General features: G+C 45.0%; 2 protein-coding genes and 1 non-coding gene across 8 annotated transcripts; 2 read left to right on the top strand and 1 right to left on the bottom strand.

Moving 5' to 3' along the window:
• Window positions 1–6,919: 6,919 nt before the first annotated feature.
• LOC118570735 lies at window positions 6,920–7,133 on the bottom strand. The gene has a single exon (XR_004943229.1). It is a non-coding gene; the product is annotated as a small nucleolar RNA U3 (small nucleolar RNA).
• Window positions 7,134–7,944: 811 nt separating this feature from the next.
• On the top strand, window positions 7,945–17,473 carry Gtf3c6 (general transcription factor IIIC subunit 6). 5 transcript variants are annotated; one of them, XM_036169251.1, is made up of 6 exons: window positions 7,946–8,101; window positions 8,428–8,508; window positions 10,542–10,605; window positions 10,698–10,742; window positions 14,968–15,081; window positions 17,142–17,473. In XM_036169251.1, the coding sequence occupies exons 1-6, from the start codon at window positions 7,976–7,978 to the stop codon at window positions 17,444–17,446; spliced, it is 735 nt and encodes a 244-aa protein (XP_036025144.1). In that variant the 5' UTR covers window positions 7,946–7,975; the 3' UTR covers window positions 17,447–17,473. The 5 variants fall into 5 exon arrangements, with proteins under 5 accessions (XP_036025149.1, XP_036025144.1, XP_036025147.1 ...); XM_036169254.1 differs by having other exon boundaries at window positions 7,946–8,098; XM_036169253.1 differs by having other exon boundaries at window positions 7,947–8,101; window positions 17,145–17,473.
• Window positions 17,474–23,823: 6,350 nt separating this feature from the next.
• Window positions 23,824–46,395, top strand: Rpf2 (ribosome production factor 2 homolog). 2 transcript variants are annotated; one of them, XM_036168526.1, is made up of 10 exons: window positions 23,824–24,232; window positions 25,948–26,080; window positions 29,088–29,125; window positions 30,589–30,628; window positions 33,380–33,461; window positions 34,513–34,589; window positions 37,919–38,018; window positions 42,567–42,669; window positions 44,905–45,049; window positions 45,996–46,395. In XM_036168526.1, exons 1-10 carry the CDS (start codon window positions 24,117–24,119, stop codon window positions 46,173–46,175), a joined length of 1,014 nt encoding a protein of 337 aa, XP_036024419.1. In that variant the 5' UTR covers window positions 23,824–24,116; the 3' UTR covers window positions 46,176–46,395. The 2 variants fall into 2 exon arrangements, with proteins under 2 accessions (XP_036024419.1, XP_036024420.1); XM_036168527.1 differs by having other exon boundaries at window positions 24,179–24,232; window positions 25,952–26,080.
• The last annotated feature ends 24,036 nt before the right edge of the window (window positions 46,396–70,431 follow it).

Below are 70,431 nucleotides of genomic sequence, written 5' to 3' on the forward strand. Positions count from 1 at the left end.
TCTGAGCAGCTATGTCTCTGACACATCTGTTCTTTAGCCTTTGACTCACCCAGGATCCGCTGGTCCTCCCCAAAGCAGCTTCCTATTCTGAGTCACCTCACACACCACTGCCAGGGTCTCCTCCACTGGCAGCCCTCATGCTTTATGACTTATTGATGACAAATAAACGTGTGGAACATTTTGTACATTTTGCTTTTATTATTTTATTTGACTTTTAAAAATATTCATTTTAGATTAATATTTATGTGTGTGTGCCTGAGTGAGTTTATGTGTACCTTGTGCGCCTGTCTCAGAGCCCAGAAGCTATGTATCATAACCACTGAACTGGAGCTTCAGGTGGCTGTGAGCCATCTGATATGAGTGGTGGGGACCTAACTAGGTACTCTTAACCGCTGAGCTCTATCTTACTTCTTTAAAAAAGTTGTGTATATATATGTGATGTGTATGGAGGGTACAAATGCCACAGCAGGTTTGTAGAGGTTGATGGGCAATCTTGTGGAGTCGTCTCTTTCCTTCCAGTTCATTCCAGCATTGATTGAACTCTGTTTGCTAGGCTTGCCTGGTAAGTGCCTTCACCTGCTGAACCACTGTTGCGGACTATCAGCTTAACTATGTAAAGATATGTTGCATTTGTTTATGCTGCATTTATTTAATTACATAAGGGTGTGTTGCTTTTGTTTATGTTGCATTTGTTTAACTATGTAAAGATGTGTTGCTGTTTCACCTTGCCTGCCTAAGGCACCTGATTGGTCTAATAAAAAGTTGAGGCTGGGCGGTGGTGGCGCACGCCTGTAATCCCAACACTCGGGAGGCAGAGCCAGGTGGTTCTCGGTGAGTTCGAGGCCAGCCTGGTCTACAGAGCAAGTTCTAGGAAAGGCACAAAGCTACACAGAGAAACCCTGTCTCAAAAAACAAAACAACAACAATAACAAAAAAGTTGAACGGTCAGCAGCTAGGCAAAGGAGGGATAGGCAGGGCTGGCAGGCAGAGAGAAAAGGGGAGCCAGCCAGGGGCCAGCCAGTCAGAGGAAGCAGGAAAGCAGGATGAACAGTACATAGAGGAGGTAAACGAGCCTCAGGGAAACAATAGAGGAATAGAAATGTGTTAATTAAATTTTAAAAAACCTAGCTAGAAACAATCCTAAGCTAAGGCTGAACATTAATTAATAATAAGTCTCCGTGTCGTGATTTGAGAGCTGGCAGTCCAAAAAAAAAAAAAAAAACAAAAAACAAAAAACCTACAAGCCATGTTACTGGCCCCTTAGTTTACTTTTTAAAATAAAGGTTTACTTTTGTTATTTTTAATTATGTGTAAGTGTGTGTGATTGCATGTAGGTATTGCATGTGAGTGCAGGTGTCTGCAGAGGCAGAGGTGTCAGCTCCCCTGGATCTGGAGTTGCTCTTAACTACAGAACCATCTCCAGTACCCTTAGTTTACTTTTGAAACAGGCTCTCACATAGCCCAGGCTGGCAGCAGACTTGTTAGGTAGCCAAAGATAACCTTGAACTTCTGTTTGCTTGCTTGCTTCTTTGAGAAAGGGTCTCACTGTGAGCTCTGGCTGGCCTGGAACTCACAGGGATCTGCCTGCCTCTGCTTCCCTAGTGCTGGCACTAAATAAAGACTTGTATCACCATGCCAGGCTGACCTTTGAATGTCTGACCCTCCTACCTCCACTTCTCCTGTACCGGGATTGCGAGGCTGTACCATCGTTCCTGGTTTTACATGGCGTTGAGGATCAACCTCTGGCTTCACGCATCCTAAGAAAGTACTCTACCAACTGAATCACATCTCCAGCCGTCCTTGGCCCAGCTCTTTTTTTGCTTTTTGTTTTGAGACAGGAGCTGGTGGGATGGCTTGCAGTGGGTCTCAGCCTTCCTACTGCTGTGACCCTTGCAGTTGTGGTGACCCCCAACCATAAAATTATTTTGTTGCTACTTCATAACTGTTGTTTTGCTGCTGTTATGAATTATAATATAAATGTCTGATATAGAGGATATCTGATATTCATCACCAAAGGAGTTGTGACCTCTAACCACTGGTTTAGAGATTTTTTTTTTTTTAAAGGTGAAAGATTTATATGATCTGAAGAGAAACCAGAGTATTGGTTTAGAGAATAAATATTGTGACACCTGATGACCTGAGGTCTATTCCTGGAATCCATGTAAAGGTAGGAGAGAAACTGTTCCACAAAGTTGTCTTCTGACATCCACATTTGAATTGTTTCAGGTGCAAAAACATGTACTACCCATGCATGTGCACATACACACTGGTAATAAATGAGATTAAAAGTTTCATACACACTGGTAATAAATGAGATTAAAAGTTTAAATACATGTAACTTTTTTATTTTGGTTTTTTGAGACAGGATTTCTCTGTGTAGTACTGGCTGTCCTGGAACTCGCTCTGTAGACCAGGCTGGCCTCAAACTCAGAAATCTGCCTGCCTCTGCCTCCTGAGTGCTGGGATTAAAGGCGTGCACTACCATCTCCCAGGCCATGTATTTGATTTTTTTTTTTTTTTTTTTTTTTTGAGCTGAGGACCGAACCCAGGGCCTTGCGCTTGCTAGGCAAGCGCTCTACCACTGAGCTAAATCCCCAACCCCATGTATTTGATTTTAAAGACAGGCTCTGGATACGTTTCTCAGTTAGGTCCTTTTGTGATCCTTCTCACTCAGCCTCCTGAGTCTGGGACTAGAGGTGTACACTACCACACCTAGCTAATAATTAGGATTTAAAATTTTCCTCATCTGCTTCCCTTTATCCAATTAGAAGCTGGGTCTCATCTCCTCTACCGCACGTCCAAGGGGCTGCTGACGTGTAGTACGCTTCGGCCGCAGATGTCGTTGCCACAGTCTACGCTTTATTTGTTCACTTGTGTAGGTTTTGGTGCTGGTGAGTAAACCAGGTCTTCACACATGCTAGGCTATATCATCCTCTGAACTATACCTCCTCATTTGATTTTTATTTTGAGACAGGGTCTAACTAAGTCACCTGGCTGACCTCGAACTTGGGATCCCCCACCCACCCACCCTTTGGTTTTTCGAGACAGGGTTTCTATGTAGCTTTGTGTCTTTCCTGGATCTCACGCTCTGTAGAACAGGCTGGCCTCGAACTCACAGAGATCCACCTGCCTCTGCCTCCTGAGTGCTGGGATTAAAGGCGTGCACCACCACAACCCGGCTTGCCCCATTCTTTGAGTACTGAAATGGCAGCCCTTCAGGCCCGTTACAAAGCATCATTTACTTTTGAAGCAATATTTCAGTATTTCTCAAACTTTCCCACAGAAGTGCCTCGAACAGCAGAGACAAATTTAAAAGGTGGGCAGGAAAATACACTTAAGGAATATAGCTCTGTGGTGGTCAGTAAAAGGTTTTCTGTTCCCACCCCCCATCCCATAATAGGTTTCTCCACCAATGCAGTAAGCCAGATCAAGCCAAACTGATAGAGTACAACAACAGGTTTATTTGAGCAAAGCATTTCCTGGGCAGGTTCTCCAGTCCCAGAGATTGAGGCTGGAGAAGCCGTGCCCCAAAATGAAAGCAGTGAGATTTCTTTTATAGGTTGCAGGCAAGGGGTGATGATGTGTTCACCACAAGCTGGGTTTGTGCCCAAGTGTGGTCAAAAGCTGAGCACTTTAGGCAGGAACTTGGGTGGCCCGCAACTTCAGGGGAGGATCTGCAGTATCCTCCAAGAATTTGGAACTAGACTTTTTGGCACCTTTCCTTTGTTCAGAGACTCTCTGAGTGCTCCAGGTTTGGAGAGAGAGACAATAATGAGGCTTTTGGGTCTGGAGACATGGCTCAGAGGTTAAGAGCACTGACTGCTCTTCCAGAGGTCCTGAGTTCAGTTCCCAGCAACCACATGGTGGCTCACAACCATCTGTAATGGGATCTGGCACCCTCCTCTGTGTACATAATAAATAAATACATCTTAAAAAAAGAATTGGGGGAGCAGGACAGTGGTGGCACACACCTGTAATACCAGCACTCGGAAGGCAGAGACAGGTGGATCTCTGTGAGTTCGAGGCCAGCCTGGTCTACAAAGTGAGTTCCAGGACAGGCTCCAAAGCTACAGAGAAACCCTGTCTCGAAAAACCAAAAAAAAAAAAGGGGCGGGGGGGGGGGGGGAGGCTTTCCTGATCATGCAGGGGCGAGCTGGAGGTTCCAACCAAATAGTCAGTTTCAATTGTTCAATTGTCAGCTTAACCTAATCAAGAATCTCCTAGATAGAGGGATTGGTTGCCCAGTGGACATGTCCATGGAGGATTGTCTTGATTATTTGATTGATGTGGGAAGACCCATCCTTGGGCAGTACCATTCAGTGCGGGCTGAACACACATGTATGCGTCCGTTCCTTATGAAGGGAGAGGCAAAAGCACCTTGGCCTGAGGACTGCCTTTTTGACTTCAGACTCCATTTTACCTGCAGGGTGAAATAAAGTTCAGGTTCCCAAGCCCTAGGGGAGCTGAGAACTTTCCAATGCTAAGCAACCTCCTCCCTCAACCATAGAAATAGCCGTTACGCACCTTTAGTTCTCTAAGACGTTATGGCTGTTCCCAGCACCAGAAATAACAAATGAATCTGATTGGTTGGACTGAAAGGCTTGCATTCTGTGTCAGTTGACAATGATGGAACACACAAGGAAAGTCCCTGATCTTTGATTCCTGATTGGTGAAAATTGTAACTGTAACTTGGCAACAAATGTTACAAGTTTCGGGCTTATAAACCCTGCTTCTGCCTGTGCTTGGGGCTGCCAGGAGAAACCAGGCTCCCGAGTCCTTGTCCTGCAGCCCTTACTGATCAGTGAGTGACCCGATTATGTGGTGATTATTAAAATCTTTGGAACCCATAAATGTTTTTTCTCCCCTTCCTCGTAGTGTACAATGGGCCTCCATCTCCTTCCTGAGTCACATGGGCCAGTTTATGAAATGCTAAAAAGCAAACTCAGGATTTTGTGCATACCAGCCACTCTACCAGAACTATCTCCCCAGCCTCTGTAAGCAGCCTGAAGTTTTTCTCTTCACATATCAGAGAATACTTATATAGCCCATTCTACATAGCCAAAGGTGACCTCCCCACTCTTCCTTAAATACGGTTTCTCTGTGTAGCCCTGGCTGTTCTGGAACCCACTCTGTAGACCAGGCTGGCCTCAAACTCATGGAGATCTGCCTGTCTATGTCTCCAAAGTGCTGGGATTAAAGGTGTGCCCCACCACCAGCTGGCTCATAGATAACCTTGAACATCTGATCCTTTTGCCTCCTCCAGAGATTATAGGCGAGTACCACCACACCCTGTTTATGTATTGCGGGGGATGAACCCAGGGCTCCCTGCATGTTATGCAAGCACTCTGCTAACTGAGCCACATCCCTTAACTGGAATCAGAGAAATTTTGACTCTGGTATCTTTAAACAGTTATGCAAAATTTATGATCTCCTCCACCTTTTTTTTTCTTCTTCTTTTCTTTTCTTTCTTTCTTTTGAACTGTATCTCACTATGCAGCCTTGGCTGGTCTGGAATTCACTATGTAAACCAGTCTGGTCTCAAATGAACAGAGATCCATCCACCTTCTCTTTTGCCCCAAATGCTGGTATTAAAGGCTGATGCCACTATACCCAGCTATTTTTATTTTAATGTGTGTTGGACTGACCTATACAGGCAAAACACCTATACACATGGAAGCAATAAAACGAAAATAAATTGAATTTACCTTCACGACTATTATTACTCTCTTGCAAGCTGGAATACTTAGCATGATCTCAGTATTTAGTTGTACCTGGCTGCTGGCAAATGGCTCTTTGCTATTGTGATCTAATGGAGTAGGATCCCAATTCAGTTACTGAGACCAGAGCATCAGTAACTGGGACCTTGGTAGAAATGTTCACTTGCTACTTGGAGAAGCCTTCCAGCTCATTGTCATGCAGCTGAAATTTGAAGATGTCTTACTTACTTAGTATTCGCCCCGCCCCGCCCCATTGGGGGTTGGACCAAGCGTTTCCCAAGGTGCCAGGCGAATGCTCTGCTACTGAGTTACATTCTCCGTCTTTTTTTTTTTTTTTTTGAGCTGAGGATCGAACCCAGGGCCTTGCATTTGCTAGGCAAGCGCTCTACCACTGAGCTAAATCCCCAACCCCAATTCCCAGTCTTGCACTCGGTTTTCTCATCTAAGTAAGGTACACGTTTAAAACAAACAAAAACGTATTGTCCCTGAATATAAAACTCTGATGTAAATGCAAAATGTTCATTTCTGAAACAAGACTTTAACCCCAAAGGTTCCTTTTACTAGAATTCTTCTATGAAGTACATTTTTCATAATAGACTTTTAAGAGCAAGAAGGAGCAGATGGTTAAACCACTTGTCGCCCCCGTGCGGCAGGTTTATTAATATCGCGCCCAATATCGTATTTAAAAATACAAAAATCTTATTCTGTATTCTTCTAATTACTTTTACCAGTTAAAATTCAGATTAACAGCCCCCCTCACAGATATTTCTCCCCAAATAACTTTAACTATGCCTTCAAAAGACCTGGTGTACTTGACACGTAACTCTTACATAGGAAAGTTTCTTTACGTTTTGTTCTTGGCCACTAAAAAAATGAATTTTCAACTCTTGAAAATAAGCAGCAGTGCTGTGCTGGCCTTGGGAGGCAGTGGCAGGCGGATCTCTGAGTCCAAGACCGGGAAACAAAACTACACATAAACACTGTCCAAAGAAAAACAAAGATATAGAAAAATAACTGTAGATGTCCCCCAAAATAGATAAAACCAGGAAACCAGAGAGGGGAGGGTGGTGGCAATTGGAAATGTAGCAATACACACATAGAAAGCACAACCTCAAAAACCAGCAGGAGCCGGTAAGTTTGGACGATACTATCATGATGAGAGAACCAGCAAGTATCTAACTTTAAACCGAGAATAAAAAGAAACCACTCAGACTGCATTCTCCCCCTCTCACTCTCCCGAGGGAGAGAAGAACGATCATCAATGGCAAGTAGCAGTTGCAAGATGCAACACTAAGTGCCGGCTTCACGCTCAGGGGAGAATGCTACGTCTCTTCCTCGTGGTTTCGGGTGCTCTACACAGTCAGAGAAACTTCTCTAGTAACAAACTATAGAAATGATCCCTGAAAGTATAGTCTTAAAGTTCCAGCTGGCGACCGCTGCCAAGTCACATCTGACAGCCCATTTTTCATTGATGGTGACATTACATTCTTCTCGCTCTCCTCTCCCTCCTCGCAGTATTCTCTCCTAAACAATAGCACACAGATGCATTTTCAAAGTGGTGTTTGTATGTTATTTTGAAACAAATCATTTTAAATATTATGAATTGTAAACTAACTCAGCTTTACGTTCTTAATTAACATATTACGGATAACAGCCAATCACATTAGTGTCGTCCGGCGCTCAAACAAAACCGCTTCCGGTCCAGTTTAAAGATAAAGGTGTGGTGTGCAGTTTGTCAGGTTGCGTTTTGTTTGAGATTGTTGTTGCTCCAATGTTCCTGCTGTCCGTGTTCCACCCTGCCTCAGTCTCCCCAGTAACATTTGGTACCATCAGAGCTGGATTTATCAAGCAGACACCTGATTCTATGTAGCCAGCCTGGCCCTGGATTTGCATTAATACTCCTACTCCAACCTCCTTTCCTGCTGGGATGACAGGTGAAGGCAGCCATTCCAATTGGCTCGAATTGGTTCTCTTGTCTTAAATGAGGCACGCAGTGTATGTGAGGTTTTGTTTCTAAGATTCAGAATTTTAGGTAGCTGAAAAGTCAGGGCTGCCTGAACTCTGTGAGCCACGTTCTCCAAAGGAGGTTAAAAAAAAAAAATCTAAAATTCCCCAAGCTGGAAAGCTCCAAGTGTGTTGTTGAGTCTTCACGTGGTTCTCCCGCGGAAGCCTGGCGTCGCCATCTTTCTTTCTGGCGAGGCGTGTGTGCGTCTTGAGCCGCAGTAGCCGGATGCGGGACGTGGCTGCCCGTAGCCAAGATGGCGGGCACGGGGGCGTGGCCAGCGATGGAGTCTCCGAGTGTGCGGGCTATGGCGGCTGCGATGGATCCCAGTTGGGAGGGCGAGGAGGAGGAGGAGGAGGAGGAAGAGGAGATAGAGGAGGTTGTAAGCGTGGGTCGAAGGCCTGCAGCGTTGGCGGTCATAGCTGTGCCAGCCCCGGGTGGGGAAGGGAGTCCGGGATGCGGACGGCGGGAGGGAGGCCGGGAGACAGCCCCTGGCTTTCAGACCCTGGGGCACGCGGAGCGGGGCAGGGCTAACCCGGCTTCTGGTCTACCCGCTCCAGAAGGACTGGAGGTGGGCTGGGCGCTTCTGCGGGTAAGCTGCGCCCACCAGAAGCCAGATCCAGTTTCCACTAAGGTGGCCCCGTTGAATCGGGATTTGGGGCATTATTTCTGGCTGTGTACCGTATTGACCTTTCTTTCTTCCACCAGGAGCAGTTTGTTCTGGTAGAATTGTCAGGAATTATTGATTCAGACTTTCTCTCCAAATGTGAAAATAAATGCAAGATTTTGGTGAGTCATAGGATTTGGGGAATGTTGTAGATTTTCTTTCTTTTGAGTTTAGAGAATGTTGTAGGTTTTCCCTCCCTTCCTTCCTTCCTTCCTCCCCCCTCCCCCTTTCTCTTTCTCCCCCTTTTTTCCCCTCCGTTTTTTGAGACAGGGTTTCTCTATGTGTAACCCAGGCTGCCCTAGAAGTTGCTTTGTAGACCAGGCTTGCCTCTAACTCAGAAATCCGCTTGCCTCCACCTCCTGAGTGCTGGGTTTAAAGGCGTGTGCTACCACCACCCAGCGTTTTTCTTAAAGTTAAAACAGTAATGGAAGTGTTACACTTGTCCACAAAGATAATTATGCTCACTCCACCTTACAAAGCTTTAAGGATCATTCCAGAAGAACAGGGTATGGGGCTGGAGAGATGGCTCAGTGGTTAAAAGCATCACCTGTTTTTCCAGAGGTCCTGAGTTCAAGTGGTGGCTCACAACCATCCATAATGAGATCTGGTGCCCTCTTCTGGCCTGCAGGCAAACACGGAGGCAGAACACTATATACATGATTAAATAAATCATCAAAAATAAAGCAAAAGAACACGGGAGTAAAGAAAATACCTGATTCATTGCCTGAATGTGTGGTTGGAGAGAAAGTAAAGAGCAAAAGATAGCGTCTTGTATGGAACTTTTGGGGCAGTTTTAGGACAAAAGCCTTATCCAGTGCTGTGCCTAAGCGGAGCCTGTCTTCTTTCTAGTAAGCCCAGACTCACTCAGCTGGTACCATAGTCCAGTACTAGCCTGGACCCAGACTCTGGTCTAAGTGTGGTCATGTGTGCAGCGTTGCCTAGCACCCACATTACCCGCTGCACTTAAGGATCTGCACATCACTACAGGCATGCCTTTGGTGTATCTCCTTTGCTCACACCTGTGCCTCACTCATCAGACTACAAGAAACAGCATCAAAGCAGGCTGTCCTGGTGTGCCCTGTGATGCCAGCACTGGAGAGCCAAAGGCATGCAGATCAGGAGATCATTGTCATCCTTAATGGCAAAGTAAATTCTAGGTCAGCTGAGCCACTGGAAGCCCTGTCTTTAAAAAACCTAAGAAGCTAGGCAGTGGTGGTACACGCCTTTAGTGCCAGCCCTAGGGAGGCAGAGGCAGGCAGATTGCTGTGAGTTCGAGGACAGCCTGGTCTACAGAGTGAGTTCCAGGACAGCCAGGACTACACAGAAAAACCCTGTCTCAAAAAACAAATAAAATAAAATAAAATAAACCTTCAAAAAAAGGGAAGAAAACCAGATTTGGCACATGCCTTAGTCTCAGCCCTTGAGAGCCAGAGGCAGGTAGACCTGTCTTAAAAAAAAAACAAAACAAAACAAAAAAAAAAAAACAAAAAACAAAAAAAAAAAAAAAAAAAACCCAAACAAACAAGAAAAAAAGAAAGAAAAATAGAAGGTGGTAATAATTGTGTGCACAATAGGTTTCATTCAGGTAATTTTATCCATGCACATAATATATTTGATCATATTTACCCTTCTCCCCTCTGCCTGCCTTTCCCCCAGTAATTCTCGACAAGGGCTGCTGTAATCGAGGATGGCCTCAGCTAAGGCTGTTCTTGAACTCATGATTCTCAACTACTTCTACCTTTGAGTGCTGGGATTACAGGTGTGTGCCACCATATCTGGCATTGCTTTTTCCTCTTCCTTTTTTTCTTTGACTTGTATTTATTTTATTTATTTTTGTGTGTGACTGTATGCATGCCATGGTATTTCTGTGGAGGTCAGAGGACAACTTGAAGGGGTCAGTTCTGTATGCGCTGTGTGGCTTCCGGGGATTGAACTCAGGCCCTCAGGTTTGACAGCAAGTGATCCTGATGGCCCTTGAGGGTCTTTTTGTGTGTGTTTGTATTTGTCGAGACAGGGCTTCTCAGTGAAACAGTCCTGGTTGTCCGGAACTCACTCTGTAGCCCAGTCTAGCCTCACAGAGCTCCGCCCGCCTCTGCCTCCCGAGTGCTGGGGCGGTGTCTAATGATGGTGTTGTATGCCCTTTAATCTGTTGTAGGGAATTGACACTGAGAGGCCCATCCTGCAAGTAGACAGCTATGTGTTTACTGGAGAATATGAAGGTAGGAGAATGCCAGACGCACAAGCTCCTTTTCAGATGGCTTTCAGAGCATCTCTGCTGTCTTTCCTAATTTGCCTTCACCTTTCCCTGCAGATACTCTTGGGACCTGTGTTATATTTGAAGAAGGTGTTGAACGTAGTAAGTCATTGCTATGCTAGAATAACTTCCTACAGATCGTTTCAAATATACTATGTGTTTTGCTTTTTGTTTTTTATTTTGTTTTATTGTTGCTTAATATCACGTCAGCTGTAGCTCAAGCTGGCTCTGAACTCAGAATCCTCATGCCTCCTTAGTGCTAGGATAATAGCCACTGTACACCGCTATGCCTAGCTTCAGATAGACAATATATAGTAAATATAGGGGCTGGAGACATGTACTGTTTTTGCAGAGGACGGGAATTCAGTTCCCATGTTGGGTGGTTCACAAGTACCTGTAACACCAGCTCTGGGGACTGGCCTTAGCACATTCCACATATAGACAGGGACACATACACAGAAAAAAATTCTTTTTTTTTTTTTTTTCCAATTTTTACTGTGAACATTTTATTTCGACAAAATTTACCAATTCTTAAATTCACAAACTTTGACTTACTTAAAAAGCAAAAGACAAACATCATATTCCAGTATTTCTTTTTTTTTAATCTGGAGCTGAGGACCGAACCCAGGGCCTTGCAAGCACTCTACCACTGAACTAAATCCCCAACCCCATATTCCAGTATTTCAGGTGTGAATAAACTGATAAACAGTAGCTGCATTTTTATATGCCATAAAGGCAAACTGACATTCATAGTTACAAGCATACCTGGAGAACACGTGAACAAACTCTATTTAAAACTACACAGTCTCTTGTTAACAGATGCCTGTGTTTAATGTATTGGCACTACTGGGAGATACAACTTCAAGATTGTCAAATTATACAAATCATTTCTTCTAGTCTTGATTTGGAAATTGAAAAGTAAGAGGAATGGAGTTAAGTAGTTTGGAATGTTACGCTTACTTACAAAGTGCATTATGACAAGGCCTGCCAGGAGTTCCCTCTTTTTTGTTTTTAAAGTTTGAATTTATTAATTTTGTGTTTGTGTGTACACACACATGTGAGTACGGGAATGCATATGCCAGGCACACATGTGGAGGTTACAGGACAACTCTCAGGAGTTAGCTTTCTCCTTCCACCGTGGGTTCTAGGGTCAAACTCAGTTCTCCGGGCTTGTAAGACAATCACTTTATCTGCCTAGCTGTCAGGCCAGCGCAGGAATGTTTAAATGTTTTTTAAAATGTCAGAGTTTTAAACCTGTAGTGTAAAAAGAAAGTTAAATGATGTATTTACTTGGTATCTAAAAATCTAGAAAATTATAGATTTAATCAATTAATTTTTTTTTAAAAATGCATTATGTGTAAAAAATATTAAAATTGAATATCTCAGGCTGGGCATACCTTAATCTAGCTCTTGAAAGGCAGAGGCTTGGGGATGTCTGTGAATTTGAGGCCAGCCTGGTTTACATAGTGGATTCAGGTCAGCCAGCATTATGGTGAGACAGACTATGTCTCAAAAAACTCATAATAAGGATAAATAATACCTCAGGCTGCTGAGATGGCCCAGTGGGTAAAGGTGCCTGCTGCCAAGCCTGACAACATGAGGTCAGGCCTGGGACCCACATGGGGAGGAGAAGACTGACGCTTGCAAGATGTCCTCTGACCTCCCCACATGTGCCCTCCTGTGCACGTACAAACACATAAGACATGTAATTAAAAAACACAAAACACTAGGTCTCAGGCACCCACTGTCCGATTGCATCAAATCCTCCCATCTGTCATTTGACTTGGACTGTAAAGTGGTACTGCATCTGGTGGCCCAGGCTTGTGACCCCAGCTATTTAGGAGGCCAAGGCCTGACTGAGTTAGCTACACAGTGAGATTCTGCCTCAGAATCAGAGTTAAAGCTTAATGGTGGCGTGCTTGTGCAGCTTGTGGGAAATCTGTGTTCGGTCCCTACACCCCAGAAAAATCCCCCAACATGTGAGCGAAGCCCCTCTGTGCTCAGTTCCTATCTCACGCCCTTTCCTCTGTCTCCAGGGGAAAAAAAAATTACTGTTTTGGATTTGGTGTTTCTCTTTCCTATACTTAGTCTCCCCACTCCCCCCAGGGTTTCTTTGTGTAGCTTTGTGCCTTTCCTGGAACTCGCTTTGGAGACCAGGCTGGCCTCGAACTCACAAGAGATCTGCCTGCCTCTGCCTCCCGAGTGCTGGGATTAAAGGCTTGGGCCACCACGGCCTGGCTTCCTGTACTTAGTTTTATATTACACACACACACACACACACACACACACACACACGTGTGTGTGTGTGTGTGTGTGTGTATATATATATATATATATATTTTTTTTTTTTTTTTTTCAAACTTGAGGCTGGGCTTTAGCTTTGTGGTAGATTCTTGCCCAGCCACATGAATTCAGTCCCTAATACTGCAAAACAAAACAGAAACCAAAGAGGTTTTATAAATTGTAACATACCATACAAGATATTCTGTATTTTCTTATTTAGCTATATTTTGAAGTTTATATCTGATGATATATAGTGCAAGTTTATTTTTCTGTTGTGTAGTGCTCTATTTGGAGACTAGTGTATTCTGTAGTTTGTTCTTACTGTGAGTATAAGCCGATACTCAGTTCAACTGTATAAAATCCACCAATAGTTAAATGTTACTATTTTTCCCTTTTTCTCTGTGTAGCCCCGACTGTCTTAGAACTCACTCTGTAGACTAGACTGGTCTCAGACTCAGATTTGCCCTCTCTGTCTCCAGAGTGCTGGGATTCAAGGTGTGTTTCAACACCACCTGGCTTGTTTGGGCTTTTTGAGGCAGGGTTTCTTTGTACACAGAGAATTCTGTTTTGTAGATCAGGCTGACCTTGAACTCAGGGAACTTCCTGCCTGTGCCTCCTGAGAGCTGAGATTAAGGCTACTATCTGTCATCCTCTATGTGTTAGGTACTGTTCTAATTAATTTATATAATATGTATATATATTCATTTAGTCAGTTAATCCTTACCACAATTCAGTGAGCAAAATGCTTTCTGTGTGTTTGGAAGCAGCCTCGGTACAGGGTGGCCTGGAGTCCTCTGGGTGTCCCAGGCTGCACTTAAATCCTGCTGTTGTCTTAGCCTGCAGGTGCCAGGGTAGCAATCATTTTCATGTTCATTCACAGTTGGAGCAAACACGGGCCAGTGACACTCTCAGATTCACACAGGCAGGGCCAGGGTTTGAGTTTAGCTTGGCTGCAGAGCTCACAATTCATTTTCTCTTGGTGGTTGAGCTGTAGCTTCGCATATGCCGAGGAGCTATGCGTATCCTCTCCTGGGCTGACTTCAGACTGTGAGCCTCGTGTCTCAGCCTTCTGAGTGCTTCGCTGTACAACCATGACTGCCTTAATGCTCTTCACTGTGCCCAACACCTCACTCTAAAAGTGCCGCCATCCATTCTTCATGTCTGTGTGTGGACAAGTAAAACGTCTCCAGACTTCGGACCTAGAACTCGATTGATGAGCTAAGAAAAGAGAGAGATTTAATAAGAGGCTGGGGTTGTGGCTTTCCTTTAGAACATTTGCTTAGCATGTGTAAGGCCTTAGCCACAATTATCCAACCTCCCCCCCCCCAAAAAAAAAAAAATAAACGTAAAAAGAGGTGGAGGAGAATAAAAATAGAATGTATGCTGTCTTCAGCTAAATGAGCAGCTGGAACCACGTGAAATACTACGTTTGAATATTAACAATAGCTGGACTTCATACGGTTCAAATAGATAGATGTCATGTTCTCTCCTGACGTGTGGCCAGAGCTCGCTCTCGATTGGCAGAGCAGTGTGGAAGTTTCTGGTGTTTCCCATCTTCGGTCCAGGGTCTCATTCTCTCACCTGTGTGGGCCCACAGTCTTTTAAAGGTTGCAGTTCAGGACAGCAATATCACAGCAGTTTTTTTGACAGGCCTTTCTTTCCAGTTGGGACATCCCCACTCAAGCGTCTAGCTTTAAGTAGGGCATTTGGTTCTGGTCCTTCATTGAGTGATGGAATTGTAGACGTTGTCCTGCAGGCCAGCCCCTGACCCCTGTTTCCCATGTCAGGGCTTGAGTCTGCCCTGCCTGCTACTCTAAGCTCTTTGTTTTCATGTTCCTGTCCTTCCAGCTCTTGGTGTCTGGGTCCTTTGGTGCCTTCAAGTGGCAATGTTATCTGTCATTTCTCTGCGTGGGGGGCAGGAATAGTGAATTGCCGTGTGAACTTCCTGTGCTGTTTCCATAGGAAGTAGTTGAGACTGACTCCCTCAACACGAGTCCTTGATTTGGTGGCATGAAGCCTGTAATAAGGTCATTTTATGTCCTAGTGGACCCGGAAGGGACGGACAGAACCGTGCTGAAGTACAAGTGCCACACAATGAAGAAGCTCAGCATGACGAGGACTCTCCTGACAGAGAAGAAGGAAGGAGAAGAAAACATTGGTCTGTTGACTCCATCCTTTGAAGATGGGTCTCTGGGCTGGGAGCGTAGCTAAGAGGTCAAGAGCACTCGCCTAGCATTTGTGAGGCCCTTGGATCAATGCCTGGTACTACCCGGATGTGGTGGCTCCTGCTTGTAGTCCCAGTGCATGGGGGGGGGGGGGAGGCAGATGAAGATCAGGAGTTCAAGGCCAGATTAGCTACTTAGCAAGCAGAAGTAAGATCTGAGCTCCACACTGTCTAGGAAGCAAAAAATGTCCTGAGTCTCATACACCCTCCCCCGCCCCAAAAGAAAGCAGGTAATCTTAGGGTAGGCTTTGTCATCATGGACATTCCATTTTTATTTATAGCTAAATTACATTGTGTATTATATATGTACCAAGGTTTTTTTTTTGTTTTGTTTTGTTTTTGTTTTTGTTTTTTTTTTTTTCAAGACAGGGTTTCTCTGTGTAGCTTTTTGCCTGTCCTGGAACTCACTCTGTAGCCCAGGCTGGCCTCGAACTCACAGAGATCCACCTGGCTCTGCCTCCCGGGTGCTGGGGTTAAAGGCGTGCGCCACCACTGCCCTGCCCACTTTTTTTTTTTTTTAAAGACAGTCTGTCTTACATCTTACAGCCCAGGCCGGGTGAATTTCTGACCCTCCTACCGCTGCCTCCCTAGCACTGGGATTACAGTACTCACTGCCTCTCCCTTTCCGAGGTGTGGGGTGATGGCTCAGTAGGCAGAGCTCAGTCCTCAGTGCCCTTGCAGTGGCCTGTGCCTTTAACCCCAGCGCAGGGAGGTGGACACAGGAAGACAGGCTTGCTGCTCAGTCAGTCTAGCTGAATCAATGAGTTCCAGGTTCAGTGAGAGACCCTGCCTCACAAAATCAGCTGCAGAATGATTAAGGAAGATGTCGCTTGTCTATTTTTGGCCTTTCAACACACATGCACATGTATGTATGCACACGTATACCACATACAAAGAAATTAAAGTTTAAAACTTTGGAAGTTAATATTGGCAGCAGGGGGTTGTTTGAATATGGACGTCAGAGAACGAGTCTGGGGGTGAGTTCGTCCATCCACTGTGCGGTCTGGGGATCAAACTTATGTCAAGCTTCCATGGCCTGGGCTTTTCCCCACTGAGCTGTCTTGGAAGCCCCACAAATATTAAATAAATAGGTAGGTAGGTAGGTAGGTAGGTAGGTAGGTAGGTAGATAGATAGGTAAATAAATAAATAGGCCAGGCATAGTGGCCCTTGCCTTTAATCCCAGCACTCAGAAGACAGAGGCAGACAGATCTTTGTGAGTTCGGGGCCAGCCTGGTCTCCACAACTGGGGCTACATAGCAAGACCTTGTCGCAGAAAATGAAGGTAACATAAAATGATTTGATTTGATTTGATTTTTTGGTTTTTCAAGACGGTTTCTCTAGCTTTGGTGCCTGTCCTGGATCTCGCTCTGTAGACCAGGCTGACCTCGAACTCGGAGATCTACCCGCCTCTGCCTCCTGAGTGCTGGGATTACAGGCATGTGCCACCACTGCCTGGCCCATACAATGATTTTAAAGGTGCTAGGCCTGAAGTGAAGATATTTCGGAATGAACTTGAGGCATGCAAAGATATATCCTCCCTATATTTGTTGATCCTGTTGATGGATCTTTAGCATGGTTCCATATCTTGGCTCTTGTGAATACTGCAGCCGTAAACATAGATGTGCAAGTATCTCTGCTGGACCGACCTCACATCCTTCCATGTGTGTCTAGGAGTGGTACAGCTAGACCATATAGTCGTCCTCTTTTTTTTTTTTTTTTGGAGCTGAGGATCGAACCCAGGGCCTTGCACTTCCTAGGCAAGCGTTCTACCACTGAGCTAAATACCCAACCCCCCCAACCCCCCCCCCGTTTTTGTTTTGTTTTTTAATAAGGCGTCGTCGTACTGATTTCTGTAGTGTTGTGCAAATTTACGTCCCCTCCAGCCCCGTGTAATAGCTCTTCATCTGTGCCGCCACACTTGTTGGGTAAGAAGAAAGTGTACTTACTGAAATGTCTGCTTCCTTCTTGTTTGTCCCGCTTGCCTCCCGCCCAGTAGATGGCGTCGAGTGGCTGCAGATGAAGGATAATGATTTCTCCTACAGACCCAACATGATCTGCAGCTTTCTCCACGAAAATGAAGACGAGGCTGTGGTGCCGGCCCCTGATAAGCCTGTGGAGGTGGAAGACCAAGAGACTCAGCTGCAAGGCGCCGCTGAGCAGACACACGCAGAGCAGGAGGAGGTGCAGCGTTTGGAAGCAGGGGACCCTGGGCCTCCTGGAGATGCCCCTGCTGAGATGGAAAGTTCTGTTTTCGTGGGAATTCAAGATGGAGATGTTTCTCAAAACAGCCTGTCATGAACTTTAAAAAATTATCTGTAGCTTGCAGTTGGCCTGCCATTTTGTTGTTACTGTTGGCTTTACACATATTTCCAGTTTTGTATTTAGTACACTAGAAATTTTTTACTAGAATCACGCAGGAACAGACAGAAATTCATTTTTTTAAAAATGTTACTTAAGGGGCTGGAGAGAGAACTCCATAGTTGAGGGCAATGGCTGCTCTTCCAGAGGACTTGAATTCAATTCCTGGTGCGTACATGGCAGTTCACAGCCATCTGGCTTCAGTTCTAGGAGACCTGATGCCTGTCTCTGGCCTCTGTAGGCACCAGGTTCTCCCCTACCTCTCTGTGGGGTCTGGGGATCAAACTCAGGTCATCAGGCTAGTGTAGCAACTGCTTTCCCTGCTGGGTCATCTCACAGCCCTCTGTCTACATACAGCCCCCCTTTAAAAGTACCTATGTGTATATGTGAGTGTCTGTGTGTGTTCATCAAAATCTGACCTGGTGCCCGAGGAGGCAGGAAGAGCGGTTTGCGTCTTTTAGAACCGGAGTTAGAGATGGTTGTGAGCCATGTGGGTGCTGGGAGTCGAAGCCTAGGCCTAAGAGCAGTAAGCCTCTTAACTGCTGAGCCGGCACACGTCGCCTCCTTTTGTTTTCTGAGACAGAGTTTTGTATGTAACCTGGACTAGCCCTGAATTCCCCAGCCGTGATTGTAGCAAGTGTTCTTGCACTTCAAAGTCGCCTGCACATAGACACTATGAAGGGCAGAAGCAGCAAGACAGAAGGTTGGATTCTGAAAACTGATGCTGCCTGGACTACCATGAGTTAGAGGGTACAAACAAAACCCCTTCCCGGAAAAAAGACTCCAGGTGGTATTGGGTTTCGATTGAGATTGGGTCTCACTATGTAACCCTGGCTGGCCTGGCACTTGCTATGCAAACTAGGCAGGCATCAAACTAACAGAGATCTGCCTGCTTCTGTTTCCTGAGTGCTGGAATTCAAGAATTGCCACCATGCCCTACCGATCTTGAGTTTTCCTTTCAATACTTCAAGATAATAATAGAATGTCAAGTATGATACTAGCTCTATTATGCTTAAAAAAAAAATATGTCCCTTTGACTGGAGGTATAGCTCAGTGGTAGAGTGAATTGATTACCTAGCATGCCTGAGTCTCTGGGTTTGATGTTCAGCACCACCCAAAACAAAAAAGTATCTGGATAGGAAGATAGACAAGTATTATAAATGCCTATTAAACAACACGGTCTGGCTAGGCGGTGGTGGCACACACCTTTAATCCCTGCTCTTGGAAGGCAGAGGCAACTCAGATCTCTGTGAGTCCTAGGCCAGCATGGTCTACAAAGCAGGTTCTAGGTCAGCTAAGACTGTTACACAGAGAGAACCTGTCTCAAAAAACAAAACAACAAAAAACCCATGGTCTGGAGAGCTGACTCAAGAGTGTGTGGTACTCTTGGAGAGGACTCAGGTTCAGTTCTCAGCACGCATATCAGGCAATAACTCCAGCTCTGGGAGACTCAATGCTCTCTTTTGGACTCCTTGGACACTTGCATCATATGTTCACACACACGCACTTTGTTTTGTTTTTTTTTAAGTCTTGAAATAAAAATCATAGGCTTTTGGAAGCCTGGTATGGTGACCTGTAATTTCAGCTGCTTGGGAGGCAGAAGCAAGAAGACTTCAAGGTCTGCCTGGACTGCAAAGTGAGTTCAAGTTAAGCCTGGATACTTAGGCTTAATGAGACTGTCAGAATACCTGTATAGGGGCAAAGATTGTAGCGCACTTGCCCAGGATGCTGGAGGCCCTAGGTTGAATCTTCAGTACCACCAAGGAAGGGAAACAGTCACCAGAAAGATGACCTGGTCAGGGCATGGTGGTGCAGGCAGATCTCTGAATTAAGCGCCAGCCTGGTCTAGTTTTGTCCAGCCAGGGAGACATAGTGGGGTCTCAAAAGGAGCACATACATGCAGTGTGTGTGTGTGTGTGTGTGTGTGTGTAAGTAACTTGTGTGTGTGAGCCACCTGATGTCAGTGCAGGTTCTGGGAGAGCAACAAGCACTCTTAACTGCTGGCCTCGGACTGCCAGGCTTGGCAAGAAGCCATGTTTTTAGCCCAGCCATGGTTATTTCTAAATTTCATGTTACACTCTCAGTTTTAGCTTTTACAAAATTGTACCATATAGTAGGCAGCCAATGAGTGATATAAAAGAAGCTGGGCGGTGGTGGAGCATACCTTTAAGTAAATTTGTTGCAACTCTGGGTTTGGTCGGTTTTGGCACCAACAATATAAGTTTTGTAACTCTGGGGAAAGGTGTCCTGGCTACTTGGGGAGTCAGGCAACACCTTGAGCTTCTTAGGACAACTCTAACAGCTGGAGCTGCAGAGACAGCCCTGGAGGGGAAGTTTTTCTGACTGTTCAGGAGGCAGGCCTGGAGCTGCAGCAGCAGGGAAGGGTATCCTGACTGTCCTGGAGTCAGGCTATACCTGGTGTGGTGGGGATGGTCTCCCTGCAGGGTATAGCAATCCTGCTCCTCCTCCCCTGGAGAACCACGCCAGCTTAGCTTTGCTCAGCCCCCTCTTGGTGGGGCTTCCTAAGATGTTGTTTCCTCTGCTTCACTCTGCAAAAGGGGAAGCCCCTACAGAAGTGTAGCCATCTCCTCCAGAAAAGTGTTACTTTTTCAGCTCCCCCTTGCTCTGTCCACTGAGGGACGTCTGCTCCTCCCACTGTCCACTATGTGTCTTCTTCACAAAAGTGAATGAAGTTCTTCACCCAAATCTCTTGAGAAAGATATTTACTGTGGAGAGAACAGCCCACAACTGACCGGGCAGGGCCGGTTAGATAGGATTTCTTGGGGGCGGAGTCAACCAGTGATTGGTTAGTTTTTTTTCTGCCCAGGGATTGGTCAGTTTTGTGGGCTAAGGACAGAGATGGCTCTGATTTCAGAGACAAACTGTTTCTTTCACTGGCCTTTCTTGGCCTTTTGACACTACTTCTAAGGCCAGGGCACATTTCTTTCACTGACTCGGATTCTAGGGACCAAGAGTGTTACTTTGGTATTGGTTTCAGAGTCAGGGCATGTTTCCTTGGTTCTGGGTTTGGGGATAAAGTGTTCATTTCTCTGGCTCAGGTTCCAAACTCAGGCTATGTTTCTTTCCTTGGTCCTGGGCCCCAGAGCCAGGGTGCTACTGTCCTGCTCTGTGATTGGTTGGTTTCACAAGTCAGTTGGCTAGGGGCAGAGATGACTCTGATCTCACTGAGCCCAGGGCCAGGGTGCTACTCCGTGATTGGTTGGTTTCACATGTCAGTTGGCCAGGGGCAGAGATGGCGTTGATCTGAATGAGCCAAACTCTTTCTTTCACTGGCCTTACTTAGATTTTGACACTACTTCTAAGGCCAGGGCACATTCTTTCACTGACTCGGATTCTAGGGACAAAGAGTGTTTCTTTGGTATTGGTTTCGGAGTCAGGGCATGTTTCCTTGGTTCTGCGTTTGGGGATAAAATGTTCATTTCTCGTGGCACACGCCTTTAATCCTAGCACTCGGGAGGCAGAGGCAGGCAGATCTTTGTGAGTTCGAGGCCAGCCTGGTCTACAGAGCGAGATCCAGGAAAGGCGCAAAGCTACACAGAGAAACCCTGTCTCGAAAAACAAAAAGTTCATTTCTCTGGTTCAGGTCCCAAACCCAGGCTGTATTTCTTTCCCTGGTCCTGGGCCCCAAGGCCAGGGTGCTGCTGTCCTGCTCTGTGATTGGTTGGTTTCACAAGTCAGTTGGCTAGGGGCAGAGATGGCTCTGATTTGAGTCAAACTGTGTTTCTCTCACTGGCCTTATCTGAGCCATCTTTCCCTAGTTCTGGGCTCCAGGGTCAGGGTGGGTTTCTTTAGCCAGCCCCTTTTCCTTACATTTAATCCCAGCACTTGGGAGGCTGAGACAGGTGGATCTCTGAGTTTGAGGCCAGCCTGAAGAGAGAAGAAACTCTTGTGATAGTCTATTGTTAATTAGAAGTACAGACACAGATAAAGCAGATCCAGAGTTAGCAAAAGAACAACAACAAACAAACAAACAAACAAACAAACAAAAAACCCTGCTTGGTGGCTTCTGCCTATCACCTCAACACTTGGGAGACTGAAGCAGGAGAACTGTGCAAGTTTGAGGCCAGGCTAGATTACAGTGTGAGATCCTGTCCCCTAAAAAGAGGGACAAGAAACCAAACTCACTGTTTCTCCCAAGACTAGAAGCTGTAAAATATTAACAGACTCTTGTTTGTTTGTTGGTTTTTTTTTGGTTTGTTTTTGTTTTTGTTTTTTCATTTTGCCTTTTAAAAAAGCTGGTTATGCCCCTGGAGGAAAACTAAACCGTTTCTTCTAGTCTGCTACCATCAGCATTTCACTTTTTGCTTCAGATATCTAGAGTTTCCATCACAGTTCAGTTCCCTGGAGGACTCCTACTCCATGTCCTCCATCTTAATCCAGTTCTGGTACCGTCAACCTGGACCTAGTGTCAGATGTCACAGGTTAATGGCTCAGTCCCTGTGGGATTGCTCCATCTCATCTTACATGGCAATCTCAAGAGTGAGTTCCCCCAGTTACCTACAATTTAGGACTTAGCTACAAATTGGATGTTCCCACAATCCTTCTCTCACTTTCAACCACTTGCTGTTAAAATAGCTCATAGAATTTAGGGAGAGTTTGATTACTAGATTTATTGCTTGTTTTGAGGTAGTGTCTTCTATAGTCCAATGCGACCTTGAACTTGTTGTGCATTGAGGTGACCTCTAACTAATCCTCTTTGGAAACAGCCAGATGGAGAGACTGCATAGAGCAAAATCAGGTGTTCCATTTCCTTTCAAAGCCTTCCTCCCAGCATCAAGACAGAAGTTCACAAAGTCCTGTTCTCTGGAGCTTTTATGGAGGTTTCATTATTAAGCATGGTTGGTTAAGTGACTGGCCACATCATAACTCCAGTCCCTTTACCATTCCTGATTGTAAGTCAAAGTGAGGTTGAAAGCTCCAGTGTTTTCTCTTTAATTCACTGCAGGAGTTTGAGCCTAGGGCCTTGTGTTGTATAAAGTGCTATACCACTGAGACAACCTGGAGAGCTCCAGCCAGTCCTTATCCTTGACCTATTTAGAAGCCACTCTCCTGCCATCATTTGTTCCAATAAGCAAAAGATGTATTTCCTGGAATGGCAGGACATGCCTTTAATCTTGTGAGGATATGCTGACTGTCCATAGGGAAAGGCAGCATCATAAGTTTCGAATCAGCATGGGCAATGGCTCTACTCCAACTTTGGCTGCATTCTAAGACACCCCCTCTTCCCCCAACAGAACACACAAACACACAGATTTTATATAGTAAATTAGATGCCGGGCAGTGGCGGCTTACCCCCTTAATCCCAGCACTTGGGAGGCAGAGGCAGGTAGATCTCTGGATTTGAGGCCAACCTGGTCTACAGAGCAAGTTCCAGAACAGCTAAGGCTACATAGAGAAATCTAGTGTCAAAAAAACCAAAAGATCCGGGTGGTGGTGGCGCATGCCTGTAATCCCAGCACTCCAGAGGCAGAGGCAGGTGGATCTCTGTGAGTTCACGACCAGCCTGGGCTACCAAGTGAGTTCCAGGAAAGGCACAAAGCTACACAGGGAAACCCTGTCTCGAAAAAACAAAAACAAAAACAAAAACAAACCAAAAACAAACAAACAATCCAAAAGAACAAAACTGGTAAATTGGGTCAGGTATATTGGCAAACTCCTATAATCTTGTCACTGGGTGCATGGAAAAGGTGAGCTCTTTGAAGTAATAAACGTATATTGAAATTAATAGTGGTTATGGTTGCACTTTTTTTTTTTTTTCCTTTTTCTTTCTTGAAACAGGTCTCCTGTACACCAGGCTGGCATCTAGAGCCCTACATAGCCTGATCCTCTTGCCTTCATTTCCAAAGTACTGAAATGCCAGGCCTGCAACCCAATGTTGAGCTCTTTGATGTGTGTGTGTGTGTGTTTGAGACATCTCACTGTGGAGCCTAGGCTGGACTTGAACTTTCAGTCCTTCCCTACTCTCCACCAATGCGGATTTACTGGTTTACAAGGCTGTGCTGGGGCTCACCCGCTTTGTGGATGCACCCCAAACCACTGAATTGTACACATTACAAGGTGCATTTTATATAACTATATGCAAATTACATGACTAAAACTTGAGGGGTAATCACAATCAGCAGTATTCTCTGTATTTTTGGGGGGGGGGTTGGTTTTTTTGAGACGGTTTCTCTGTGTAGCTTTGTGCCTTTCCTGGAGACCAGGTTGGCCTCGAACTCACAGAGATCCGCCTGCCTCTGCCTCCCGAGTGCCGGGATTAAAGGAGTGCGCCACCACAGCCCGGCCTCTCTGTATATCTTTTATGTAGAAAGCAACTGGGCAATCTACCCGTCTCAACTGATCTCGCAGTTAAGCCAATGACGTCCTTTTCATGCCACTATTTTTTGTGCCGTGCCTCCAGCTTTTCTAGCATTCTGGTTACTTCCCTGAAGAACAATTGGTTCCCAAAAAACTCGACTCTACACCAAGTCACTTAAAGTGTTTACTTTCCAGAAAACAGCCAAGACAACGTTCCGTTACCAAGGGAACAGAACGCTATGCCCTCCCAAGATGGCCGCCAGCGAGGACCGCGAGGCCGTCTCAGGAAGTCATGTTTCGCATTTCCGGTCCGGCATCTTCCGGCGCCTGCGGCAGCTTTGCGGAAGTGCGCGGCGCACGTCTGTTTGCTAGAGGTCTGGTAGCGATGGACGCCTTGGATAAAGTCGTGTAAGTGTGTGGGGGGCGCGATGGCGTGGGCGGGAGTCTCCGGTGACTGGGATGTTGCCTCTGCCGCGGTCCTGGTCCCGAGGTTGCGCTTTCCGGACGCACTTGGGGAAGGAGCTGGCCGATTGTCCAGCCCGAGTCTGCCGGTGAAGCCTTGCAGGCTGGCGGCGAGCTGCGGGGTGGGTGGAGCGAGGGCCAGAGCCGTCCGAGATGGGCTCTGAAGTGCGAGAGTGGCGGTGGACGGAACAACCCGGGCTCAGAGTTGAGTGACTGTGAACCCGTAAACCGCCCTGAATCGGTTTATCCTGTAAAATAGCTGTCAATACTCTTGTGTCCTAGAACTCTAGGGAGCAGTGTTTGCCCTAACAGGTGCAAACTTTTCATTTTTCTTCTCCGTCCAAATCTGTACGCTTCTGCTTATTGCTGAGCGATAGTTGCTTTTGTTCGGAAATAGTTGAGTTCCCAAATGTTGCTGCATTGGTTGCTCCAGTTTCCTGCCGCTCCCCGCCACGTTTTCGAGACAGGGTTTCTCTGTGTAGTCCTGGCTGTCCTAGAACTCGTTCTGTAGACCAGGCTGGCTAGGATTAAAGGCGTGTGTTACCCCCGCCCGGCTCAGTTTTCTGCTTTTTAAGTAAATGTGCAATGTAAACGAAAGTTTCTTTTTAGTCAGTAGATTTTGTGCACCACTGTGCCTCACTAATAAAGCAAGTAAGGTGCAGTTTACATTGATCACTGGTAGAGAGACTGAAAAAAGACACGGACTATAGAGTGTATAGCAATTATTGCTGTATAAACACAGTGCGTGCCTTGATTGGATTCAGTGAAAAATGCAGCTTGAGCGGCCAGTAAATGCCAACTACGTGGTTTTACACGTGGCATTTCATTGGAGGAGGATTTTTTACTTCTGTGTGGGAAACTAAGGTGTATGTATATGGTCGCCCCCCCCCCCCCCCCCCCCCCCCGCCCGCGCACCTGTCCCAAGACCGGAAGATGGAGGGTTATAGTTAATTAAGAGAGGAGGCATTTTGTTAATAGATGGCAGAAAAGTACCATGTTTACCATAGAGGAGGCAAAGTTGAATTCTTTCTTCTAAACAGAAATGTATAATAAAAACAGAATAATGTTAGGTATGGTTTTGTGGGGTTTTTTGTTTTTGTTTTTTTTTGTTTTGTTCTGTTTTTTTGTAATGGGAGTTGTAGGTGAGTTCTTACATTTAGTTCATTTTTTAGCATTGGTCTACACAGCAGACCTTGGGCATATTGCTTCTCTAGTCTGAGTTGCCTGATTTGTAAAGAGCTGTGGTTCCAGGCATCAGCCACCATGAAGAAACATAGTAAGCTAAAAATGACTTTGCGTGGGTCATTTCATTTCTTACATGAATATATGAATGCTAGCCTTATGTGCACTGTGTGCATGCAATGCCCCCGAGGCCAGAAGAGAACATCACATCCTTTGGAACAGGAGTTACAGTCAGTCAGCTGTGAGCTTCCATGTGGGTGCTAAGAACCAAACCTAGTCCTCAAGAGTAGCAGGTGCTCTTTACTTTAATCCCTCAGCCCCAGTAATGATAAAATATCTTTTCTAATGATGGAATCCTACTTGATAGATGTGAGTAAGTCTGTTGTTTTTTTTTTTTTTAGGTCATCAGTCAACTTGTAGTTAGATGTGTCATATGAGGAAAATGTGTAAATTGTTATGAATTGTGCTTCTTTGAACAGAAAGCCTAAAACAAAAAGGGCTAAGCGATTCCTTGAGAAGAGAGAACCCAAACTCAGTGAAAACATTAAGAATGCCATGCTGATTAAAGGGGGGAACGCAAATGCAACCGTGACTCAAGTACTCCGAGATGTGGTAGGTATCGTGACTTACTATATTCAATGCTATATTTTTAAACCAAATGCATCTGTGTGGGTGTCCATGGAGGCCAAAGACCTTGGATCACCTGTAGCAGGAGTTACAGATAACTGTGAGCCTCCTGATATGGTGGGAACTCTCTGCAAGAGAAATGCCTTGTCATCTTTCTAGCCCTGTTAACTTGCTTTAAAAAAAAAGCCATGCATGGTGGCACATGCCTTTAATCCCAGCAGGCAGATTTTTGAGTTCAAGGCCAGCCTGGGCTATAGAGTCAGTTCCGGGCAGCCAGGGCTACACAGAGATGTTGATGTTAGGACTTGAACCTGGACACCTGCCTCTTGTTTATAGCCAGTTCAGTAACTAATTTGAAATAACTGCTTATTACTATGTTCTTTCAACAGTACTAGTTATTCTAGGTTCTTAGAATTAATAAAGTGCAGTCTTATTTATTCTTCAGTGAGATCAGAGAAGACATACATTGTAAGTGTTGTGCAGTTGTGCTGTGCTGGAAGTGTGCTCAGCACAGGATGGGAAATAGTGAAAAATCACATGCGGGGAATAGAGGATCAGAAATTCAGTCTACACAGAGTCTAGTCCAGTGTGGGTTAATGAGACTAACAAAAAACCAAAAAGTCACAGAGCAGGGGACCTACATACTAGGTAGGCTTCCCAGAAATAATATGTAGTTTTAAAAAAAAAAAATCACATAGGAGGGATCTGATCACAGGTGGGCTTCCCAGAAATGATACAAAGCTTTCATTTTGAAGGAGGAAATGAAACAGGAAAAGAAATTTGGGGCTTCCAAGACTGAGGAGAAGAAACAGGACCCACTTGGTGAGCCACAAGTAACTGGGATGGCCAAAGGAAAGTGGACTCCACGAGGCTAGAAAAGGAGGCAGGGGTTGTGTAATAACATGGATTTGGAACTATTCTGAAGTCTGTGGAGTCATTGAAATCTTTTTTTTTTTTTTAATACTGGGTTTTTTGTTTGTTTGTTTTAAGATTTATTTATTTATTGTATATATAGTGCTCTGTTTGCATGTATAGCTCCATGCCAGAAGAGAGCGCCAGATCTCATTACAGATGGTTTTGAGCCACCATGTGGTTGCTGGGAATTGAACTCAGGACCTCTGGATGAACAGCCAGTGCTCTTAACCTGTGAGCCATCTCTCCAGCCCCGTTTGTTTGTGTTTTTAAGTGAGACATATGATAAGCCTTGTGATGAGTGTGGTGCTGGAAATGGAATCCAGGGTTTTGTGCTAGCTAGGCAAGTGCTACCACCAAGTTACACTTGTCACTACAAATTATTGCTTCTATTAACGAGGGTTGAGAGCAAATGCCGGAAAAGATTATCTAGCGTCTGATGGTGGGAACAAAATTAACAGCTGGGCACGGTGGCACATGGCTTTAATCCCAGCACTCTGGAGGCAGAGGCAGGCAGATCTTTGAGTTCAAGGGCAGTCTGGTCTCCACAGAGAAATGAACACATCAATTAATGATGAATGAATGAAGTCGAGAGCTAGTTAGAATAGGTAGGAAGGTGCAAATTTTGGCCTCGATGAGGACTGTCTTCCCAGGTTTCTGTCTCGGTTGCCCAGTGAGCAGTGATACCAATTTAGAGGGCTGGGAAGACAGCTCAACTGTTAAGAGCACTAGCTGATCTTCCAGAGTTCACAGGTTCAAGTCCTAGCACCCACATGGTAGCTCACAATCATCTGTAACTCCCGTTTCCAGGTGACCCAACACCCTCTTCTGGGTCTCCATGGGCACCAGGTGAGCATGAGGTACATGTACATAGATGCAGGCAAACACACATACTTATAAAATAACATAATTTAAAAATCAAATACCAATTTAGAGAATGTGTCTGGTAGGGCAGGTTTGGAGGGAAAGGTGATAATGTTCAGGGGACATCTAATTTAAGTAGTTAAGATAAAAATTACTTTGTTGGGTTGGCAAGATGGCTCATTGGGTAAAGATACTTGCTACCAAGCCTGACAGTGTCCAGACCTGGTAGGTACTCAATAAATTAATGAATGACAGTCACTGTATATGGCAGTATCTAATAGGTACATGGGTATTTAATTTAGACTTGTGTGTAGCTAATAGAGTCTTTGAATGAAATCAGCTAACTGAATTTTTCCCCCTTTGAGACAGTGTCTCCTGTGTAGGCCAGGCTGTCTTCAAGCTAGCCATCCCCTGCTTCAGCATTCCAAGTGCTAGCTAGAATTGCAAGCATGTGCCACTGTGCCTAGCTTGACTATATGGAGAGTTTTGACTTTTATCATTTTTTTCCCTTTTCTTTAACCACATAGGCTATAGGAGTTGAACCCCGGTCATCAGGCTTGCTGGCAACATTATACCCCCTGAGCCACATCCTTTGCCTTTGAACTCTCAATCCTTTGTCTTCCTTCACCTTCTGAGCCCTGGGATTACAGATGTGAGCTGCCATGTCTGGCCTGGCTTGCTCATCTTTTTCTGAAATGTTTATCTGAATGTTGTGGTATTGGGAGGAAACAGCCTCTTCTAAGTGACCCCACACATTTAAGTTTTAGTTTTTTCCTTGTGTAGCTTTGGAGCCTGTCCTGGAACTCACTCTGTAGTCCACGCTGGCCTCGAACTCACAGAGATCTGCCTGCCTCTGCCTCCTGAGTGCTGGGATTAGAGGCGTGCGCCACCACCGCCCGGCCACATTTAAGTTCTAAGAGAAGTACAGTATTACAGAGTATTACATGATGGTCATTCTTGTCGTCAGAAAAAGGTGACTGTTCATTACACTAAGACAGGGAATCTCTTGGCTGAGAATCATCAAATGTTTCACTGAGCATGGTGCCACATGCCCAGAACCAGTCAAGGCAGCCCAGGCTACATAGTGAGACCCTGCCCTCGACACTCGGTTGAAAACAGCTGGTTTCATGGACATAATCCCAGTGTTTGAATGACTGAGCAGGAAGATTGCCACGACTCTGCTTTTTGAATGTTCTGTTAAAATTGTGTTTTACAGTATGCACTGAAGAAACCATATGGAGTTCTATATAAAAAGTAAGTTGGTTTATTTTTATTACTACTTACTTTATTTAGTTGTAAAAGTAATAATTGCTTTATGGAAGATTTTGAAGGAAAAAGTGTTAGTATTTGCACTGAATGGTTTTGTTTGTTTGTTTTTTTAAGTTTTTTGAGATAGGATTTCTCTGTATAACAGCCTTGGCTGTCCTGGAACTCGATCAGGTTGCCCTCAAACTCACAGAGATCGGCCTCCTAAGTGTTTGAATTAAAGGCGTGTGTCACTGTGCCAGGCTCAGAATATTCTTGCATAACTGTAATATGTACATACCTTTTGTTTTGTTTTGTTTTTCGAGACAGGGCTTCTCTGTGTAGCTTTGAACCTGTCCTGGAACTTGTTTTGGAGACCAAGCTGGCCTCAAACTCACAGAGATCCGCCTGCCTCTGTCTCCTGAGTGCTGGGATTAAAGGCGTGCGCCACCACCGCCCAGCCATACATTTTATGTAATTTATTTAACTTTATTTTATGTGCATTGGTGTGAAGGTGTCAGATCCCCAGAACTGGAGTTATAGACAGTTGTGAGCTGCCATACGGGTGCTGGGAATTGAACCTTGGTCCTCTGGAAGAGCAGCCAGTGCTCCCAACCTCTGAGCCATCTCTCAAGTTCCCTCCCTCTTAGAATCATTTTGTGTGTGTGTGTGTGTGTGTGTGTGTGTGTGTGTGTGTGTGTGTGTGTGTACGTACAGCTGTTTGCCCATGTGCATATGAAGATCTGCCCAGGCTAGAAAGCAGCAGATCCCACAGAGCTGAGGTGAGCTGCCTGATGTGGATTCTAGGACTGAACTTGTATCCTCTATCAGAACAATAAGCCCTTAACCTCTGAGCCATTGTTCCAGCCCAATACTTAGAATAATCTTGTTGTTTTATTTTGGTTTTGAGACAGGATTTCTCTATGTAGCTCTGGTTGTCTTGGAACTTGCTTTGTAGACAAGGCCGGCCTCGAACTCACAGAGATCTACCTACTTCTGCCTCCTGAGTGCTGGGATTAAATGTGATTGGTCGTGTTTTGTCGTTGATTTTATGTTTGGGGTGTTTTGTCTGCACGCACGCGCACACGCTTGAGCATCTGCACCATGTGTATGCCAGTTGCCCCTGGAGGCCCTGGGAATGGAGTTACAGATGCTTGTGAGCTATCAGGTGGGTGCTGAGAATTGAACCCAGCTGGGTTCTCTGAAAGAGTAGCCAGTGTTCTTAACCACTGAGCCATCTTTCCAGGCCTCCCCACCCTCGTTTTTGGGTGGCGTGTTCTGGGACAAGGTCTGCTTGTCTGGAACTCAGCAATATCTACCTACTTGTGCTTCCCAAATGGTGAGATTAAAGGTGTGTCCCTCTGTGTCCTGTTCTTTTAATCATTTGAATATATAATTACCATTATTCACTGTGTCATTTAACTGAATGTACTTATTAACATTAAAACTGGATCACTCTTTAATATTCTTAGGAAAAATATTACAAGACCATTTGAGGATCAGACGTCACTGGTAAGTACAAGAACCTTTTTTCTTTAAGAGAGCTCTTGTGGGCAGGACTGGGCTGGGCGTGTGGCTGAGGGAGGGAGTGGAGATGGTGCTGGTTCATGCTTGCCTAGCATCCCGGGGCCCTGGGTTCCATGCTCAGCACTCAGATAACAGCAGAGCTGTGCAGAAATGACTCCATACAAGTTCATGCCGCACTCCTAATGCCTTATCTTTTCCTTCTTAAATTAGAAATTCTGTGTATGACAGTTGATAGTCAGACTGAGAAATAAGACTATTCCCCCCCCCCCCCCCCCCCACAGGGGACAGGGTTTCTCTCTGTAGCTTTGGAGCCTGTCCTGGAACTCGCTTTGTAGACCAGGCTGGCCTCGAACTCACAGAGAGCCGCCTGCCTCTGCCTCCCGAGTGCTGGGATTACAGGCATGTGCCACCACCACCTGGCTGACTATTCTTTTTTAAAAAAAAAAGTGTAATGAGCCAGAGGTGGTAGCACACGCCTTTAATCCCAGCACTCGGGAGGCAGAGTCAGGTGGATCTCTGTGAGTTCGAGGCCAGCCTGGTCTACAGAGTGAGATCCAGGACAGGCACCAAAACTGCACAGAGAAACCTTGTCCCGGAAAAAAAAAGTGTAATGAATGTGTGTGTGTGTGTGTGTGTGTGTGTGTTTCTAGCCTTCCACCTGTGGGTTCTGGGACTTAACACTCAGGTTACCAGGCTTCATACCAAGCATCTCTACCCACTAAGCCATCTCTCCCACCCGAGAATCTAAAAGACAGAGCTGCTGTTGTTATTTCTGTCATAAGATACTCTTGTCTTTGAGACAGAGTCTCTCTGTTATATAGCTCTCTCTGACTGTCCTGGAACTATGTAGACCAAGCTGGCTTCAAACTCCACCTGCCTTTGTCTCTGAGTGCTGGAATTAAAGGGGCAGTCCCGCCATGCCCAGCCTGGGTTTTGGCTTTTGAGTCAGGACCCCATGTGTTTCAGGGTGGTTTGAACTCTGTAGCCAAGGATGACTTTGAACTCTGACCCTCGTGTCTCCACCCCAGTCGTAGGATTACAGGCATGGACCACCACTGTCTGCAGTGCTGAGGATAGGGCCAAGGGCTTTGTCCATGCCAGGCAAGGAGTCTTCTAACTCTGCTACTTCCCCAACCATCTTGGAACAGAAGGGAAGTTGGACTTTCTTTGGACTGCCAGCTCTCAAATAATGACATAGAGACTTCTTATTAAGTAGGAAAGCTTGGGGCTGGAGAGATGGCTCAGAGGTTAAAAGCACTGGTTGCTCTCTCAGAAATCCTGAGTTCAATTCCCAGCAACCACATGGTGGCTCACAGCCATCTCTAATGAGATCTTGTACCTTCTTCTGGTGTGCAGGCATGCATACATGTAGGCACATTGTATACATAATAAATAAATCTTTAAAAAAAAAAGTATGAAATCTTGGCCTTAGCGTAGGTTTGTTCCCAACTAGCTCTTAAAATTTAAATTAACCCGTTTATATTAATCTACATTCTACATTCTCCCCCTCCCCCAGATTCTCTCCAGAGTTCTTATCTCTGCCCAAAAGTGCCATCTGTCCTCTCCTGTCTAGCTATTGGCCATTCAGCTCTTTATTAAACTAATCAGAACGTTCTTTGGCAGGGGCACATCTTCATAGTGTACAAGAAGATTATCCCACAACAGAGAATTTGATGGAAACTATGATGACTTTGGATGTAAAACGAAAAAAAAAATACAGAGGGAAGGCAATTGGTCTTTCCTCTATATTAAGGAAATTGAAAACAAAATAATTAGAGGAAGATAAGGAGAAAGGGCTTCCTCAATATAAACTGGATGAAGATGGCATAATCTTTTTACTTTTGTCTGTTTTTTTGAAACAGTACCTTGTGTTTCTTAGCTGGTCTAGTAGCAAAGGCTGGCCTTGAAGTCCTGTCTCCCATCTTCTAAGTGGAATGACAGGGTGTGCCACCATGCTTGGCATGAATACATTTTTTGTTTGAGCTGAGGATCGAACCCCCGGCCTTGCGCTTGCTGGCAAATGCTCTACCACTGAGCTAAATCCCCAACCCGAGTGTTATTATTTTTAATTATATGTATATATGTGTGTGGGTCTGTGACAAGAGAGCCAGTGTGTACAGAGGATCCCCTGGAGATGAAGTTATAGGTAGTTGTAAACTGTCTGATTGAGAGTGTTGGGAATTGAATTCAGGTCTTCTAGAATCCACCAGGACTGATGAGCCAAGTCTGTAGCCTGACCTTAAATATTTTCGAGCACGTCTATGTAGAATGTCATCAAATGACATTTCATGACCTTGGTGGGGCTTTGCAAGACTTATTATCTCTGATAAATTCTCAGAAAAGTTAATTTGTAGGACAGGAAAAGGTTCACAGCTTGAATTCATTCATTCACTCACTCACTCACTCACTCACTCACTCACTTACTCACTCTCTATCTACCTACCTACCTACCTATCTACCTATCTGTTTTTGAGGTAAGGGTCTCTCCAGCTCCTTCTGTATATACTTATCTAGTTTATTACATCTTCATTAGCTTCTGGTGGAAGAAGGGTGGGTGGAGAAACCCCTGGTGTCCTTTATAAGCTTAAAGGTAAGATTGGTTTGTTTGTGTGAAGACAGGCTCTTGTGTGTAGCTTTGGCTGGCTGGAACTCACAGCAGTGTTTCTGCCTCAGCCTGCCAAGTGCATAAGCAGGGCAGGCTGAGAGTCTTTAAGAGTTTTCCTGCTTCCTTTATAGGAGTTCTTTTCAAAGAAGTCAGACTGTTCTTTATTCATGTTTGGCTCCCATAATAAGAAGAGGCCGAATAATCTAGTTATAGGTGAGTATCGTATTTGTTGTTGTTGTTGTTTGAGACAAGGTTTCATTATGTAGTTCGACTGGCCTAGAACTCACAGAGATTAATGGCATGTGCCACAACTCTTTAATGGTTTTACCCATAGAGTCAGCTCCGTGACTCAGTTAGCTGATGTCAGTGTAACCTTGTTACACTGGGTAAAATTTTTTGGACTGGAATCTACCTCTAGTAGAGCCCTTGCCCAGGTTTTTGAAGGCTAGGTTTGGGATCCCAGCATCACCACAGAAACTTCCTATCCACCAGTGACATCAATATTTGTCCTCCAGCCCAGGGAAGTGAGAAAGAATGTGAACTAGTTCTCGGTTAGTAATCTTAGAACATTATCGCTAACATCTTTGGAGAGCAGTTCTGGCCTTTAATCAGGAAGTGTGGGTTCCTGGTGCTCTGTTTATCTATTTACTTATTTTATGTGTATGTTTGTAAACCGCATGGAGTTATGGACAGTTATGACATGGGTGCTGGAAACCACTCAGGTCCTCCGGAAGTGCAGGAAGTGCTGTTACTTACTGAGCCATCTCTCCAGCCCTGATATGTAGAGTTTCTATCTAACATGCTCAGACATAGGCATTACCATCTGTAGTTTTTATGTATCTTGTTTTTTCCCAATCCTGATGTATGCTGAATATTCCTGGTATTGCTGAGCTGCACCTCTTTTTAATTTATTTAATTATTTTTTAGTAGTCTTTCTATTTATCCCTAAGATGGCCTGGGACATGCTATATAGCCCAGGTTGGTCTTGAGCTCTGTCCTCTTGTCTCCCCAGTGCTGGAATTGTAGGTGCTCACCGCCACACCCAGCTCCCCATTCATTCCATAAAGTAAAGGAGTTGGGCTCAGCATGAGAATGTAGAGTTTTTCCATGACTAATAGCCTAACCACACAACTAAGTAGATGTCCGAGTTTAAGAAGGGAGTATGAGTTTGGAGAGGCAGAGAAGACAGATCATTTGGAGCATATAGGTAACATAAGGTGGCTATTTGGGAAATCTATGTGCTTAAAAATGCATTTCCTTGTAGGTCGTATGTATGACTACCATGTGCTGGATATGATTGAACTAGGTATTGAGAAATTTGTGTCTCTAAAAGATATTAAGGTAAGTTACTGATCATAAAACTAAATAGCATTTTAATAATGTTTATGGCTAATACTGGCGTCTTGTGGTAAAGAAGTACTGGTAGAATTTTATAGAAAAAGCACTTCATGCAGAATATAATTTTACCTTCATTTTAAAAAGAGGAATGTAGGCCAGGAGGTGGTGGCGCACGCCTTTAGTCCTGGCACTCAGGGGGCAGAGGCAGGCAGATCTCAATGAGTTCCAGGGAGAAACCCTGTCTCAAAAACAAAAACAAACAAGCAAAAATCCCATAAAACCAACAACAAAAGAAGAATATGTTTATAACATATAGTACTTGTGGATCTTATAGAAGCTAAACTTCAGAGAGCAATGACCAGTTCCTGGTTAGGCCTGTGGTGTAAATGCTGTCTTGTTTTTTTTTTTTTCCCCAGAGCTGAGGACTGAACCCAGGGCCTTGCACTTGCTAGGCAAGCGCTTTACCACTGAGCTAAATCCCCAACCCCATAAATTCTGTCTTATCCTAAGTGATAACAACATTTATAGACACTCCGAGTTTTCCAGTTGAGTGATGTTCTACAGCCAGAAAGCTCTGGCTACCACTGTTTTGTTTTGTCTCTTAGCTATTAGAATAACTTAGAATTGCTAGCATAACCCCTCTTCAGGAACCTGCAGTGTACTTGCTTTGTTTGAATGGGATTATGAAACAGGAAGTAGTAAGGTGTGGCCAAAGCAGCCTGAGGAGTCAGGGAGTGTCTCAATTCAGATTGTCCCATCAATACATGATTTTATTTGGATCTTAGAGGTGTGAGATCAAGGCAGTGTCCCCTGGCTGGTGGTGTCTTTGTCATTCTGTTTTTTAGATGGCTCACTATGGGCTTTGGCTGTCTGGAACTCCCTATGTAGACTAGGTTGGTCTTGAACTCAGAGATTGGCCTGGGATTCAAGGCATTCATTGTAGAGAAAAGGGGCTGGCTAGAGAAACCCACGCTGACCCTGGAGCCCAGAATTAGGGAAGGATGGCTGAGATAAAGCCAGTGAGAGAAACACAGTTTAGCTCAGATCAGAGCCATCTCTGCCTTTGTCCAACTGACTTGTGAAACCAACCAGTCACAGAGCAGGACAGTAGAATCCTGGCCCTAGGGCCCAGGACCAGGGAAAGAAACACAGCCTGTATTTAGGACCTGAGCCAGAGAAATGAACACTTTATCCCCAAACCCAAGACCCAGGAAATATGCCCTGACTCTGAAACTAGTACCAAAATAATACTCTTGGCCCCTAGAATCAGAGTCAGTGAAAGAAATGTGCCCTGGCCTTAGAGGTAGTGTCAAAAAGCCAAGAAAGGCCAGCGAAAGAAACACAGTTTGGCACTGAAATCAGGGCCATCTCTGCCCTTTGCTCACAAAACTGGCCAATCCCTGGGCAGAAAATAAACTAACCAATCACAGTTGACTCCGCCCCCTAGACATCCTATCTAAACCACCCTGCCAGGTCAGTTGTGAGCTGGTCTCTTCACTCTAGTAGAGGCAGCTACTCTCCTGGACTCCTCCTTCCTAAATAAACCTCTTTCTCAAAAGAGTATTGGGTGAAGACCCTCATTCACTGGTGCGCAGAACAACCTTGCTGGGACGTCCCGTAGTGGACTGAGCAAGGGGGAGCTGAACAGAAGAGCCTTGCTGGGATGTCCCATAGTGGACTGAGCAAGGGGGAGCTGAACAGAGGAGCCTAACTGGGATGTCCCATAGTGGACTGAGCAAGGGGGAGCTGAGCAGAAGAACCTTGCTGGGACGTCCCATAGTGGACTGAGCAAGGGGGAGCTGAGCAGAAGAACCTTGCTGGGACGTCCCATAGTGGACTGAGCAAGGGGGAGCTGAGCAGAAGAACCTTGCTGGGACGTCCCATAGTGGAGTGAGCGAGAAAGAGCTGATAACACTACACCAGAGATTGTGGCTCTCCAGGAGAGGAGCAGGATTGCTGTGTCCAGTGGGGAGACCATCCCCCATCACACCAGGTATATCCTGACTTTCCCGAAGAGTCAGGATGCCCTTCCTTGCTGAAGCAGTTCCAGACCTGACTCTCCTGAGAAGTCAGGAAACCTTCCTTTTCAAGGTTGGCTGTTTCTTTGCAGTCCCAGCCATCACAGCTGTGCTAAACAGCTCCAGGTGTCCAGGACACCTTCAGGGCAGAGCTCTTGTTCTGAGGAGCTCGAGGTGTCCGGGCTACCTCGCCCTCCAGGGCTGAACTGTCTCCTTGCAGTTTCAGCCATCAATTTACTAACATTTTGGTGCCGAAACCTGGGACACCAAACCCAGAGTTTTGCAGTTTGTTTACTTATATTTGGTGCCAAAACCTGGGGCACCAAACCAGAGTTTTTGAAGTGTACTTACATTTATCACCACACCAAGCCCAGTTTTCCATTTAGATTTGGTGATTGAAACCCAAATTTAATTGTTTAACCTTAGAGTCATGTATGTGGTAGATAAAAACCAAGGTTAGAGTTTCAGAGTTTAGAGAGAATATTGTTTGTAATGAGGGTTATATACCTTAGTGGGTTTTGTGTGTTGCTTTGATGTAGGTTTTAAATCACTCCGGCTGGCCTCAGACTTGCTGAGTAACCAAGGTTGAGCTTGAGCTTCTGATCTGCCTGCTTCCATGTTCCGGGAGTGCTGGGACTGCAGGCATGCTCCACTGGGTCCAGCAGAGCTCATGGAACTTAGACTCGTGTATGGTTAAATTGTGGTGATGGACATATTGCTCATTATTTTAGCTCTCCTCTAAAAAGGGACAGACCTTGAAGGTTTAGTGGAATAATTAACCTAAATATCCTTCTCCTGTGGCTTTGAAAAAGGGCTTTTGACAGTTCCCTGTGTAGTCAGTAACTCCAGCTCCTCAGGTTCAGAGTCAAACAGTGACCTCATAATTGGATCTGTGGGTTCAAGACATGTCTTACCATTTATGTGATGTTTGCGATGTATCAAATCAGTGATTTTCTTTTCTTTCTTTCTTTCTTTCTTTTTTTTTTTTTTTGGTTTTTCGAGACAGGGTTTCTCTGTGTGGCTTTGTGCCTTTCCTGGAACTCACTCTATAGCTCAGGCTGGCCTCGAACTCACAGAGATCTGCCTGGCTCTGCCTCCCAAGTGCTGGGATTACAGGTGTGTGCCACCACTGCCCAGCCAGTGATTTTCTTGATCCTCACTTGTGGATGTAACAATAATAAGTGAGGTAGTATGTGTGAAAATGTTGAGATTATTTTAACACGTATTGGCTATCTTAAAAATTGTCATATAAATCCTTTAGATTTTGGAAATTGTATAATTATGGTGCTTTTTTGTTTGTTTTTAATCTCATAGACTAGTAAGTGCCCCGAGGGAACAAAGCCCATGTTGATATTTGCTGGTGATGATTTTGATGTAACAGAAGACTATAGAAGATTAAAAAATCTTCTTATTGGTAAGTATTATTGGAACTCATTGACAATTACAGGTGCTTTTGAGACCTACCTTTTCTGTAAGATTAAACTCGTTCACATTCTTCCCTCACCAGACTGTGCGGTTCTCAGATCTTTTCTCATGTCCCACTGAGCTGAACAAGGGTTTCATTCATAGCCTAGGTAGTGGTGGTGGGAGGTTTCCAGGGCCCCAGGCAGTTACCAGTGGCTGTAGCTACACCCAGCAACAGTTCACTGCCTGTAGTTCTTTAAGGTGGTTTGGGACCTCACTAGTGCCTCCCCATGTCCTAGTTATGTTTCTTTTTCTTTTTCTTTTTTTAAAGATTTATTTATTTATTATGTATACAGCATGTTTGCCTGCACACCAGAAGAGGGCACCAGATCTCATTACAGATGGCTGTGAGCCACCATGTGGTTGCTGGGAATTGAACTCAGAACCTCTGGATGAGCAGCAGTCAGTGCTCTTAACCTCTGAGCCATCTCTCCAGCCCTCTAGTTATGTTTCTATTGCTGTGATAAAACACCAACCAGAAGCAACTTGGGGAGGGAAGGGGTTATTTGGCTTACACATTCTGTGTCGCAGTCCATTGAGGGAAGGCAAGGCAGGAACTGAAGCAGAAGCAGCCATGGAGGAATGCCTCTTGCTGGCTTGCTCCCCACAGCTTGCTCAGCCTGCTTTTTTTCCAACCGCAAACCACCTGCCCAGGGGTGGCACCTGATGCAGGAGTCACAGCTGATGGCAGTGCAGATGTGCAGCAGCAGCAGTGGTGTCCTGCCTAGAGGGCAGAGTTCCACAGCACTCCTCCCATCCCAGCTCTGTCTGTCTTTCTGCCCACCTCTTTACCTCCCTGGGCCTCGGATGCCCCATTTAAAGCTGAGCATCCAACAATTTTACATTAATGAGTCTGCAGCAACTGCTGCTCTCTGCAAAAAGATGCTTCTCTACAAACGGAGAGCAACACTGATGTGTGGGCATGCGAGTATTTGGAAGGCAGGTTGACAGTAATATCATGTCCATTTAGCTAAGCATCAGCAGGCGCATCTCCACTAGGGCATGTGACCTCCCCCGCCACAGGCTCTTGACTGGGTTTACAGTAGCAGAGGAGAATTTTCTCCTGCAGAGGGGACCTCAAATCTAGTAAGAAACAAGCTGGTTACACTCCTGACAGTCCTGCCACTGTTGCCCCAGTGAGTGAGAAGCGTGCTTGGTGAGTCGGGTGTAGCGTGCAAGGACCACAGCTGAGTTCAGGCCACTGATGTCAGTTCTCCTCAGAGACATGCAAAGCAAGAAAGCTTTCAGCTTAGTCACACCGTGATTTCTATGTGTCCTGCAACCAGAGCTTCTGGTATCTTTGGCAGGGATGTTTTATCTAGTTGTGGTGGGCAACCGTCAGCAGTGGCCCTAGCCTGTATTATTTTGGGTGAGGGGATATTTTTAAAACTTTCTGTATCCTTTGCCCTGGGTCACTTGTGAAGAGGTGGTGGCATATAAATTGTATACTTGAGTTTAGAAATCTGAGTTTATCAAAGGATATTTGTGATAGACATGTTGAGACACAAAAGGCTTTCATATTTCCTTGTGATTATTTTTATACTTGTACTACTGGGATTATAATTTTTAGAACTTCTCAGTTATTAATAATGACTATTGTTATTATTATTTTTTGTTGTGCTGAGTATTGAACCCCAGAGCCTTATGACTGCTAGGCAGATGTTCCACCCCACACTACCCTCAGACCTTGAGATTTATTTGTGTGTGTGCATGCCACAGTGCACATGGGAAGGCTCTAGGGACTGAACCCGTCTCCAGGCTTGTTCGGCAAGCGCCTTCATCCACTGAGTGTGGTTCGCACTCTTACATCATCTCACCCTGTACCTCAGAGTAGCCTGAAACTCTGAAACCCAGGCTGGCCTTGAACTGGCAGCAGTACTCCTGTCTCAGCCTTCCAAATGCTGAGATGTAGGCGTGAGCCACCACACCCGACTCAAGAGTATTTTTTTCTCTTTTCTTTTTCCTGGAGCTGAGGATCGAACCCAGGGCCTTGCAGCAAGTGCTCTACCACTGAGCTAAATCCCCAACCCCTCAAGAGTATTTTTGAGAAGGGTTTTGCTGTTTCTGTCTGTCTGCCTTTTTCTTTTCTTTTTTGAGACAGGGTTTCTCTGTGTAACCACCCTGGCTGTCCTGGAACTCACTCTGTAGACCAGGCTAGCCTCAAACTCAGAGCTCTGCCTGCCTCTGCCTCCTGAGTGCTGGGATTAAAGGTTCGCACCACCACCAGGCTCTTTTTCCTTTTCATGTGTGCATGCATCTGTGTCTTTTGAAATGGGTTTGTAGCCCAGGCTGGTACCAGTATGCAGCAGTCCTTTTACTGTGCCGCCTTTTTTTGTTTGTTTTTGTTTTTGTTTTTTGAGACAGGGTTTTACTGTTTAGCTCTGGCTGTCCTGGAACTTGCTTTGTAGACCAGGCTGGCCTCGAATGTGAGAGATCTGCCTGCCTCTGCCTCCTGAGTGCTGGGATTAAAGGCGTGTGCCACCTCCGCCCGGTTTACCTGTGCCTTCTAAGTACTGGGATTACACAGAATTATAAATGTTATATTATAGCTCACACCAAGGCTAACTAGATTTCATAAACCCTAACTTCTCATTATCTTGTACTTCTGCTAGATGGCATGAAAGACTCCATAATGCAGTGATAAGGAAGGGTGTGGAATGGAAAGAAATCGGGACAGAAGCAGAGAGGTGGGAGAGGAGTGCAGAGAAAGTGTTGTTGGGAGTTAGGTTTTCAGTATAAATACGTCAGCCCACTGCTCTGTTTATGTATGCCAGGCAAGCCTGCTGTCATTGGAGTATACCCAACCTATACAGCTGCTTTTTTGGAAAAGCAACATTTATTACTGTGTGTATGATGTGTATGTGGGTGTGCATGTGTGTGGAGGTCAAAGGATAACTTTGTGGCATTGACTCTCTCCTTGCACATTTACGTGGGTCCTGGGGATTGAACTGGGGTCTCCAGGCTTGCGTAACAAGCACTCCTACTCACTGAGCATCTTACCTCCTCAGGACTGCATTTCTTCATGGGAGACCCAGTAAATAATAGCAATGTTTAGATTCTGTCTGTCCTAATTTCTATGGCTGTTTTTTTATGTTGCTGTTCCTACTATATAAAGATGATGTAACAAAAAGTCGATGTGTTTTGGTGCATGCACTCAGCATTCAGGAGGTGGAGTCAGGTCCAGAGAGTTCAGTCATCCTCCTAGTGAGAAGTTTGAGGCCAGACTGACATTACCAGTTAACACGTCTCAAACTGGAGTAGGGCTTGGAACAGTGCAGTGACCGGTTACGAGCTTGAGTTTCGTTATAATCCCAGTGCCGCAGAGGGAGAGACAGGCCCACTCTGGGGCCTGCTGACCGGCCGGCCTAGCCTAGTTCCCAGGGTCTACTCCAGGGAAATCCTGCTCCTGGGAACAGCACTGGAGACTGACCTCTGGCCTCAGTGATCATTTGCTCATGTCCCACACATCCCTGCTCTTGGTGTGCATTCACGAGTGTGCACACACATACACACACACAGAGTAAACACTTCATAACTGAATTTCTTTTTTAATGGTTTATTTATTTAATTTGTTGTTTTTGTTTGTTTGTTTTGTTTTTTTGGTTTTTCGAGACAGGGTTTCTCTGTAGCTTTGGAGCCTGTCCTGGACCAGCTCTGTAGACCAGGCTGGCCTCGAACTCACAGAGATCCACCTGCCTCTGCCTCCTGAGTGCTGGAGTTACAGGCATGCGCCACCACCGCCCGGCTTGTTTGGTTTTTTTGAGGCAAGATTTCTCTGTGTAATTTTGGTGCCTGTCCTGGAACTTGCTCTGTAGACCAGGTTGGCCTCAAACTCATAGAGATCTACCTGACTCTGCCTCCCGAGTGATGGGATTAAAGGTGTGCACCACCACTGCCTGGCTTATTTTTATTTTATATGTGTTGGCATTTTGCCTGAATGTATGTATGTTTGTGTGAGTGTCAGATCCTCTGAAACAGACAGTTGTGAACTGCCATGTGGTTGCTGGGAACTGAACCTGGATCCTCTGGAAGAACAGCCAATGTTTTTAGCTGCTGAGCCATCTCTGTAGCCCCTGTAACTGAATTTTGAAAATGTTTGCTTGCTTGCTTCCTTCCTTCCTTCCTTCCTGTGTTCTCAAGACAGGGTTTTGTAGTGAGTGGCTGTTCTAGCTATGACCTTGAAGCACTGCCCCTAGTGAGGTAGCAGGTAACTGTTACACCTGCCTATGACCGTGAACTACATGCCCGTTCTCTAATAAATTCCTTTTCTAATACATTCCTTTGCCCTGTAAGCAGACTTCATGAATTGCTAGCAATATCAGGACCCAATAGGGTTTCTCTGTGTAGCCCTGGCTGGCATGGAACTTGCTCTGTAGTCCAGGCTGGTCTGGAACTCACAGAGATCACCTGTCTCTGCTTCTGGAGTGCTGGGATTGAAGGTGTGTGCCACCACTCCGGCTGTAGTTTTTTCTCTTAACAACTGAACATATGCTTTCAGATTTCTTCAGAGGCCCCACAGTATCAAATGTCCGACTGGCTGGATTAGAATACGTTCTCCACTTCACTGCATTGAACGGGAAGGTTTACTTTCGAAGCTATAAGTAAGTACATTTCCAGGTGTTTTTCAAAATCCTTAGGGGTAACGTTTTATTCTAACTCAAAGTTGGTTCCTGCCCAGTGGATTTGGAAAATTTGCAGATAGTAGTGGCGGGAGCTGTGTCCTGACCCTATCTGAGAAACCCACTTTTCCAGGGTCCCTGATCATCTATCATGAGCCTGGCGTATTTAGTAATCCCCCTTCCTATATCCCTGTGCTGTCTCATTATTGTTCTTGACTGGATTTAGAACAGGCCACAGTCAAGCCAGCCCAAGCAGTTTTCAAAAATCTGGATTTGAAAGCTACAGCATAAAGCAGGGAAGGACCAGTGACTGACCACTGATTTCCCCTCTAGCCTAGGTTTCCACCATAACCCCAGCACCATATCATTTGAGTGGAGATCCCAGCAACAGGTTGTTTTGTTGTTTGGTTTGAGTTTTTAAACATTATCTCTTGACGTAGCTTCAGGCTAGCCTTGTGCAACCCAGTGGGCCTCAGACTTGGAGTCCTCCTGCCTCGACTTCTTACGTGTCGGCATTACAGGCCAGGACCATCACTCGCAGCCAGATTCCTTTTTCACTGATGAGATACCAACATGCTACAATTACTCAGGGTTAGGTTAGCATCCCTTTTACTCCTTTAAAAAACCGAATGTCCAGATGAAACTTAGGTATTTACCTCTTCTTGTCCATCAGTCCTTCTGTGCCCCAGCAGTACAAAGGTTTATTGAGGGACATGCTGGGTGGAATCAGTCCTCCTTAGCAGCTGCTTTCCTCATGGCCCCTGTCACTCTGTTCTTCTCACTCCACTGTGATGACAGAAGAGGGTTGGTTGTCCTCTGGCCTCCTCCATGTGCACACGCATATGCTCTTGCACACACATATGCATCGTACTTAAGAGCAAGGGTACACTGTACATCGTGGCAGCACACCTTTAGTTCAGCATTTGGAAGGCAGAGGCAGGTCAATCTACCACATTGCTGAAGCCACTTTTAGATTTAGCCTGGCAGTCATTCATAGTACAGTGTTTTGATTTTAAAATTAGAACCCCTGGTATAAACTTCATTTTTCATTTTGGGAACAAAGTTTCTTGTAGACCGGGCTAGCTTTGAACTTTTTGCATAGCCCATCTGGCTTTACATTTCTGACCTCTGGCTTCCATTTCAAGTCCTGAAGTTAGAGGATGTCTTGTGGCTGTGCTGCTGGGTCCTTGCTGCCTCACACCTGTGCTCCTTAGTGATGATGTACTTTTGAATGAAGGCAACTCTGCACATGAATTAGCAAATGTTTGGGTTGTTTTTGACATAGGCAGGCAGTGTGGTCTGCCATTGTACTCTAGTACTCAGTAGGTAGCCCAGGCTGGCCTCACATTGTGATCTTCCTTGCCTCTGCCTCCTGACCGTTGTGATCACAGACAGTGGCTACCATGCCCAGCTAGAATGTGAAATTATATTAATATGACCTGTGTGATGCCTTTCTGGTTACATCTGCAGTAATTTATTGCTGTAGGTGAGCGTCACTCTTCCTTTCTCTCCTGTTCCCCAGATACTTCTAGTTCTGGAGTTATTTGGACATAGAATGTTGAAGAAGTTGTAATTTTGTTTTATTAGGATTTGTAGATTTAATACATGATACAGAAGTCATTAATGTGCTGTAGGGAAGAGTTGATTTTGAATAGGTTTGACTTAACTCATATAATGTTAGAGATAGGAATTTGTTAATCCTTTCAACATACCATTTCTTTCTTTCTTTCTTTTTTTTTTTTTTCTTTTTCTTTTTCTGAGACAGGGTCTCACTATGTAGCCCTGGCTGTCCTGGAACTCACTATGTAGACCAGGCTGGCCTAGAAATCAGAGACCCACCTGCTTTTGCCTCCCAAGGGCTGGGATTTGCACCACTAAGCCCCACCAAACATGGTGTTTCAAAAATCCAGTTACAATTATTATTTTGGTGCTAGGTGTCTGACTTAGGGTCTTGTGCAAACATTCATGTGCTCTACCACTGAATTATTTGAAAATAATTTTTATACTTGTCATTTCCCAGCATTATTGTGCCACTTCATTTCTGATTTTTAAAAACTAACCAAAAGATGCACTTGGTATGAATGCCTAAAGTGTCTAAGAAGAGGCCTGGTCTTTGCCATTATAACTGTCACTATTTGAAACTACAAAACCCTTTCAAAAAAGGTATTTCAGAGGAGGACTTTAAAAAATAAACTAAGCATTCCCCCTATTCCTAAGGCTGCTGTTGAAGAAATCTGGTTGCAGAACCCCACGGATTGAACTGGAAGAGATGGGACCGTCGATGGACCTGGTTCTGAGGAGGACACACTTAGCATCAGATGACCTTTATAAACTGTCCATGAAAGTGCCCAAAGCTCTCAAGGTACATAACCTGTGAGGTGGTGCTGTGTTGATTTCCGTATCCACCTTTGCCAGGAAGGATTTGTGGCCATGAAAGAGCCAGAAGAAGGGGAAAAGGACATGAAGAGTTGCGGGAGCCAGGAATCTGGTTTGGCTGACTGCCGTTTTCAGCAGACCAGAACAGTGGGCATTATGAAGACTGTGTCAGATGAATTTCTAGAACGATACATTTGTTCAATGTGTGTTGACTTGTAGCCTAGTGTGCCCTTGAACTCAGGATTCTTCTGTCTCAGACTCTCAAGTGCAGGATTACAAGCATGCACTACCAGGCCCAGCTTTGTTTTGACTTCTAGATAGTTTCACAAACAACTAGACGTGCTAGAAAGATGGCCTAGTGGTTTGAGAGCCCTCGCTGCTATTGCAGAGGACCAGGCTTTGAGTCCCAGCACCCATCACATCAGTGCTCACATCACCTGTGAGTAACTTCCTCTTGTGGCCTCCACGGGCTCCGGCACACACATACACATAAATAATAATGAGAGAAATGTGAACACCAAGTAGACGTCCTGACTCTGGAGTGCTACCGGAGATTGAACCGAACTCAGTCTTCTGAGGCTAAGCCCGAAAAACTGTTTAGATAAGTGACAATGTCAGTGAGTGTGTCTTGATTCTTCCCAGATGACCTGACATTTTACCAGATGGCAGCATTGTAGGACATGGGGGAGGGGCTAGGGGCTGGCTGTGAATGAGAATGCACATTTTAAAGAAGTCCTATGATCCCTCGAGAAGAAAGGTGTGTAAAGCTGTGTCATTGAGAATCTTCACAGTGGGAAGTGTTACTAAAAGTGGTGTGATAGATTTCCACCAGTTTTATATATATATAGTAAAAGGCCACTAAAAAGTTACATATATATATATATATATATATATATACACACCCACACACTTTTTTTTCTCTTATTTTATAGCCAAAGAAGAGAAAGAATGTCTCTCAGGATACTTTTGGTACAACTTTTGGAAGGATTCATATGCAGAAGCAAGACCTAAGCAAACTACAGACCAGGAAGATGAAGGGGCTGAAAAAACGACCTGCGGAGACGGACACAGAGGTCCAGAGGAAGAAACCAAAGAGAATGAGGAGACACTAGTGTAACTGGCAGGACGGCGTCTGTGGGGCTTTACTAAAGAGATCGTTCAGTTTGAGTCTCTTCAGTTTTTTCGTAGGAATTGGTTGGTTTTTTTGGAGGTTTTTGAAGGGGTGGGGGTGTGACAGGATCTCACACTGTAGCCCAGGCTAGCCTCAGCTTCCCAAATTACTGCAGTTATAGGCTTGTACCACTGTACCCACCATATTGTATATTTCTGTAACATAACTTATTAAATTTTTAAAGAATTTGAAATTTGTATGTGTTTGGATCATATTCATCCCAACTTTTCCATTTTTTTTTTTTAATTGATGTGTGTGTGTCCTCAAATGTGTGTCACAGTGTGGTTGTGGTCAGAAGACAACCGTGGAGTCCCCCGTGGGGCTTGAACTCAGTCACTCTACAGTAGGTAAGTGCCTTTATCCACTGAGCCATCCCGCTGGCCCAGTTATTACTTACGAACAATAACACACTGCAAGTTTAAAACAGGCTTTTTGACCTGTGCCGTTGGGTCCTAGTGTATCTTTGCCTAGTGTGATAGTCCTCCCTAAATTCTTCTCTTTGATTTTGTGTGAGTTGTGTGGCCCAGGTGGTACTGGATACAGTAACTTGAGTGATGGAGAAGTCTGAGTGCATGGGCAGAGCTTAAGTGGGGGAGGGATTTTCCCAAGAGAGGGCTTACCACATTGATGAGTGATCAGGCTGTCCCCAACAAAGGAGACTGCGTGTGTTAGGGACTGGAAATCCTGCTGGGTGTAGTATGGTGTATTCTTAGGAAGTGACTGCCTTGTAGAAGATGCCAATCAGTGACTGCTTTGTCCTCAGAGACAGCATGGTGCCACAGGGGTCCACTCTTCCTGGTTGACCTGGTCCTTATTAGAGTGGGGGGTTGAAGAAAGCCATACATTACCGAAGCAGGGAAAGGCACCACATACTGTTGAGAGAGTGGAGGGTAGGGAAGACAGGTATAAGTTCTAGTAAGTAACAGGTTGTGGATTTAGACCCAAGAGCTTACCAGCTCTGGCAGATGGCCCCTGTCTCTCACATGATACTAAATTAAAAGCTCTGGAAAGCAGAAGTGACTCGAGCTGTATGCACACTACTTCAGTGTGAATCCCTGGGAGTGTGTGCTGTATCCCAGTACACATGTGGAACTTGATCTTCGTTTTACTGTTTTTCTACAAATATTACTGATTGGAAGGTTTACCTGAATTGGATTGGCTATTCATGGGTTTGATTCCACTGCTAGGGAGGCAGACGCAGGCAGATGCCTGAATTTGAGACCAGCTAGGACTGCACAGTGAGACTCCATCTCAAAAGACAAGCTAGATTCATGGTTTAAAATAGTTCTTTGAAAGTGATTATGTGATCACTGATGCAGTCCTGCACTGCCTTATTATTTTAACCCAGGGCTTTTTTTCTTTTTCTTTCTTTTTGTTGTTTTTCGAGACAGGGTTTTTCTGTGTAGCTTTGGTGCCTTTCCTGGAACTCACAGAGATCCGCCTGCCTCTGCCTCCCGAGTGCAGCGATTAAAGGTGTGTGCCACCACTGCCTGGCTAACCCAGGGCTTTGGATGCTGTATTAGGGCTACATTCCCGCCCACAAAGGAATTTCATGGGGTAGATCTGAGAAGGGTAGAGCTTGGAGCTGGCACGTCAGGTGAAAGGCACTTGAGGAACTGGGTGTTTGTAGAGGGAGAGTAAAGCTGGCCTGGAGACCAGCCCCATCTGGGGAAATGGAAGATGCTGCTGCTTCCTAGTGCTGTTCACCTGTCTCCAAGAACAGCAGCTTTAGGTTCTTAAGTCAGTCCTTATGAAGGAGGTGTAGTGTCCACCCCATCCCCACTGTCTTCAAAAGGATTTACTTGTTTTGAGGTTCACTTGCCTTGGGGTGTGCCACCACCTTTTATTTATTTATTTATTTATTATTTATTTATTTATCTATCTATTTATTTATTTATTTGTTTATATTTTTTAAAATTATGACTTGGATGTGTGTGAGTCTGCACATGAGTGTGGGTGTCTGTGGAGGCCAGAAGAGAATGTCAGCTCCCCTAGAGCTGTGTTTGTGAGCTGCTGGATATGGATGGGTACTAGTACTAAACACAGTTCCTCTGGAAGAACAGTTCTTGCTCTAACCATTGACCCACCTCTCCAGCCAAAGAAGCAATCCTCAGCACCACAGAAGAAAAACAAGCAATTAGGCATGGCAGTTGACAACTAATTCTAAGCCCAGCATTGGAGAAGCAGGGCCTGGCTGTTGACTGCAAGTTTGAGGCCAACCTGGTCTACACAGCGAGTTCCAGGTCAGCTGGAGTTACAAAACGACCCTGTTTTCAAAACCCAAACAAAGACCTGCAGGGTTGTGTGTATACATATGTATGTACACGTGACATGAAAGATGTGTTTCTCACATCTAGCAGAACTCCCGCCCCATGCCTGCATGCCTGAGTGCACCTGTGTCTGTGCTTACTCAGCTGCAGGTCAGCAGTGCTGGCAGGGCAAACGCTGGAGGCTGGGTTGCCCTCTGTGTACTTTCTCCTGTGAACCAGAGTTGGAGCCAAGCCAAGGCCAAGGCGTGTGCTCAACTCTGGAGTCCCTTTGCATGCCAAGTACTAACGGTGAGCGTAGAGACAGGCTCTTGTGTAGCTGCTCCTACAGTCAAAACAGTCTGAAGGCTTACCCACACCAGCTTGAGTTTGTTTTCCCAATCCCTGTGTCTTACTGTTTGTTCTATTGCTGTGAAGAGACGCCATGACCACGGCAACTCTCATGAAGGAAAACATTGAATGGACTGGCTTACAGTTCAGAGGTTCAGTCCATTATCATCATGGTGGGACATGGTGGCGTGCAGGCAGACATGGTGCTGGAGAAGGAGCTGAGAGTACTACCTTGATCGGAAGGCAACAGGAAGTGAACTGTGACACTGGGCACAATTTGAGCATATATGAGACCTCAAAGTCCACCCCACAGTGACACACTTCCTCCAACAAGGCCACGCCTCCTGATAGTGCCACTCCCTCTGGGGGCCATTTTCTTTCAAACCACCGCATCCTATATTCCCAGTTTCCCCATGGTGGGAGACTGTAGGGATGTCTCTTTAGATGCCGACTTGCACCTCACCTCTAGCTGGGTCTTTTAGAGGTATCCTTGAGGTTGTTGCATTTGGATGAGAGTAAGAATTGTTTGCAGTTCCTATCAGACCTTATTTCTTCCCATTTCTCATTTACCTCTACCAAAGGGATGTTGAGTTTATCCCCAGCACCTTCTCATTGAGAGGCACACCGAGTTAAACAGTCTTGAAGGCAGTAATGCTCTGGTGAAATAAAACTCAGAGACAGAATCACAACGTGGCCCAGGGACTATGGGTGTGCCGAACAGTGTGCTGTACAGAGCAGGGAAAGGCGTGCAGGCAGGAGGGACCGCACACCCTGTCATTCTCTGAGAGCAAAGCTAAGACAAACCCAGGAAAAGACAACACAAACCGTGGGCAGCACCAACTGTTGACGTGGTGTTGAGACAGCAGATTACAGTTGACAGCCTTTTCCAAGAAGGCTTATACTTCTCATCCCAGTATATCTGGGAGGCTGAGTGTGAGGATGGTCATGAGTTCAAGGCCAGCTTGAGCCACAGAATTGAGACCTTGTCTCAAAAACATAGAGGGCTGGGGAGATGGCTCAGTCTGGAAATTATCTAGCAAGCATAAGGACCTGGCTTCAGTCTCCACCCTCGGAAAAGCTGGTCATGTATGTTTATCAACCTAGTCGTGGCGGTGTGTGTTTGTATTCCCAGGGCAGAGGAGCTCACTGACTGGGCAGCCTAGACTACACAGTGAGCCCAGGCCCCAGTAGGAGATTCTATCTCAGAAACTAAGGTGGAAGCTAGGTGTGGTGCACACAGCTATAATCCCAGCACTTGGTAAGCAGAGCAGAACTCTTGAGTTCAAGGCCAACCTGGTCTGTATGGCAAGTTCCAGGACAGCCAGAATGACACAGTGAGATACAGATTCAAGACACAAACTAAGGTAGAGCACTCCTGAGGAGCAGTACCTGGTGGGCCTCTGGCCTCCACACATGTTCACATGCACACATATATGCACATGAACACACACCCTAAACCGAGAAGCAACAACAAAGCCTCACAGTGGGCAGTAAGTGAAGCTTTGTTTGGTAGTAAATTGTCCAACAGTGGGACACATACACAACAGTATTCCCACGAGATGACATCATCTAGCCTTCAACTTAGCCCGTTATTATGGATGTGCACTATGATATTTGCACAAAAAGTTGCCTAACAATGTGTTTCAGAACGTGTCCCATCATTAAGAAGCAGAGGACTGTAGGAGTAATATGGCAGATTTTTTGTTTTGTTTAATTCCAGTGTTCAGACACGTGGATCTCTGTGAGTTCAAGGCCAGCCTGGTCTATACAGAGTTCCAAGACAGCCAGGGTCCACATAGAAACCCAGTCTCCCAACAAAACCAAACAAACTATATAAAATTTGCTATATATATATTATATAATTTGCAATATATATATAATTTGCATTCTATCCCAGTATTCAGGAGGCCGTGGAAGGGAAGCCACTATACTGGGAGCCCTGAGCCAACATCAACTATATAGTGAGTTCCTGGCTAGCCAGAGCCACAAATAGGCCATTTTCCATGACACTGCAGCGTCTGTAGGGCGAGGAAAAGGTGGGGGTGGGCTAGGGAGAAGCTGCTTAGTGGGTATTGCATGAAAGTTAGGAGTTAGCGGTTCTGGTGTACTCGTCACGGTGTGCTGAGTGTAGCTGATATACTGTGCCTTTTGCAAAGCCAGAAGGTGGGATTTTCAATGTTTATTATAAAGAAATGGTGAATACTTGAGGAGATAGTTGTGTTTAGGCAGATTTGAACTATGTATGTATGTATGTATGTATGTATGTATGTATGTATGTATATATGTATGTATATATGTATGTATGTATGTATATCATGGGCTGGAGATGGTTCAGTGGTTAAGAGCACTGGCTGCTCTTCCAGAGGATCCAGGTTCTGTTCTCAGCACCCAGATGGTGGCTCATAACCATCTGTAACTCTAGTTTTAGGCTATCCAGTGCCCTCTTCTGGCATCCCTGGGTACCAGGCATGCGAATGGCAGACAAAATTCAAAATCCTTTAGATTTTACCTAATCTGTCCATTTAGAGATAAAAATGGGGTATAGAGAAATAGCTCGGTGGTTAAGAGCATGGGCCCAGGTTCACTTTCCAGCATCCACATAGCCACTCACAACTAAGTGTAACTCTAGTTCCCAGGGATCCAATGCCCTCTCTGACCTCGGAGGCATGTGGTGCACAGACATGCATGCAGACATATGCATATCTAAAATAAAAGGAAATCCCCCTTTTAAAAAAAGGGAGAGGCTGTGGTTATAGTTTGTAGTGGCTTGCTTTCCTAGCACATAGGAAGCCCTGAATTTAGTCCTTAGCACCACAAAAGTGAAATAATAGCATAATAGTATTTTATGTCAATAGTAATAATAATAATCATAGCATAAAATTAAGTGATAAATGCCAAGGTGTCAATCCTTAGTAGGTATCCTTTAATTTCATCATGTAATCACTAACCAGATACAAGGCTAATTGTATAATTACAGAATTAGAATATATACTAAGAGCTACACATGGTAGTGTATATCTGTAATTTCAGTTCTCAGAGGCTGAAACAGGAGGATGGTAAATTGAAGGTCAGTCAGCCTGAGTTTCAAAGAGAGACTCTCAAAAACCAAAGCAAAAAAACCAAAAACCCCAAAACAACAACAACAAAAGAAACCCAAACAAACTAGACTATGTATTACAAGACTAAATTATATCTGATTTTACAATAATTTATAATTATTAGGCAAGCTCAATAATAATTGGGGCTAGGACTGTGGCTCAGTTAGGTAGAGCACTTGTCTAGTGTACATGAGGCCCTGGGTTCGATCCCAAGCACTACATAAACCAGGCATGGTAACAAACACTTATAATTCCAGCCTGCAGGTAGCAGAGGCAGGAAGAAGTTCAGAGAAGTTCAAAGGCATCCCCTGCCATATGGGGGGTTCAAGGTGAGCCTGGTATGCATGAGACCCTGTCTCCAAAAGAGTATCGGGAAGGAGACCAATAATGTAAGGAAAGAGATGAAGAAGAAAAGTCATGTTGCCATGAGATACCTGAGCTTCCTTCTTCCGCGATTCCCTGGGTACGTGCTTTAATGCTCAGAAGTTGTCACAATACTGATCAAGTTTTCATACGGTAGAACATCAAGGCATGTTAACTCAATCGTCTTTAATTAAATCCTGTTTATGTAAATGTAGGATTATTAGGATTCTCAGCAAGAGTAACTTCCTGACAGATTGTCTGTCATAGCCAGAATTAGGTAAAACACAGGGGCTCTTCAACCTGTGACCCAGGCACCCCTGGGGAAGATGGTCTAACCTGGCTCCTTCAGTCCTTGACCCTTGGGGTCATCAATTTATGCCAAAAGACAAGTAGGCACAGGAGTTTCTTTGGGATAAAAATATTCTACAAATATACTGTTGAGAGCGGCACAGCCGTGCATGTGCAGAAACCACTCGTGTGGGTGTAAAAAGAGCCAGTCCCATTCGGGGTGGGGTGAGTCATATCTCTAGAGCAGAGACCTGATTTATGGAAAGCAGCTGTTGCTGCTGCTGACGATGGGCCATCTGCTGTAACCATCTGCTGTCTTCTGGGCATAAGCTGTGTTTTCTTTGGCGTGTTTGCTTGTGTTGGGGGAACGAACGCTCTAGGAAGGTCTCTGGTTAAATTATAACTGCATTTCCTGAAGGATGTCATCGGGACTGTCTCCCCTCTTAGGATTATTGGCAGTGAGAGTACCTCTTTGGTTTCAGTACCAGAAGTAATCACAATATTCTTGTATAATAATATTTGGTCTTTAAAAAAGTGTTTCAAGTTAGTCTTTAAACACCTTTATTGAGCGATTACTTTCACATCACACAATCCATCCATTAAAAATGTATGGTTTGGTGATATTTAGTATAGCTGCAGAATTGCATAACTTTTACCACAATCAGTTTTTTAAAAATGTATTTACTTCTTTTTAAAATTAAAAAAATACTATTTATCCTATGTGTACGGGTGTTTTGAGTGAGTGTATGTACCACATTTGTGCAGTGGACTTGGTGGCCAGAAGAGGGCACGGATCCCCTTGAACTGGAGTTACAGATGGTTGTGAGTACCATGTGGATGCTGAAATCGAAGAGCAGGCAATGTTCATCACTGCTGAGCCGTCTCTCTAGCCTCCAAAATCAGTTCTTTTAACATCGTGATAACATTTCCGTTACTCTCCTCTCCGTTATTGTTTGAATCTGGAATGTCTCCCAAAGGCTTCTGTGTTTGGAGACTTGGTCCCAAGCCCATGAGAGGGTGTGTGTCCCTGTGGAAGGGAAGCCATTGAGGGTGTGTCGTTGAAGGGGCTATTGAGACCCTGACCTTCCCCTTTTCTCTTGTGTTTCCTGGGTACCATGAAGTGAGCAGGTCCCCTCATCCTATGCTCCCACCATAACAAGCTGGTCCACCCAGACCCAAACAAAGCCCAAATGACCTGGAACAGGACATCTGAATAAATTCTTCCCTTTAAATGATTTATCCTCGGTGTTTTGTTACAGAAACAGGAAGTTGACTAACACATCCCTGATCTATCATCTCCTGGTTTCTCTCAACTAGCTACCCATTAATCTACTTTCTAAGTCTCAGGATTTTCCCTGATCTGAATATTTCCTATCCGTAGACTATATGGTAAAATGTCCGGTCATCTGTGACTAGCCTCTTTGACTCGGGGTATATCCTGGTCAGTTTTTGGTCAGCCTGACACAGGATACAGTTATCTGGGAAGAGGACTCCCAGTTGAGAAAATGCCTCCATCAGACTGTCTGTAGGCAAGTCTGTGGGGCACTTTACTAATTCATGATTGATGGGCAGGTGGCTCTGGATTGTATTAAGAAAGGTAACATGATCCTGGGAGCAAGCCAGTGGGCAGTGTTCGCTCCCCTGATTGTCTCTGCTCCTTCCTGCCTCCAGGTTCCTGCCCTGACTTTCCTCAGTGATGGAGCGTGACCTGAGAGGCGTAAGATGAAATGAATCTTTCCTTACCCAAGCTGCTCTCAGTCATGGTGTTTATCCCAGCAAGAGAAACCAAATGAAACTGTGTTTTCTTTCTTTTCTTTTCTTTTCCTTTTTTTTTTTTTTTCCTTCGAGTCAGGGTTTTTCTGTGTAGCTTTGCGCCTTTCCTAGAACTCGCTTTGTAAACCAGGCTGGCCTCGAACTCACAGAGATCCGCCTGACTCTGCCCCCCCCCCTCCAAGTGCTGGGATTACAGGCGTGCGCCACCACCGCCCGGCTAACAGTGTGTTTTCAAGATGCCTCTGTTTTGTACGACTTTGCTGTTTTTAGGGCTAACTCGAATCCCACAGTGTGGATTAGCCTCATTTTGTTGACAGGCTTCTAGATTGTGTCCATTGTTCCCTACCATGAAAGGTGCACTTTGCTCACTCCTATGCATGTGTGAGTGAGTTTTAATTCTCCTGAGTATAGACAAGGGAGTAGCATGTCAGGGTCGTATGGCAATTCTGTGTTTGGCCCTTTGATCACCAGTGAAACAGTTTTCCACAGTGACCGAGTTAGGTGAGATTCTCACAGCCCTGTATGAGGCTCTAACTTGTCCACTTATTCCCCTTGCTATTAACCCTTTCTAGCAGGTGGAAATGGCTCACTGTGGTTTGGGTGTTCGTTTCTCTGATGGCTAATGATGTTAATTTTTATTTCACGTGCTTGTTAACTATTGGTATATCTTCCATGGAGAATGTTTATTAACAAACTTTCTTTTAAAAGGCAAGGTGTCATGTAGTTTAGATTGGTCTCTGGCTGGCTATGTAGCCAAGGATTAACTTGGACTCTGCTTTGGGCTCCTGAGTGCTGGGGATACAGGTGTCCACTCCTTCTCCGGGTCACACTTGGCTTACTTAGGAATTGTGTCTTTTCTGTTTTTACTTTTATTTTATTTTACTTTTGAAGTTTGATCTTTGGGCCTAGTCTTTGGCTGTGGAAGGACACACACATGTATCTCAAGCTTTTTGGCAAGTTTAGTGAGCTGGTAACTGTGTTTATTGGGATTTGGGCATAACCTCTTTGGGCTTCAAGAGCTTGACAACCTCAGCGGGGATCAAGGCCTTAGCATTATTTGCATCTTCTGGAGGCATTTGCGGGTTGTTGTTGTTGTTGATGATGATTTTCTGTTTTGTTCTGTTTTTTGTTTTTTGAGACAGGGTCTCATATAGCCCAGACTGGCCTCAGACTCAATATATAGCTGAGGCTGGCTTTGAACTCTTGATTCTCTTGTGTCTGCTCCCTAAGTACTGGCAGGTGCCTATCACCATGTTGAACCAAACTCTCTATCTCTCCTCTTTCTCTGTCTCTCTCTCTGTCTCTGTCACACACACACACACACACACACACACACACACACACACACACACACACACTTCAAAAGAAAATCTATTAAATAACTCCTCAGTTCCCCTTCTCCTAAACTTGGTAACACTGTTCCATCTTTGTGTATCTGATTAGCACCTCACATAAGTGGAATCATACAGTGTTTGTGTGACTGGGTTATTTCACCTTAGTATAATGCCGTGTTGTACCATGTGTCAGAATTTCCTTCCCTTTTAGGGCCAAATAACATCCCATTGTATGTATTTATCAGAGTTATCATAATTTTCTTTATTCATTTATCTACTAATTCATACTTGGCTTGTCATTTTTTATTTTTTTATTTTTAAGTTTTTTAAAAGATTTATTTATTTTATGTATGAGTGTTCTATCTGTATATACACCTTTATGCCAGAAGAAGGCATCAGATCCCACTCTAGATGGTTGTGAACCATCATGTGATTGCTGGGAATTGAACTCAGGACCTCTGGAAGAGCAGTCAGTGCTCTTAACCACTGAGCCACCTCTCCAGCCCCAATTTTTTAATTTTTCTGGTACTGGAAATTAAACTCAGGGCCTTGTGCTCACTAGATAAGTGCCTCCCACTAATCTACATGCCATGGTCAATGCATCCCTCAAAGTTTGTGGGTTGAAAATCTAATCTCCAGTGTAACCATGTTGAGAAGTGAGCTAGACTAATGTTATTTGCAGGAGTGCCTTCATTAGGAAGGCTTTCAGATTTAGCTTCCATCTTAGCACCACTAAGTGTCCATAGTGAATGTCAATCCTAATAAAAAGATGAAGAGGACTAAGGTAGTGGAGAATGGATTTGTACAGCAGTTATCACCTTGAAGAAAACCTCGAGAGGAAAATTAAAAACAGTATTCTTCATTTGGAAACAAAAATCCTTCCTGTTTCGTTCAACTTTTAGCCAAGACTATAGCTAAAAAGCTGTATCTAATAATAAATAACTTACTTTCATGTCAGGAAATACAGTGAAAGGAAAACATGCAGGGAAGGGAGTTCTGAGCTGTTTTCTGGACTCGGCTGCTAGGGTTTTGCCTCTGGGTAACCCAATACCACTTCAATGCCTGATCTCCCAGGGCTATTCTTAGCTTTATAAGTCAACCCCTGGCTCCTTCAAGTACCCTGGTCGTATCTGAAAGATTGACCTCTGTGTCAGGTCTTTGTAACACCATCACTGTTGTTAATTGTATCTTTCCAAACTCCTGTGAGTTATAAATAGTTCCCCAAATAAATTTTCTTAACTGTGCCTTTTCAGCCAGGGTCCAGGGTCCCTTGCCATAGCCAGTGAAGTGAACACTAGTTTTATTGTCCCATCTAGTTGCTAAAACTACAGGGAAGTTTTAAATTTGGCAGACTGGAAGCTACCTCCATGATTCTCATTGAAGATGAGCCAGAATAAGAAAGCAAAAAACTGGTGGTGGTGCACACCCTTAATCCCAGCCCTTGGGAGGCAGAGGCACTGGCAGGCGGACCTTTGTGAGTTCGAGGCCAGCCTGGTCTACCTGGTGAGTTCCAGGCCAGATAGGGCTACACAGAGAAATCCTGTCTCAACAAACAAACAAAAATCAACAACAACAACAAAAACCCCAACAACAACACCCCCCAAAAACCCCAACAACAACACCCCCCAAAAAAAACCAAAAAAGCAAAACAAAAAGAAAGGGGAGGGAACAACCAAAACTAAGTGGGGTGGAGAGAGATGGCTCATTTGTTAAGAGCACTGGCTGCTCTTCCAGAGGACTTGGATTCAATCCACAGTATACAACTGTCTGTAATTCCAGTTCCAGGAGATCCAGTGCCCTCTCCTGGCCCCCAAGGGTGCTGGGCACATGTGGCATACAGACATACATAAAGGCAAAATACCCATACACATAAAATAATAAGATAAAAATTAAAAAGAAAGAGAACTGAGCTAGAGAGGTAGTTGAGTGGTTAGGATGACTTGTTCTGCAGAGGACTTTGATTCCCAGCATCCACATGGTGGCTCACAACCGTCTGTAACTCCAGTTCAGGGAATCTGGCACTCTCTTCTGGCCTCTGCAAGAACCAGGCATACACATGGCCCACATACATACATCCAGGAAAGCACTCATTCACTTGAAATAAAAATAAATAAATAAATCTAAGAGAACAAGCTTCAGAAATCCAGGAAGGTATTGATAGGATACCTGGAAGAGCTGAGAAAATGTCAGGTGCTGTCTGCAAAAGAAGGCACGCAAGCCTTACTCACCCAGCTGTGTGTAGCTCTAAATGGTCAGGGGTAGAAGACACTCCAAAAAGTAAGCCAGGTGGTCCTGATGTGGCCCCCTTAAGCTCATAGGGAGTGGCACTATTAGGAGGTGTGGCTTTGTTAGAGTAGGTATGGCATTATTAGAGGAAGTATGTCACGTGGGGGTGGGCTTTGCAGACTCTCACATGCTCAAGTAACACATCCTGCAGCCTTCTGATGAAGATGTAGCCCGCACCGTGTCTGCCTGCCCACGGCCATGATGATAATGGACTGAACCTCTGAACTGTGAGCCAGCCACCTCAAACAAATGTTTTCCTTTGTAAGAGTTGCCGTGGTCATGGTGTCTTTCCACAGCAACAGAAAACCCTAAGACACCTTGTCAAAAAAGGCTAGCCATCCTACTACCCTCATGACAAGTCCACAGCCCTCAGAAGCCTCCAACCCAGCGGTAGGTTTAGATAAACAGTGACTCAGGGACCCAGGATGCTGTCGCTCTGTACGACTTGCAAGGCTTGGGAAATGTGCCATCTTGAGAGAGAGGCACCGTTTGAAACTGAGCTAGCTACCTTGTGGGCCTGAGAACAAGAAATACGTAGGGCTGGAGACCCTGAATTTTTTATGCCGTAGCTGCAAAGCTAGGTACTCTATACTGGGTGCAGTTGTAGAGAGCAGAGGGGGTGGGTACAGTGACCTGCTGAAAATGGGCTTGACTGGAGGCTCCAGGGAAGGGCATCCCCACCCTCTGTGACTGACAGCAGGCCTCAGCAGCTGATGCCAACCTGGAGCTGATAGCCCTGAGCTGGAGGTCAGCTGGTGTATGCCTTTGGAAGCCGCTATCTGCGGGAGAGCCCGGAAATTGAAGCCCCAGAGGTCAGCCCGGCACCCCAGCCGCACCCCTCCAGCCGGGTGGTGAATGCAGGAGGTTTGAAAGCCGGAAGACAGGTCCTCAGCCTGTGCAGAGCTCAGCACAGCCTTTGCATCCCACACGCACTACAACAGTAGCCACCAGGGGGTGTGAGCTGGAGGATTTCAAGAGGGTGAGGAAAGCTTGCCTAGACCACAGACTGCAAAGCTAAGTATGGCCAGCAGAGGGCCCTTGAACCCAAGCAGTGACGGCTCTGGTGGCCATGGAGCCCCAGCCTAAACCAGAGGAAAGGCGAGAACGCTCAAGTCCCACGGTCCTTCCCGCTCAAGCGTGTGTATACAGTAGCCTCTAATTTTTGAAAACTTTGGAAAAAAAGCCGTTTAAACACTTCTTCTTCCCTTTAAACATCTCCCCATCTTTAAAAATTCTTGCACTTTTAGTAATATTTTTACTTTGTTGTATTTAAGAAAATATTTTAATTTTTTATTCCTCTTTATACATTCATCTAATTTCTTGGGCAATATTTTAACTTTTCTCCTTTTTTTTTTTTTTGCCCCTATCCAACCATCTCCTTTCTGTCTCTCTACTATATTTTAGTAGTATTTTTAAATTTTATTTTGTTGGATTGTTTGTTTTTTATTTTTAGATTTTTCTCTTTTTATCTTATGAGTGAATGTTTTGCCTACATGTGTGCATGTGCACCACATGTGTGCCTAGTACCCACAGAAATCAGAAGAGAAAGAGAGAGCATCAGGTCCCCTGGGACTGGAGATACAGATATCACGTGGGTACTGGGAAGAGAACCCTGGTCCTCTGTAAGATCGACAAGTGCTCTTAACCCCTGAGCTATCTCTCCAGCCCTCTATTTTCTCTCCCCCCGCCAAGGTCTTACATAGACTAGGTGGGGCTCAAACTTGCTGTGTAACTGAAGATGACCCTTATCTTCTCATCTGCCTGCCTCACCTCCTGAGAACTGGGATTACAGGTGTGAGCATCATGCCCTGTTTATGTGCTGCTGGGGCTTGAACCCAGGGCTTTGAGCATACTAGGTAGGTAAGCAGTCTACCAACTGAGCTGCGTCCCTATCCTGCTCATTTTTGTTTAAGATTTATTTGTGTGTGTGTGTGTGTGTGTGTGTGTGTGTGTGTGTGTGTGTGTGCCACATGCATGACAGTGCCCTTTGAGGCCAGCAGAGGGCATCAGATCTGGAGCTGGAGTTACAGACAGCTGTGAATCACCTAATGGATGTTAGCACCAAACTTAGTTCCTCCGGAAAAGTAGTAAGTGCCCTCAACTGCTGGGCCGCTGCTCCAGCCCTTTCCGTTTCTGGTTTTCTGTTTGTTTTGTTTTATGTTTCATTTTCCTTCTTACATTGATTTAATTTTTGGGGGTGGGGTGGGAGGAGAGTTTTCAAGAAAGGGTTTCTCCGTGTAACCTGGCTGTCCTGGAACTCACTCTTTAGATCAGGGTGGCCTCAAACTTTAATTTTTTTTTTTTTTTTTTTTTTTTTTTTTTGAGACAGAGTTTCTCTGTGTAGCTTTTGGAGCCTATTCTGGGACTCACTTTGTAGACCAGGTTAGCCTCAGACTCACAGAGATTCACCTGCCTCTGCCTCCAGAGTGCTAGGATTACAGTTGTGCACCACCACCATCTGGCCTTTTAAATTTGTTTTTAAGCTTGTGTATTACTCAGAAATATTTTTGTTTTATTTTTAAAATCTTTTCTGGAGGCTGGAGAGATGGCTCAGTGGTTAAGAATTTTTTTTACTCTTGCGGAGGACTGGGATTCAGTCTCAGCACTCACATGGTGACTCACAATCATCTCTAACTCCAGTTCCAGGGGACCAACCCCTTCAGGTCCTCTGGAAGCAACAGGCGCTCTTAATGACTGTGTCTAGGCCCCACTCTTCTTTACTTTCCCCCCTCTATTTTCCCTTTTCCTGCCCCCTTCACTTATTTATTTCCACATTTACCCTAAGTAATCTTAACTTCACAGTGCATTCTACACTAGCACACTCATTTTCTACCTCGTGACCATTGGCGATGAATAAACAGCTGTGGTAGTTTAAATGAAGATGGCCCCGCCCCCTAGGCTCGCGAGGTAAAGTTTTGGGGCTGAGTTGCTGGAATTGTTTGGAGGTGTGACCTTGTGGGAGGAGATGTGCCACTGGGCGTGGTCTTTGAGGGGTCAAAAGATTCAAGCCATTTCTAGTTGGGTGTCTCTCCTGCTTATGGTGTGAGCTCTCAGCTGCTCCTGCCTCCATGCTGTGGTCTGCTGTCATGGGCCTCTAAAGCCTCTGGGAGCGTAAGCCCAGTTAAATGCTTCCTTTTCTAAGTTTTCTTGACAGTGGTGTTTTGTCACAGCAATAGACAAGTGGTTGATAAAAGTCATCAGTCCCATTGAGTGCATTTCTGTGGCCGCATCATCTGTGGTTTCATGGAGTTGCTGTCGGAAGACTTGCTGTTTCCTCACTGGGTGGTGCTGGGGATTAGGTCCTCACGAGCAGAGGTTGCTCAATAAGAAGATTCTAGAGTAAAGCAGGAGATTTCCAGACTAACGGATGTACAGCTTGCCTCACAGAAACATGAGAACTATGAGAAAGCAAGACAGCGGGACTCCTCCGAAAGACTGACGCCTCAGCTGCTGACCGCCAAGGCGAGGTGGCGGATAAGACTCGAAAAGTTCACTAGTAACGAGGATCGATGATTCCAGAGAAGAGTCAAAAAAGCAAATGAGTTCACGCGAGCTCCTAGCGAGGAAAGTCAGACAGCACACGAAAGAAATCAGGAAAAGGATGAGAAGATCAGTGATGTGAACACGGAAGACGAGTTCAGCAAGGAAATGAAGATTTTGTTTAAAGAGTGAAAGTGGATTTTTTCACAAAATAGATTCTGATGAGAGTGTTCATCTTCTCCCCATGTCTCCCAGAACCTCCTTTTTCCACACCCATACCTTTCTTTCTCTCCCTCATTAGAACATATACAGACATCTAAAATAACCATAAAAAAAGACAAAAACAAACCAAATAAGACAAAACTAACAAATAGAAGAAAGACATATAGACATGTTTGCACACACAAAAATCCCATAAAAACACAAAACTGGAAACCATGATATATATGCAAAAAACCTGTAAGGTGAAAAAAAAAACAAAAAACCAGCTTAGCTGGGCATGGCAGTTCATGCTTTTAATCCCAGCACTTGGGAGGCAGAGGTAGGTGGATCTTTGAGTTTGAGGCCAGCCTGGACAGAGTGAATTCTGGGACAGCCTGGGCTTCACAGAGAAATCCTTTCTTGAAAAGAAAAAAAAGAAAGAAAAAGAAAGAAAGAAAGAAAGGAAGGAAGAAAGGAAGGAAGAAAGGAAGAGAAAGAAAGAAAGAAAGAAAAGGCCCAGACCAAGTATTTTGAGACAAAGCACCTTCAAAAAATGCCACTGAATTAACTTCATGTTAGCCAGGTACTGCTGGGCATGGGGCTTGCCCTTAGGAGTGGTTTGTAGACCCAGTGAGATACCGCTGGAGAAAACTACTTTTTCATTTGTGAGCTGTTCTCAATCAGAGATAGCTTCTGGGTTAGGGGTGGGGACTTGTGTCTCCTTCCACTCTGTGGACTCCCGTCTGGCTTGGACCTGTGCAGGCCCTGTGAGTGCTGCTGCAGTCTCTGAGTTCCTATGTACTTCTGTCATTCTGTGTTTAGAAGGCCTTCTTGTTCCCTTGGTGTCCTCCATCCTCTCTGGCTCTTTCAATATTTCTGCCTCCTCTTCCACAGGGTTCCCTGAGCCCTGAGAGAAGGGATTTGAAGAAGACATCCCTTCCAGGACTGAGTGATCCAAGGGCTCTCTCTCTGCATATTGTCCAGCTGTGGATCTCTGTATTTATTCCTATCCACTCCAGGAGGAAGCTTCTCTGATGACGGAGCAAGGCACTGATCTATGAGTCTAGCAGAAGGTCATCAGGAATCACTTTAGTGCTTCATTCCTCTAGGGGACAGTAGTATTTGGTTTTCCCTAGGTCCCTGGCCAATCTAGTCTCAGGCTCTTAACTATCCAAGCAGTGTCAGGCATGGGCTCCTGATCTGTAAATCTAATTAATCTTATCAATAAAAACCAGGAGTCAGATATCGGGGTGAAAACCTGAAAGATCAGAGAATCAGGGGAGCAGTCACCAGTGACTTCTTACCTATTCCGTTCCTCTTTCTAAAAAGTCCTCCATCCTCTTTCTGCCCCGTCTTATCACTTCCTGTCTCCTCTCTGTACAGACCTCCAGACCTCTATGGTTAACTAGTGGCTGGCTGGGCTCTCTGACTCCAAGCAAGCTTTATTTGTCAGAACACTAACAAAATATCACATGACAGGTTCCAGCTTGTGGAGTGGGCCTTAAATCCAGTCAGATACTGCTTGGTTAGTCCTACAGGTCACTGTTGTATATCAAAGGGTTTATAGCTGAGCTGGTGTTTATCTCTCTCCTTCGGTAGTGTGCAGAGTACCTTCCAGTACCACCAAGAGTAGTCAGTAGGGGTGAAGGCTCTAAGTAGGCACCAGCTCAACTTCTCCATCTTCAATGAGTTTTGCGCGTGTTGTTTTCAGCAGTAGGACCTTACCCTCAGTTTGTGGAGAGAAAACCAATAGCCTGGGTTGTTTGGGGGTTCCCATGGAGCCCCTTTTGGTCAACAACTCGATTAGATGTACCCTATTTCTGGAACGGGAGTCTTCATTTGGTGATGAGGGCTGTCCAGCTGGGGCTCTGTCTCCACCGTTATTTGGCAATTCCATTCAGATCACCTTCATAGGTGCGTGTATTTTAGGAAGCCTCTGCTGTATTAGGTTTCCATACAATCCCTCAAATAACCTTAGTGTTGGCTGTCCCCTTCCTCTCCCCCTCCTCCTCATCTGATCCCCTCATTCCAATCTTACCCCCATTCCATAATTATTTATTCTATTAGGAAAATGAAGAGTTTTGAAAAAAGAAAAATAGAAATGTTGGAAATAAACAAAACCAATGAATCAAATATAAAATAATATAACAAAACCCACCATCAGTAGACTTGACCAAACAAAAGAATATCAGGAATGGAGGACAAAGTTGAGGACATAATATATGTAAAAATCAGTAAGAAAAAAAATGCATGACTACCTCATCCAAGAATTCTGGGATAAGATCAAGAGATGAGAATTGAGATTAAGTTAAGGCATACAAAAGTACTCAATAGCTGGGCGGTGGTGGTGCACGCCTTTAATCCCAGCACTGGGAGGCAGAGCCAGGTGGAGCTCTGTGAGTTCGAGGCCAGCCTGGGCTACCAAGTGAGATCCAGGAAAGGCGAAAAGCTACACAGAGAAACCCTGTCTCGAAAAACCAAAACCAAAAAAAAAAAAAAGGACTTAATAAAATTATAGCAAAAAAAATCCCCCAAATCTAAGGCAGGAACATGGGGAACATGGATATCAAAATCCAAGAGGCATTTGGAACCTCAAATAGATGTGACCAGAGGACTTCCCAAGACACATTCTAGTCCATGTATTAAATATAAATCAAAGAAACAATGGTAAAAGTCTTAGCTAGGGCATTAAGCCAAGAGAAATAAAAAGGATAAATATAGGAAGAAGTGAAAGAATTCCTATTTGCAGATGATATGACTGTATACTTGAAAAAAAAAATCTCTTCCTTACTGAATGAAAAAAAATCCAGTGACTGACACAGACTTGTAATCTAGCAACTGGGGAAGTTGAGGAAGGAGGATCATAGGGCTGGGCTTATCTAGACAACAGAGTAAGTTCAAGGTCAGCCTTGATCTTTTGAGCCCGTATTTTAAAACAAAACAACAACAATCCCTCTGCAAAACAGCCAAAAATACTCGGGAGTGTAGCTTAGCCATAGGACGTGTGGTGGTTGGAATGAAAAACGTCCCCACAGTCCCGGGCATTTGACACTGGTCCCCGGTTGGTGACGTGTGTGTGTGTGTGTGTGTGTGTGTGTGTGTGTGTGTGTGTGTGTGTGTAGGGTTACCTGATGCTGCCTGGCTGGGGGACTTACGTCACTCGGGGCAGGTTTTGAGAGTAAAGACTCTCTTCTACTTCCAGCTGGCCTTTTCTGATTCACTCTTTTTTTTTTTTTTTTGAGCTGAGGATCAAACCCAGGGCCTTGTACTTGCTCGCTCTTGTACAAGTGCTCTACCACTGAGCTAAATCCCCAACCCTGATTCACTCTTGTGGTTAGAGACATAAGCTTTTGGCTTCCTGCTCTTGCCCGCTGGGCCTGCCGTTTGCTGCCATACTTCACTGCCATGATGGACTCTTATTTTTAAAATACAGAAGAAACCAGTAGCCTTTCTAAATACCAATAATGAACGTACTGAGAAAGAAATTGGGGGTCGGGGGCATCCCATTCACAATAGCATCAAATGAAATCAAATGTCTAGGAATACCCCCAACTAAAGACATGAACAACCTCTACAGTGAAAACTTACAATGGCTGAAGAGTTTTCTACTTCGCTGGAAGAACAGCCAGTGCTCTTAGCCAGTGAGCATCTCTAGCCCAGTCACATAACTTTTGACAAAGTTATCAAAAGCTTTTATTGGGAAAAAAGATAGTAAGTTCAACAAAAAACGGATTAGTCAGGGTTCTCTAGAGGAACAGAAAAAGGAGAATGAGACTGTGTGTGTGTGTGTGTGTGTGTGTGTGTGTGTGTGTAAAAGAATTTATTAAATCAGCTTTAAAGTAGTAACAAGAGCAGAATCATATTTGAGAGCTGAGAACCGGACAGTTATTCGGTCCTTGAGGCTAAACGCCTCAACAGTCAGAGCAATGTTGTGATTGCTCTCTCTCACTGAGAGGTGACAGCTGGTCGTTGCTCAGCCCACAAGGCAGGGCATCAGTAGTCCCAATCTGATGCTAGAACCTTGGAAGTTTCCTTGAGAGCTACTGGTCTTGAGTTCATGATGAAAGCATGGACATGCTGCTTCTGATAGCAGCGAAGGAATGCAGTGGCAGCCATAGGGCAAATCAATTTGGTAGCCAAAGAGAAGGCCAGGCAAGCACAGGGCACGAGGGGCTTCCTTCTGGCACACTGTTGTTTTTTTTTTTATCAGAGCTGCTCCCAGAAGGTGCTATGTACAAGTCAGGGTGGGTCTCGTCACATCTATCAAAGCAATCAGGAAAGTTCTTCAAGTAAGGCTCCTTACTCAGGTGATTCTAATTTGTGGTTAGCTGATGTTAAACCCAGCCATAATAAAAATGATTCTGGGGAAATCAGACATCAGTCTGTAGAAGAATGAAGCGAGATTTGTAGTTCCCACCCTACAGGAAGGTCAATTCAAAAGGATCAAAGACCTGAATTCAAGGCCTGAAACTTTGAAATTCACTGGACAAAATAGGCGAGATAATTGAGACTTAGTCATGAGCAAAGACCTTGAAAAAGACTCCAACGGGGAATTATCCCGAGAACCCACAAGTGGGGTTATGTAAAACTAAAACAACTTTTGCATGGAAAAGGAAATGATCAGCAAGGTGAAGAGACAGAATGGGAAGAAACTTTGCCAACTATTCATCATCCAGATGATCAATATCTAAAACATGTTAAGAACTAGAATAATTTAATATTAAAAATCATTCAATCAACAAATGAACTAAGGATCAGTCTCAAAAGAAGAGGTACAAATGGCCAATGACTAGTTTAAAAAGTGTGCAACATTCTTATCTACCAAGGAAATGCAAATAAAAACTTCTTCTGAGATTCCTTCTCACCCCAGTCATCAAGAAAACAAACAAGGGGCTGGAGAGATGGCACAGTGGTGAAGAGCATCTACTGCTCTTCCAGAGGACCCAAGTTTAATTTAATTTAATCCCAGCACCCACAGGAGGTGGTTCACAACCACCTGTGTAACTCCAGGTCCAACGTGTCTGGTTTCTGTGGGCACTTGCACTCATGTGTACACATGCAATCACACATATTCACACATACACATAATTAAAAATAAATATTTTTTTTCAAAAAGGAAACAGAGGGTAACAACTGTTAGAATAAGTATATCCTCACTAACTTATACTTGGATACTTAGCATATGTAGTTATGTGCAAGTATATAAGTATACTTGTATACTTAGAAAAAAAGAATTACTTAGACACAGCTGATAAGAATATATTTTGGTGCAACCGCTATAGAAATCAATATGGCACACGCCTTTAATCCCAGCACTCGGGAGGCAGAGCCAGGTGGATCTCTGTGAGTTCGTGGCCAGCCTGGTCTACAAAGCAAGTTCCAGGAAAGGCGAAAGGCGCAAAGCTACACAGAGAAACCCTGTCTCAAAAAACAAAACAAACAAACAAAAAAGTGAAAAGCAGAACTACCATATGGCCCATGTGTTACTGGGTTCTTGGGTACCACCTTGTTCATTCTGTGGGTTGGACAAAGAAGACCCTTTCAGGCAGAATGTGAAGTGGCAGTTGGGGAGTGAGGGGCCACTGACAGACTGTGACAACCAGAGGTCTGAGGCCAGTGGAGGATCCCTGGCAGGAACAGTTATAGATCCCAGGCTAGATGCCAAAATGGTAGTCAGCAGTGAGTGCAGGCGAGGCTCTTGAGGGTCCCAGGTAGAGTAGCAGTCACAGAAAGCAGAGGGCAGGTGAGTGAATTCGAGAGATGCAGAGGCACCTGGAACTGAGATGTGCCAGTCACAAGACCAAAACAAAGGGCTATAAACTTTATTAGAACATATAATTGGAGAAGGCCCAGAGATAGGAATCTGCCTAGGGGCTTTAGGTGGGACTTTTTATAGACCCCTAGCCACCCTCGGTGGTACCCTCCCTTGAATAGGCTCTTCCCCACCCCCCAACCCCCACAGCCATTTTGTAACAGTTGCGATCCCCTGGGGCTTGGGGGTGGGAGAGGCTTCACCTGTGTTTAGTAAGCTCTCTTTCCCTGAACACAACACTAGTCTGAGGTCCAAAGTTTAAAACCACAGTATCTGTCATTCTGGTGGTACTTTATCCTTTCCCTGTGCTGAGGATTTAACCTGGGGCTTTGCACATGCCAGGCTGGTGCTCTACAACTGAGCCACACCTCCAATACGAAGCCACATTCTTCATTACCCAGTGGTAGTGATACCTTTTTGTTGTGGGGGTGGGGGTGGGGGGATTAGTAGGACTTGTGTGCTGCAGAGCATGTGCGGAGGTCAGAAGACAACTCCTGGAATGCCTTCCTTCCCCCTGGGCATCTAAGTCAGGTTGTCAGGCTTGGTGGCAAGTGCCTTTACCCACTGAGCCTTCTCCCCACCTCCTATGACTTGTGGAGTATCTGGTTTTTTTCATTCAAGTGTCTTGTCTGACTGACCCATGACTTCCAGGCCCATTTATCTTCATAGGCAGAGTCCTTAGCATGGTGTCTGGCATGTGAGGAACAACACAGTCTTTAAGAGCCAAAGAATGCATCTCTTTGGCCCTCCTGATATCATCCGCACAAAACCTGTTCTTCCCATATTCTGGAGTCCAAGTGGGACCCCTGGGGGAGCTTAGACAAATGGAGCCATTTTGTTTCATATGCTCTAGGCTGCTGTTGACATTTCTCTTCATAGATTTTTTTTCCCTAAGATGCTTTGAAATATTTTATTCTACTTTTAATGGTGTGTGTAGGAATATGGATATGTGCACATAAGTGCAGGTGTGCACAGAGGCCAGAGGTGTTGGATTTCCCGTAGTTGGAGTTACCTACAGGTGAGAGAACGGTAAACACTCTTGTGTTCTGAGTCATCCTCCAGCCTGTCCCAGGATCCTGAGCATGATTATAACTCAGCAACAGAGCACTTGCCTAGTACAAGGACCTCAGCTCAGTGCTGAGTGTGGGAACAAAAAGATGAAATATAATTAATATGATGATATAAAAATCTTATTTTTTTTCTTTTTTACCCCCAAAACCACTTTATTTAAAGAAAAAGGATAAATGGAGCAATGGGATATCTTTTCAACACACTGGTTTCTCTTTGAGTCACTAAAGAAGTTCATAGTGAAGGAGACATTTAGCACACCTGGAAGCTCAGCAATCCAGGAAGCAGGTGTATGGCCAGAACCCAGGGGCCAGCCTGGGCTACACATGGAAAAACTAGCTTAATATATAGATATGTTTGTACACTTATTTTATATACCACAGAAACCAAATCAATTAGATTGGAAAAAGAAAACTCCTTAAGGAATTTCTAATTCTTGTCCAAAGCTCACTCAGCAGCTGGAATCCCAGCATTCAGGGGGCAAAAAGCAGGCTGTTCACAGAAAAAATCGGGCTATCCTTGGTGACAGAGTTAGAGCCAGTGTTCAAACGCTACTCAGGAGGCAGAGGCAGGCGGATCTCCGTGAGTTCGAGGCCAGCCTGGTCTACAGAGCTAGTTCCAGGAAAGGCTCCAAAGCTACACAGAGAAACCCTGTCTCGAAAAAACCAAAAAAAATTAAAAAAAAAAAAAAAAAGCACGCTGCTGTAGGTGCGGTTTGCGCTGGTGCTTAGTGCCTATAATCCTTATGGAGGGAAACTGCCTGGAGCTTCAGGACAGCCCCTCCCATATAAAAGGCAAAATAAATAAAACCTCCGCCAGGGCACAATAAAGTTGGCAGGTGAGCAAACCCTAAAGCCTGAGTGAGCTGTTAAGGAGCACCCACCCTTAGGACACTGGAACACCCGTTCCCCCCCCCCCCCCCCCCCGCCCCCAGATTCAGAAATGTCCGGGCCCTTGTCTGCAAGGGCACGGCTTCCTTGCTCCACAGTTTTCATGGCCTTTGGTCCAGGGGTGAGAGGGGTCGTGTGGAGTCAGGATGTAACTTCCAGTCTATGAGTCCTCCAGTGTTTCCAGATCCCCCGAGGGGATGGACCTGAGTCTGGAGCATCCTCTGCGCCTCCGGCTCTGCGGTGGGAACTGGAGCTTCAGCTGAGGCTGGATCTTCAGCTGCTGCGGTTGCAGCCGGGCCTTGGCTATCTAGCAGGTCCTCTTGGGGACTACAACCAGCCCCCTCCCAGGCCGGAGCACTGAGGGGAGGCGCTCCCAGGCTGGAGTTGAATTTGGGCATGGAGCCCACACAGGATGTACCTGGAGACTTGGAATCTCCATCCGCAGAAGCAACAGCAGTAAATCCACCATGGGAATGGGTTGATCCAGCAACCACTTTAGAGTTTACACTTACTTCTGGCAGTCCTTCTGGAATATTCAGGGGGTGGGGTTCTCTTGATTGTACTTAGCCCGTTGATTCTTGAACAAGATCTGGATCTCATACTCCATCAAATAGATCCTTCGCGCAGGTTCCATCGATTGCTTCAGGCTCAGATACAAGCACTGATCAAAATATCCCTGAGCTTTTGTTCCTTGTACAAGGTGTGTTCTTTCGCTGCTTCTTTGGCACACTGGGGTGAACTTGCTGGCCACTGTGTTTATCTAAGGGCACCAGAGGGCCTAGGGAGCCTTGGCAACCAGAACTCACTGAGGAACATGAGGGCACCTGGAGATGGGCGCACCGGGCGCGTTTCCAGTGTTGGGAGACCTGGGTACATCAGGGCACCTGGATGGATTCGGGGACTTGGCTTCATTAATGACCCTGATAACAAGTGGGGAACCTAGGTAGCTTTCAGAATCTGGCTGCCGTTGAAGACTTAATCGCATTGAAATTTCTTGGGGCTCTAGG

The sequence above is a fragment of the Onychomys torridus genome, chromosome 19, assembly GCF_903995425.1.
Source record: "Onychomys torridus chromosome 19, mOncTor1.1, whole genome shotgun sequence".
In the NCBI taxonomy this organism is placed as follows: domain Eukaryota; kingdom Metazoa; phylum Chordata; class Mammalia; order Rodentia; family Cricetidae; genus Onychomys; species Onychomys torridus.

Excerpts from the sequence above, each read along its gene's own strand:
- Gtf3c6 (XM_036169251.1), top strand. The coding sequence starts at position 7,976 with ATGGCGGGCACGGGGGCGTGGCCAGCGATGGAGTCTCCGAGTGTGCGG. Across the intron at positions 10,606-10,697 it reads GTTTACTGGAGAATATGAAG|ATACTCTTGGGACCTGTGTT; the intron begins GTAGGAGAATGC and ends CTTTCCCTGCAG. Across the intron at positions 10,743-14,967 it reads TGAAGAAGGTGTTGAACGTA|TGGACCCGGAAGGGACGGAC; the intron begins GTAAGTCATTGC and ends TTTATGTCCTAG.
- Rpf2 (XM_036168526.1), top strand. The coding sequence starts at position 24,117 with ATGTTTCGCATTTCCGGTCCGGCATCTTCCGGCGCCTGCGGCAGCTTT. Across the intron at positions 34,590-37,918 it reads TGTCTCTAAAAGATATTAAG|ACTAGTAAGTGCCCCGAGGG; the intron begins GTAAGTTACTGA and ends TTAATCTCATAG. Across the intron at positions 38,019-42,566 it reads ATTAAAAAATCTTCTTATTG|ATTTCTTCAGAGGCCCCACA; the intron begins GTAAGTATTATT and ends ATATGCTTTCAG.